At 52.4% G+C, this 70,120-nt stretch overlaps 2 protein-coding genes across 3 annotated transcripts; both read right to left on the reverse strand.

Annotated features, from left to right (window-relative positions):
- Positions 1-2,172: 2,172 nt before the first annotated feature.
- On the reverse strand, positions 2,173-7,902 carry EPHX3 (epoxide hydrolase 3). Its single transcript, XM_025368330.1, has 8 exons — positions 7,809-7,902; positions 6,461-6,748; positions 6,268-6,353; positions 5,725-5,882; positions 5,448-5,576; positions 3,001-3,104; positions 2,775-2,911; positions 2,173-2,667 (listed from the first exon to the last, which is right to left on the reverse strand). The coding sequence occupies exons 2-8, from the start codon at positions 6,701-6,703 to the stop codon at positions 2,442-2,444; spliced, it is 1,083 nt and encodes a 360-aa protein (XP_025224115.1). The 5' UTR covers positions 6,704-6,748; positions 7,809-7,902; the 3' UTR covers positions 2,173-2,441.
- A 2,393-nt stretch (positions 7,903-10,295) lies between these two features.
- Positions 10,296-55,996, reverse strand: BRD4 (bromodomain containing 4). Of its 2 annotated transcripts, XM_025366819.1 has the most exons (20): positions 55,809-55,996; positions 47,510-47,828; positions 43,600-43,737; positions 42,117-42,252; positions 40,069-40,358; positions 39,116-39,478; positions 38,132-38,260; positions 31,646-31,855; positions 30,760-30,959; positions 29,984-30,279; positions 28,846-28,956; positions 19,446-19,498; positions 18,966-19,335; positions 17,641-18,228; positions 14,634-14,746; positions 14,372-14,534; positions 14,115-14,245; positions 13,782-13,987; positions 13,456-13,702; positions 10,296-13,175 (listed from the first exon to the last, which is right to left on the reverse strand). In XM_025366819.1, exons 2-20 carry the CDS (start codon positions 47,792-47,794, stop codon positions 13,107-13,109), a joined length of 4,098 nt encoding a protein of 1,365 aa, XP_025222604.1. In that variant the 5' UTR covers positions 47,795-47,828; positions 55,809-55,996; the 3' UTR covers positions 10,296-13,106. The 2 variants fall into 2 exon arrangements, with proteins under 2 accessions (XP_025222604.1, XP_025222605.1); XM_025366820.1 differs by lacking the exons at positions 10,296-13,175; positions 13,456-13,702; positions 13,782-13,987; ... (4 more) ...; positions 18,966-19,335; positions 19,446-19,498 and adding an exon at positions 21,762-24,024.
- Between the last annotated feature and the right edge of the window lie 14,124 nt (positions 55,997-70,120).

Raw genomic sequence — 70,120 nt, forward strand, 5'->3', positions numbered from 1 at the left:
CCGAGGTGGGAGGATCACTTGAGCCGAGGAGTTTGAGACCACCCTGTGCAGCATAGTGAGACATCTGTCTCTATAAAAAATTTTTGGGAAGCCGAGGCAGGTGGATTGCTTGAGGTCAGGCGTTCGAGATCAGCCTGGCCAACATGGCAAAACCCCGTCTCTACTAAAATTACAAAAATTAGCCAGGTGTGGTGGCATGCGCCTGTAATCGTAGCTACTGGAGAGGCTGAGGCAGGAGAATCGCTTGAACCCAGGAGGTGGAGGTTGCAGTGAGCTGAGATCATGCCGCTACACTCCAGTCTGGGCAACAGAGCAAGCCTCCATTCTCAAAAAATAAATAAATAAATAAATAAATAAATAAATAAAAATTAGACTGGCACGGTGGCATGCCCCTATAGTCGCAGCTACTCCGGAAGCTGAAGCAGGAGGATTGATTGAGCTCAGGAGGTGTAGACTGCTGTGAGCTAAGATCACACCACTACATTCCAGCCTGGGCAACACAGTGAGACCCTGTCTCAAAACAACAATAAATAAGTGCATCCCCCAGCTAGGGTCCCACCTGCTGGTCTTCAGTGTAGCCTTCCCTGAGTCCTGTCAGCTCTCTCCTCCTTAAACTCTTTCCGGCTTACACTCTATCACTAGGACCTATAACACCGCCTGGTATCTATGTTGAATAAAATGATGTTGTGCGGGCGCAGTGGCTCACGCCTGTAGTCCCAGCACTTTGGGAGGCCAAGGTAGGCGGATCATGAGGTCAGGAATTCGAGAGCAGCCTGGACAACATGGTGAAACCCCATCTCCGCTAAAAATACAAAAATTAGCTGGGTGTGGTGGCAGGCGCCTGTAATCCCAGCTGCTCAGGAGGTAGAAACAGGAGAATTGCTTGAGCCCGGGAGGCGGTTGCAGTGAGCCGAGATCGCACCATTGCACTCCAGCCTGGGCAACAGAGCAAGACTCCATCTCACACACATCACACACACGCGCGCACACACACACACACACACAGGATGTTGTGCTGGGGATAAGGGAGGCGGATGACCAGCAGGCAGGCCCATCTCAGAGACAGGAGAATGTATTTCTCAGGGACCCTCAGTCCTCATGGTACAGGTGATGATGGTAACGTCCCCCAAAAGCCAGGCACAAGCCAGGGAGGTACAAACTGATGCTATGGTCAGCCTGGGGCTGAGTGGCACACCCTCCACATGTAACCCCCACCCCAGAGGGCTCCAGAGTCAGCGGAAACTGTGGCTAATTTGGAGCAGAAGTTTCCAGGAGCTGGAGAGGCAGGCCTCAGATCCCAGATAGCCGTTCTGGGAGCTGGTCCCTTCCTGCCCTGAATCCAGAATCTCACTTGTCCTAACAGAGACAAGAGCTGTTTTCCCAGGGATCTGAGGCAGGCCAGCCCAGGCCAGGGCAAGAGAACTTGACCTGACCAAGCCTGGGGTCATGACGGGCGTGTGAGGGAAAGGGCTTGCGGGAGCTCTCCTGGGACTGGCTGGAGAGGAATCTGCACACCCGTCTGCCTGCTCATGAGGGTCTGCCCTTGGGGTGGTTGCCAGGGGCCAGGCAGGGAGGCCCCCTGCTCTTTTTGCTCTTTTTTTTTGAGACAGAGTCTCCCTCTGTTGCCAGGCTGAAGTGCAGTGGCACGATCTCAGCTCACTGCAAGCTCTGCCTTCCAGATTCACACCATTCTCCTGCCTCAGCCTCCTGAGTAGCTGGGACTACAGGCACCCGCCACCACGCCTGGCTAATTTTTTGTATTTTTAGTAGAGACAGCGTTTCACCATGTTAGCCAGGATGGTCTCGCCCAGCTACTCGAGAGGCTGAGGCACAAGAATCGCTGGAACCCGGGAGGTGGAGGCTGCAGTGAGCCGAGACTGCATCCATTGCACTCCATCCAGCCTGGGCAACAGAGCAAGACTCTGTCTCAAGGAAAAAAAAAAAAAAGAAATACAGCTGGTGTGACTGAGCACTGCATTTTCATTGTATTTCATTTCAATTAACATACGTTTAACTTGAAGTAGCCAAATGCGGTCAGCAGTATCGTATTTAGAGTAGCACTGAGCTGAAGACCCAGGCAGGAGGTGGAAGGCGGGGACAGGAAGGTCAGGGTTTAAGGTTTGTGCAGCTATGGCAGAGAACCGACTTTGGCAAAGAGCAGAGTGAGGCCCTTTGGCATCTGGCTCCACTGGAGGAGAGGTATACCCAGTTCCCAGGGTCAAAGTGCTTGTTACACATGCATGCATCCATGCCTGTGAGTACAGGGGTTCGTGTGTCCCAAGGCACCCATAGGTGCACCTGTGTGAGATCCAGGAGTCCCATACGTATGAGCGAGTCAAGAGTCCACCCATGTATGGACATTGTATGGACTCCCAGGCACAGGCAGATATGGGTGTTCCTTCCTGAGTATCCATGCCTCCTGGGCAGGCCAGCAAGGGCCACTAGTCCAGCAGGTCTTGCAAGAAGGCCCACATGTACTGGTGCATCTCCTGGGGGTTGCTCTGTGGGATCCAATGCCCCATGCCTGGCAGGATGTGGGCCTCCAAGCGGCCTGGCACAAAGCGGCTGCTGATGGCTTCCACCAGCCCCTGCTCCAAGTAAGTGTCCTTCTCCCCCCACAGCAGCAATGTGGGTGTGGCCAGCTCCTGGGGTTCCAAGGGGAAGTTCCTGTGGCCAGGACAGACAGGCAGACAGACAGGCAGAAGGATGGCTGCCTCCCACCCCCGCCCAGCCCCTGCAAATCTCCTGCGTTCATGCTTGGCATCTGGTCTTACCTGAAGAGGTTTCGGTAGTAGTTAAGGGGCCCGGTGAGGCCACCAGGCTGAGAGAAGTTATAAAGGAAGGCCTCGAGCTCGTTGGGGGTCAAGCGTGGGATGCCTGTCTTGTGGTGGGTGAGGGCGGTCTTCAGAATCTAGGTACACAGCAGGACTCTGGCTTCGGTGCCCAGTCTGCCCAGCCCTGACCTGCTTCCCTCCTCCCTTCAACCGGTACCCTCTGTACCTGGAAGTCAGACATAGACAGCAGCTTCTCGGGCAGCCAGGGCAGCTGGAACAGGAACATGTAGTGGGAACGGAAGAACTGGCTGATGTGGTGCAGGGAATAGTCTGGGATGGAAAGGTTAGGGGAGAGATGTAAGGCCTGCCCCTGGGATGGCCCCACACACCTGCACCCCTACACACACCCAGGTCAGGCACACAAGCCTCAGGAATGCCACTGCTGCCTGCCTGGGTCTGTGAAGGTACCAGACACCCCTCCTGGCGTGGCCACCAGCTACATTCCCTCCTGCCATGTTTCACTATCCACAGGATGGGGGCATCTCCTGGGAACCCCCATATCCACTGGTGTGCTTCCCCTGCCCAGGCCAGGGTGCGTTTCTTCTGCTTTATTCAGCTAACACTTATTGAGCAACTACTGCATGCCAGGCCTTGTTCTAGATACAGCAGTGAATGAGACAGACAAAACTCCCTGTTCATCCTAAGCAACTTAAGGAGACCCCTGTATCTACAAAAAAAAAAAAAAATATATATATATATATATATATATATATATATGTGTGTGTGTGTGTGTCTGTGTGTGTGTGTATATATATGTATGTATATATATATAGGCCGGGCGCGGTGGCTCACGCCTGTAATCCCAGCACTTTGGGAGGTCAAGGCGGGTAGATCTCTTGAGGTCAGGAGTTAGACACTAACCTGGACAACACAATGAAACCCCATCGCCACTAAAAATACAAAAATTAGCTGGGCATGGTGGCGTGTGTCTGTAGTCCCCGCTATTCTGGAGGCTAAGGAAGGAGAGTCACTTGAACCCAGGAGGTAGAAGTTGCTAGGCGTGGTGGCTCACTCCTGTAATCCCAGCACTTTGGGAGGCCGAGGGCAGCAGATCGCTTGAGCCTGGGAGTTCAAGACCAGCCTGGCCAACATGGTGAAATCCTGTCTCTACTAAAAACACAAAATAATTAGCCGGGTATGGTGGCACACGTCTGTAGTTTCAGCTACTGAGGAAGCTGAGGCAAGAGAATCACTTGAACCTGAGAGGCGGAGGTTGCCGTGAGTGGAGGTTGCCGTGAGCTGACATTGCGCCACTGCACTGCACAGAGCGAGACTCCATCTCAAGAAAAAAAAAAGTGGCTGGGCATGGTGGCTCTCACCTGTAATTCCAGCACTTTGGGAAGATCATGAGGTCAGGAGATTGAGACCATCTTGGCCAACGTGGTGAAACCCCGTCTCTACTAAAATACAAAAAATTAGCCTGGCGTGGTGGACTGTAATTCCAGCTACTTGGGAGGCTGAGGCAGGGGAATCACTTGAACCTGGGAGGCGGAGGTTGCAGTGAGCTGAGATCACACCACTGTACTCCAGCCTGGCGACAGAGCAAGATTCTGTCTCAAAAAAAGAAAAAGAAAAAGAAAAAGAAAACAACGAGAGAGAGAAAGAGAGAGAGCACAGTTATGACCACAATGCTGAGCATTAACATCAGGTGATATGACAGACATTGTTAACCTCCCCAGCCTCAGTTTCCTCCAGCTGGAACATGGGGATAACACAACCTTCATAAGCCCAGGAGCCTTCAGTAGGTTACTGTGTGCACGTTCCTTGTTACTGTAAACACTATAAAACAATGTGGATTAGTCCTAAGTGTGTTGTGATTGATTTTTATTTTATTTTATTTTATTTTTGAGACAGAATCTTACTCTGTTGTCCAGGCTGGAGTGCAGTGGTGCGATCTTGGCTCACTGCAACCTCCAATTCTCAGGTTCAAGCGATGCTCTTGCCTCAGCCTCCCGAGTAGCTGAGACTACAGGTGTGCGCCACCATGGCCGGCTGACTTTTTTGTATTTTTGGTAGAGACAGGGTTTCACCATGTTGGCCAGGCTGGTCTTGAACTTCTGGGCTCAAGCCATCCACCGGCCTTGGCCTCCCAAAGTGCAGGGATTACAGGCAACAGCCACCACGCCTGACCATATTTTATTTTATGTATTTTTTGAGACAGAGTTTTGCTCTTGTTGCCTAGGCTGGAGTGCAATGGCATGGTTTCGGCTCACTGCAACCTCCACCTCCCGCGTTCAGGAAGTTCTCCTGCATTAGCCTCCCGAGTAGCTGGGACTACAGGCATGCACCACCAATGACAATTTTTCTTTTTTTTTTTTTTTGTAGAGACAGTTGGGGTCTTGCTATGTTGACCAGACTGGTCTTGAACTCCTGGCCTCAAGTGATCCTCCCACCTCAGCGGCCCAGAGGGCTCAGATTACAGGTGTGAGCCACTGGGTCTGGCGTGTCATTAATTTCCGAATGAGGAGTTCCACAACGGAAGGGACCTGGGTTGATTGCTGCACCCTCGGCCCCTGATGTGTTGACAGGTATACAGAGAATTGCAAACACATACACATGTACCTGCCCCCTTGCACACAAGTACATCCCAGTGTCCCAGACTCCCACACACACCTTGGTACACCGACATGGGAGCACCACTGACCACAACCATCCGCTCGACCAGGGATGGGTAGTAGATGGAGAAATGCCAGGCAAGGAGGGCACCCCAGTCATGGGCCACAAGGACGCACTTGGAGTAACCTGTGGGAATCCGAGGAGCTGGCATAAGTGAGGTGCCAGGTAGGACTGAAGCAGGGGTGGGGGAAGTAGGTTCCAGCAAGGAGAAAGTGGGGGTATGTGTGTGTGCAGGATGAGGGAGGCCACGCCTAGGATGGGGGTATGTCTGCACCCAGGCCTAGGATGACATCCTTGATGTCCACCAGCAACAGGTCGATCGTGTAGCAGTCCACATCCCGGGGTGCATCTGAGGGGCCGTAACCTCGCAAATCCACAGCCACAACATGAAAGCGGCTCTGGAACTCCCTGAGCTGGTAACGCCAGGAGAACCTGCCAGGTGGGTGGGGGAGAGAGGCTGAGTCAGGGCCCTCAGGTTGCACCTGCACCCTACGCCCATCAGCGACCATTGGCAACCCCTCCTTCCTGCTCTAAACTTCCCCTAAAAGGAGGATGGGGAATCCCAGGCAGAGGCAGAGGCAGAGGCTGAGGCTGAAGCCAACTACACCCTGAATCCAGGGAGCCTCAATCAACCTCAGTACCCCTTTGTCCTGTCCCTTCAAGGCCTAGGGATCCTGGGTATGCTGGCCAGTACCCCTGTCCCCATCTATGTTCAGCTTGTCCCGATCTACGCAGCCCTCCCCACTGCCTCTTGGGAACCCAAGCTCCACCTGCCCCCGAGTCCCGTGCGCCTCAGGCCCCTGGGCCCCAGACGTACCAGTTCTCAGGGAAGCCGTGCAGAAACAGCATGAGGGGTCCGTTGCCTTGTCCAGCCGAGACATAGTGCAGACGCAGGCCCGAGCTCTAGGGGGAGGGCACGGCCTGAAGCCTGGGGAACCCTCCCTCCCTAGGCTTGAACCGTCTCGATCCCACACGACCCCGCAGCCCCGATAGCGCCCCCGTGCGATCACCTGGAGGTTCAGGAAACCATGCTCGCCCAGCGAGGGGTCGCTCAGGCAGGCGGGGCACGCGCTCCGACGGCGTCCACAGCAGCCGCGCCGGGGCCGGCACAGCACGTGCGTGAACGCTATGCAGCCGTAGACCGCCGCGGCCACCAGCGCCACCGAGAACACCAGGCTCCACATGAAGGCGCGCAGCAGCTTCAGCGACAGGCGCGACGGCGCCAGCAGCGCTGTTACCACCAGCTCGGGCATGTCGCTGCGCTCCGGGACCACGGCGGCGCTGCCGGCCGGGGTCACCTGCAGCAGTGGCGAGGCGGTGTCAGGGCTCAGGGGCCCACCGCCTTTGGCCTGGGGCCCCTCCGTGCCGTCGGGGTTTGTGGGACGCGCTGACGGAAGAGGCAGGCAGCTCCGACCGAAACCGCCGGAGCGCACGACTCACCTGAGTGCCAGGTAAACACCTGGGCGCGACAGGGACAGGAAATAAGGGTAGGGTGCAGAGGCTGGGGAGGAACGGGTTGGAAATGGGGGAAAGAAATGGGCGGGGCCTAGCAGGGCGTGTGCGGGGCTTAGGACTGGGGCGGGGCCCAGGAGGACTCAGCAGCAGGTGGGCGAGGGTCTAAAGAAGGCAATTCCGACCCGGGCGCGGTGGCTCATGCCTGTAAGCCCAGCACTTTGGTAGGCCGAGGCGGGCGGATCACCTGTGGTCAAGAGCTCGAGACCAGCCTGGTCAATGTGGTGAAACCCCGTCTCTACTAAAAATACAAAAAGTAGGTGGGCGTGGTGGTGGGCGCCTGTAATCCCAGTTATTTGGGAGGCTGAGGCAGGAGAATCGCTTGTACCCGGGACGTGGAGGTTGCAGTGAGCTCAGATCGCGCCACTGCACTCCAGCCTGGGTGACAACAGGGAAACTCCGTCACAAGAAAAAAAAAAAAAAAAGGCAATTCCGAGCCCAAACCTTAAGGAGGGCATCCTGGATCCTCAGTTAAGTGGGCGGACCTGGAGTGAGGGGCGGGGCATATGCAGAGTAGGTGCGGCCTACAAGCCAGAAAGGAGAGTTGGAGTGGTAGGTGTGGCTTATGAAGGTGGGCGGGGAGAGGGTGGATCCTAGAGAAGGTGAGGCCTAACATTGGGCGGAGAAGGCGGGAGCCTGGGCCAAAGAGCTGAGGGTCGGCCTGGGTTGGGGGGGGCCAATGAGACGGAGGGCGGGGCCGGGACCTAATATGGCGGGTCGGGCGGGCCTGGAAGCCGAAGAGGAACAGGCAATGCCAGATGTAGGACTAGGAGGGAGGCACTGGCGGTATTAACGGCTCGAGGAGGCTTCGGGAGGCCCGGCCGACGCCCGCCTGGTGCTCCCCACCCTGGGGCGCGCGACCCTCCCCTGGGTCTGGCTCCAAAGACCTAGCAGCACTGACTTCACCCAGCTGTGGTTCCAACGGCGGGTCCAGCGGCCTCGGCCCGTCGCCGTCCTCCTGCTGGTCCAACAGGCCCACACGCCCGCCCCTGTACGTCTGTGATTGGACGGCGGCGGCCACTGATGCCCAAGCGACAGGTCCTGGCCCGGCAGCCAATCGGCAGGTGTTGAGTCCCAGGCTCCGAGAGCTGGCCAAGGAGGCGGGGATACCCTGATTCCTAGAGGGCAGGCCTGGTTCCCCCGAGGAGGACCCGACCTATTGAATCACTGGGGTTCTGGGGTTCTGGCCGAAAAAGGAAGTGGGACAGGGCCGGGTGTGATGGGGCCTAGAGTCACAGAGCCTTGCGGCCCTGCTGTCCCTGCAAGAAGCCAGCTTCTGGCCGGGCGCGGTGGCTCACGCCTGTAATCCTAGCACTTTGGGAAGCCGAGGCGGGCGGATCACAAGGTCAGGAGATCGAGACCATCCTGGCTAACATGGTGAAACCCCGTCTCTACTAAACAAACAAACAAATACAAAAAAATTAGCCGGGCGTGGTGGCTGGCGCCTGTAGCTACTCGGGAGGCTGAGGCAGGAGAATGGCGTGAACCCAGGAGGCAGAGGTTGCAGTGAGCCGAGATTGCGCCACTGCACTCCAGCCTGGGCGACAGAGCCAGACTCGGACTCAAAAAAAACAACAAAAACAAAACAAAAAAAACCCAGCCAGCTTCTTCCTCCTATTTTGCAACCTTCTCCCGATATCCTTGAACATTTTAGGGACACCCATCACTTAACCCGTATAGCAACCCTATTAGGTCGAAGTAGCATAATCACATCCTGTAGATCATGAACCTGAAATTCGAGGATGAAGTCATTTGCCTGAAGACATACATCCTGTTAAACAGCCATCCACAAAGATGTAGGGAAAAAGACAGCAATCTGTGGCTACACCTACCCTTCCTCCCGGAAGCAGCCACTGGAACGTTTTTAGCGTTTTCTTTTTTTCAGATGGGGTTTCGATCATAGCTCACTGCAGCCTCGAACTCCTGGGCTCAAACACTACAACCTGTCGTTGGAACTACAGGCCTGTGCCACCACACTCAGCTAATTTTTCAAAAACTTTTCATAGAGAGGACTTGCTATATTGTCCAGGCTGGTCTCAAACTCCTGGCCTCAAGCAATCCTCAAGCCTCCACCTCCCAAAGTGGGATTACAGATGTAAGCCACCATGTCCCGCCTCTATTTCTTGACTTAATCAATGTATGACATTAGCCACAGACTTGCTCACATCACTACCCGTGGACATGCTGTTTTTTGTTTCCCTATTAGTTTCCTTTAAAAACACTCCACTTGTCTGCCGGGCGCGGTGGCTCAAGCCTGTAATTCCAGCACTTTGGGTAGGCCGAGACGGGCGGATCACGAGGTCAGGAGATCGAGACCATCCTGGCTAACACGGTGAAACCCCGTCTCTACTAAAAAATACAAAAAAACTAGCCGGGCGAGGTGGCGGGCGCCTGTAGTCCCAGCTACTCGGGAGGCTGAGGCAGGAGAATGGCGTAAACCCGGGAGGCGGAGCTTGCAGTGAGCTGAGATCCGGCCACTGCACTCCAGCCTGGGCGACAGAGTGAGACTCCGTCTCAAAAAAAGAAAAAAAAAAAAAACACTCCACTTGTCACCTCTTGCCCCTTTCCACCTCCCACTTTTATCCATATACCTTTGAACTGTCAAGGCTGCTAAACATTACTGTCCTGGGACCATAATTAAGTCCATGAAGTTGCTACTTAAAGGTGAATAGTGGTTTATGTTCTGCCTCAGTCAACAACGCATCTCGGAGCTGAATAGACCTCTATGATTACATTGCCCATAGTGTACAAACTTTTGTTCTCCCTGGACTACTTAACCACTACCTTTCTTTTGTTGTGTGATTAGCCTACATCAAAGCTTTTTTTTTTTTTTTGAGTTGGGAGTCTCACCAAATCACAAGCTGGAATGCAGTGGTGTCATGATCTCGGCTCACTACAACCTCCGCCTCCAGGGTTCAAGCGATTCTCCTGCCTCAGCCTCCAGAGTAGCTGGGACTACAGGCGTGTGCCACCACGCCCAGCTAATTTTTTGTATTTTTCAATAGAGACGGGGTGTCACCACCTTGGCCAGGCTAGTCTCTAACTGCTGACCTCAAGCGATCCTCCCACCTCGGCCTCCCAAAAGTGCTGGGATTACAGGCATGAGTCACCGTGCCTGGCAGCTTTTTCTTTTACACCTTCCATTAAATCAATTCTCTCACAATTTAATGTTCCCAGGATCTCTCCCTCCTGACTCCGCTAATCTGGCCGCATGGGTGGTGCATGTCTTGGGAACCTCCCTTCTTCCTCTGCTACACATCACTGAACCCCAGCCCTCACCTTCCCCGCTTCTGTCTACCCTCAAACAAAAAGACAGCAGTCGTCACAGGAGAGTAACTTTATATTCAGTACAAATGTTTATTTTTGCAATGAGAACTGCACAAAAAAAAAAAGAACCTTTCGTATATAAGTGAAAAGTCTATGAATTCCCTTCTACAAATGTCTGAAGTGTTTAATACAGCTCTCAGATGCACTGACATAATTATTGGCCAAGCGATCCCTGCATACAGTACAGTGGGGGCTTGTACACACCTCTTACTCTGGTATAGGACTAAGATTTCTAGTACTGTGGGAAGGGTTGGGAAATGGCTGGAGAAATTAAATAGATCCCAGTTCTAATTACAACCCAGTTAGAGAGACACCCATCAGGGAGGTGTGGAGAAGGCCATGGCAGAGTTAAATCTTCAGCAGGAAGGTGCAGAGAAAACTATCCAGCTCAGCAGTTGGACCCAGCCTGGGGAAGTGTCTGAACAAAACAAGGAACAAAAATGAGGGGGTGGGATGAGATGGAAGAAACCCCAAAGAACCTAAATACGTCACACTTGAAGCGGCACAGTGGTATATGAGGAAGTGCCTGAGTGGGCAGGGACATCGAGGAAGTGGGGGGCCTCTGGCTGGATGCCTGAACCACACCCTCACAGGGAGATTTGGCAGATCCAAAGACAATAAAGGACCTTTCAGGTCAAAAAGAGGGGATGTAGGTTAATAAACAGTGCTAGAAATGTTTCAGTTTGTCTCTGCATACATATAAATTATATACTTGTATCTTACATCTTAGGGGCTCTTCTTGGCCGTCACCCGTGCCTTGTGGCTGGGGCATGTGCGTACACAGGTGGGCACACAGGCAGGGTGGCCACCTGTGGGCTTTCTGGGACAGCAATGTGCACGCGTGTGTGTATATGCATGGGGGGGTTAGGATTCTATTTCGGGGGATGTAGACTTATCTAAGAATATCTGGTTAACCCTGAGCTTAAATGAAAGGAGGAGTTAGGTTGAGGCAGGCAAGGTGGGAGAAGTGGCCCAAGACCTTTGGTGAATGGGGGGACAGGATGGAGTAGAGTGGAGGGAAGAATACTGTCTGGAGTTTGGCCAGGGTTCTGCTGGAGTACACCCTCCACCTTGGCCAGGGTCCACAAGGATGGGTACTGGGCTCTGCGTCACAGCTTCAGCTTGGGGTGGTTGGTATGAGCCTGCATGGCTCCTGCCCAGGGCAGACAGGGACAGGTCACAGGAGAGGGGCTAGGTAATCCCTGGCGGTAGATCCTGTACAGAGGTGGTCTGGGGTCCAGGGGGTCCCCTGGGCCTAGCCTAGGCAATAGTTCACAAAGAAATGTCAGGGAGACGCCAGCATTAAAAAAGAGAGATGTGTTTATTCCATGATCAGTACAGACCAAATGCATATTCACCGTATGAAAGTCAAACCAGTCAGTGACTCCAGAGTTTGGCCAACACTGAGGCACCAGCGTCATGGTGTAGAGTGGGTTCTCATGGCACGCGTAACCTCACCAAGGGCTCCAATTATAAAATTAAAAAAAAAAGCATGGGCAGGAGCGGCCAGCTGGTCAGGGCTGGGCGCCAGGTGGGGGAGTCTCAGTCTGTGGCGCCCCCAGGGTCTGGTGCCCACCTCATCCCTTGGCCCTTCCTTTCTCAGTGTTAAAAAAAAAAAAAAAAAAAAAAAAAAAAAACAACGACAAAAAAACCCAACTCAACAGATCTGACATTAAAAAACAAAAAAGCCAACAAATGGGTGGGGGGGGGGGGAGGGGAAGGAAAAGAAATCGCAGCTTTCTGGTTTTATAATTAAAAATAGACTAATAAAGTTTGAAACTGAGTAAAATATAGGCGGATTTTTTTGTGTTTTGTCTTTTTTGTGGATTTTTTTGAGCTTTTTCTTTTTTTACACCAGTTTGGTGGAGTCACCAACAAACTTCAAACAAAGATATGCCAACTATGTTCACTATACAGTACAGCCACGGTCACACACTACCCACAGCGCGGTGGCAGCCGCTGCTCAATGAGGAGACGATCACACCATTTCGGAGATAAGCAGTGCCATTGTGTCTGGAGGAGAAGAGAGAATTAAAAATAAAATAGAATTCAACAAAAAATATATATAGAAAAAAAAAAAAAAAAAAAAACACAGGTGGGAAGGAACTGACTTTGGTTGGCGGCCTCACTCCCCGGCCGAGGGCTACCCACACAGGACAGTCGCCTCGCTCCGGATGCCATGGACACACACACCTCCACGGCACTATTCCCTTTTGCACAAGCAAACACTTACAGAGAGCGGCTCTCAATTAAAGGCTTGTGGGGGAGGGTCGGGGGGGTCTGTTCAAGGCAAAGTCAGTGCCAGCGAGGGGGTGGGCTGGCCTCGCCCGCTTCCAGCCCACGCGGGCCTGCCCTGGCCTCCTGGGAGGGGGCGGCGATTGCTAGGGTGTGGGGAAGGACTCCTGGCGGGCAGGACGTCACGAACGTCACGTTCTTGGGGACAGAAAACCAGTCACGGTGGCGGCAGCAACGATGTCCTGTGTATACTGTGTAGACATTTGGCGGAGAGAAGGGCCTCTGCCCCGCACGTGGGGATGCAGGGCTTGGGTCCAGCCGGCACTTGCTCGTAACAAGGCGTGCGCTGAGCGGACGTCCTGTGCGGGGTGGTGGGTGGCGGGACGTCTGTCCGACCGGCCGTAAGGCAGATAGGCTCTGCAATCCTCAGCTGCCCGTCAGGCCTGCCCCGGGCATAGCATGCAGGAGGGCCAGGCCCTGAGGCATCCCCTGGCCGCTGCTCCCACCTCCACCGCCGCCCCTAACACTATGGAAAGTCAATGTTTTGCCAGAAAATCAAAGTCAAAAGCCACCTAGGTGCGCTCAGAAAAGATTTTCTTCAAATATTGACAATAGATCACTCTGGAAATTCATGTCAATGGTAGCTGCCATCTGGAGGAGAAAGGAAGGAGTGAGTCAGGAGGGTGACCTAGCCACCCTGCAGCTCCAAGTCCTCACACCCACTGCCCTCCCCAGGGCTGACCCCTCACAGCGCCCATCCCGTTCACACACAGCACTCAGGCCCCTACATCTGAGCCCAGAGGACCGCACGCTGACCAGCAGGGCCTGGGCTCCCCTGCTGCCCCTCCCTGTCCAGTCTCCAGTACCCCTTTCCCAGCTCCCCCAGGAGCTAACCCTTAGGCCAGGGTCCCCACCAGGCCTCCAGACTCACGGCTTCCCGGCGTCTTCGCTCCTGCTCCCGCTTCCGGGCCAACTCCCTCTGCTGGTCCAGCATGGACTGGGGCTGGGAGCTCTGGGCCTGGGGGGTGGCAGCGGCAGCCACTGCAGCCGCTTGTTGTTGCTGCTGCTGCTGCTGCTGCTCCTGGCGCTGCTGCTGCTGCTGCTGCTGCTCCTGGCGCCGGCGAGCCTCTTCATGGGCCCGCCGGGCCTGCTCCAGCGCATCCTCATCCTCTCGGCTCCTGGGCAGAGGGTCCCAGTCAGCCTGGGGACTGGTGTGGCCCCAGGAGTCCCCATGCCCCGCCCAGAGCCCTCGCCCACCTCATGCGCTCCTGCCGCAGCCGCTCCTTCTCCTTCTCAGCGTGCTCAGCCTGAGCCTTCAGGGCCTTCTCACGCTCCTCCTTCTCCCGAGCAGCACGGCGAAACTGCTCAAAGCTGTCGCTGGATGACTTGGCTGTGGAGGAGGGGGTTGTTGGATGCTTCTGCACTAGGCTGGCCCAGGAGCCCATGTTCTTGATTTTCAGGTCCTGCAGAACAGAGAGGTTGGGGTGGGTGAGGGGTCTGCTGTGCCTAAAGGGCATAGCAGGGGGCATGCCCAGCATGGCACCTTCCATGGCCAAGGGGCAAACGACACCCATGGACCTCCATCTCGACCTTTTTGGGTGCAACCGGAGTCTTCGGCTCCTGTTTCTGTTTGTCCTTGTCAGGGGCCCCCGGTGGCGGTGCGTTCTGCTCGGGGGGCCGGATCACAGGCCTCCCGACATCCACAGGCTTCATCTCCGGCCCTGGAACATAAACAGCCCATGGGCCCAGGCCCACGGCGGCGCATGGTCCACCAGCCCCACAGCAAGCTCACGTCCAACATAGGCCTGGGGACCTGAGCCCTGGCTGTGGGCGGACAGGGCACTCACGCTGGGGCAGATGGACGGGGGCCTTGATGCTCTCCGGGTGCTTGGGGGGTTCCGGCCGCAGCGAGGGGCTGAAGGGCTCACTGCGGATGATGGGTGAGTGGATCTTCTCCTCCTTCACCACCACCAGGGGCTGGGGCTGGACCACGGAGGCTGCACGCAGCTCCTGGGATGGCACAGGCACAGCAGCTGGTGAGGTGAGCAGGTACCCCCGGCCCCGGTCCACGCCTGGCCCTGGAGACTATGGCCCAGCCCTGCCCGTTACCTGCTTCTTAGGCTGGACGTTTTGCTGGGGTGGAGACTGGTGGGTCAGGCTCTGGAACTGTGACATCTGGGGGGAATGTATCATAAGCGGGGAGGGGGCTTCGCGGAGGTGACCTAGGAGAGGGGACAAGGAATATGTCAAGGGGCTGGCTTAGAGCTGCAGGCCCTGGGCCACTTGGGCCCTGAGAGAATTGTCAGGAAGGAAAAGATGGGCTGGACGGAGAACCTGCACATGCCACCCAGGCCCTGGGACAAGGGTCCATCAGTTCAGCTCAAGAAAGTAAAGACCCATGCAAGAGACTGGGCCTGGTGAGGACATGACCCCTCCCCCAAAGGGCTGAGTGCCCTGTGTCCCCCTGCACGTGGGTAATAACTCAGTGTGCAGCAGGGCTTTCTGGAGCCCTGTGGCACCAGTCCTGGTGTTTGACCCTCCTGTGTGCATCAGAACCATCTGGGATGCTGTGGCAAACACAGATCCTGACACATGTGGGCTTGGCAGGGCCTGGGCCCTAATACTTTTTAACCCCACAAAGCTCAGCCTGGGTTCCTGGCCCACTTGGATGACAGCAGGGGGTGCAGGACTCACTCCTGAGGTTGGGGATGCTCAGGACCCTCCCCATGGTCCTAATTCCCCACTCAGCCTGCACGCCCCACAGAAGAGGGAAGCCTGGAATTGGCCTCCACCTGGGCCGAGTGGGGAGCAGGCAGAACAGGGCCTGGAGCTGTCTCTTTTTGGAAACAGACCAGCCTGCCACCTGCATCCAACCCAAGGCTGGGAAGGATCCAGTAGCCACAGGGACTACTGGGCTCTGAATCACAGTAAGCCAGCACCTCGGGACTGCGCAGCTGGAGGAGCTGACTCCTGGCCATTCAGCACGTGGCCTCTCTCTGTTGGAATCCCTGCAGGCAAGGGGCCTCACCGCCCATTGACTAGCTCCAGCTCGGGACAAGCCACACTGTCCACAAAGGAGGTTGCCTCTCTGCAATGCTTTTGCTCCCAGCCTAGCCTCACGCCCATCTCCTTCCACCGTCTGCCAGCACAGGCACCCTTGGGTTCTCCAGGAGTCCTGTTGGCTGGAGGCACCTATTTTCATAGGCCTGGAGCAAACCACAATGCCCCAGGTGTGGTAGATTCTCCTGCCTCTCTAGAGCCAGGACCCACTCCTAATGCCAGAAGACATTGCAGCTGCTTGGAGCCCATATGGTGGCCAGGCCCACCCTGTCCCCGCAGCCCACTGCCCTGTGTGGCTGGTTTTCCTGGCCTTGACATCTCCTTCAATTCTAGCACACTGGGACCACTCTGGGCACTGCCATCTCCATTCAGTGCTGGAGGGCCCCAGGTCTGGCCCGCCAGGGATCCACAGGCACACGACTGCAACAGCTTCCCACCCACCCAGGGTGGGAAGCCTTCAGCACCTGCTGAGTCTGACCTGGGCAACAGTAGGCGCCGGGGGCTGTGGTTTATAGAAACCACCCGCCTGCTGGTGGGTTCAGAGGGTGGCTCACGGATGGCTCCTGAAAGCTGGCAGGGTGCCCAGGGATGCCTGTTAAGTCTCTCTGGGAGTCTAACAACTTGGCTTTTGGCCCGAAGCTCCCAGCATGATCCCAATCCACACTCCTCTTGATGCCCCATCCTAGCCTGTTGCGGCTCGAGTCAGGGTCAGGGACCTAAAGGAGAGCTGGCTGGAGGAGACCTGCCTCAGTCCTGGTAGGCGCCCGGTGCACCTGAGTGCTGGCTCTAAATGCCTTGCATTCCGTCTATTACCCCCAACAGGAGCCTGGCCCTGCTTCGTGTGAGAACAGGCACAGCCGCACAGCTGCGAAGCCCAACACCAGTGTTTCCCGAGGAGGACAGGCAGCTGTTCCTGGCTCAGGACACGCAGCGATCCACTTGGCACCTGGCAGCTTTTTTTTTTTTTTTTTGAGATGGAGTCTCAATCTGTCACCCAGGCTGGAGTCCAGTGGCACGATCTCAGTTCACTGCAACCTCCGCCTCCCAGACTCAAGCAACTCTCCTGCCTCAGCCTCCCGAGTGGTTGGGATTACAGGTGCCTGCCACCACGCCTGGATAATGTTTGTATTTTTAACACAGACAGGGTTTCACTATCTTGGTCAGGCTGGTCTTGAAACTCCTGACTTCAGGTGATCCACCTGCCTTGGTCTCCCAAAGTGCTGGGATTACCGGCGTGAGCCACCGCACTCGGCCTGCACCCAGCAGCTTTTGTTGAGTTAGGAGTAATCACAGGCCTGCCTTGTTGCTGCTTGCAGGTAGCACCTGGTACACGCCCAAGACAGACAGCACCATCTACACTGTTGAGGCCAGGACCCTCCACCCTAACCCTGCAGCACCACATCAGGAGGCACTGACCAGAACGTCCCCTGCCAGAGCCAGCCAGGACATTTTGGTTACTGACACTTAAGTGCCCAGAAAAGGTGAGAAGGTGTGGCCTGACCAATGCTGTCAATGGGAAAAGGGTGGCCTGGACTGGACTGGAGGCTGGGAACAGGTGACGAGGACAGGTCCCGGGCGGGCTCTGAGCTGCCTCTGAGCTTCCAGCGCAGTGCTCCCCACCATGGTTCTGGCTCTCCCTGAACTTCACTACTCACTCTGCTTTCTAAGTTAGCTGCTACCTGTCTGTGATCACTGCCTCTTGGAAGCATATCCTGACCCCCTCGAGGTGGATCAGGTGCCTCCCCTGGGCCCCTAGCTTCCCCACCTAGCGAGAAGTCACCTAGCATTGTCGTGCTCCTGACTCTTAAGTTCTAAGAGGGACGAGAGGGGCCTTATTCTGGGCGATCTCGACTCACAAGCAAGACAGACACCTGATGAAACACGCTGCAGAAAGCACCAATGACCCTTCCAGGTCCCCCTCCAAACAGCCAGACTTTGAGGCTCAGCTCTGAACCCACTGCAGCCTAAAGCATGAGTTAACCCTTCTGGCTTCCTGAGGACAAAACTACAGGCCCAGCACCAGCCTCCCTAGAGTCCACAGGTGAGGGCCACTTACCAGTTGAGTAGGGGTCCGACTTGTGGTGCCGGGGTGAATGGTGGTGCTGGATGACTTGCTGAGGCTTGGCAGGCTGCGGTGGGGGTGGCTGCTGGCCTGGGGGCTGGTGGGGGGGCTGCTGGCCCTGGGGTGGTGGGGGCTGTTGTATGTGGGTGGAGAATTGCATGGGCTGCAAGTGCACGGGCCGTGGAGGGGGCTGATGCTGCTGCTGGGGCGGTGGCTGGGGCTGGGGTGGCGGGGGTGGTGGCGGCTGCTGCTGCAGCTGCTGCTGCACAGAGGGGTGGGGTGGGGGCGGCAGGGGGGGCGGGGGCTGTGACTGCACCTTCACGGAAGGGAGTAGCGGCGTAGGGGGCTGCACCTTCTGCAGTTGCTGCAGGTACAGCTGCATCTGCATGGAGGTGAGGGGTGGGGCAGGTGGCTCTTCATCCTCCAGCAATACTTGGGGCGGTTGGGCCATGGGGGGCTGTGGGAGCAGGGGTGGTTGGGTCAACGCTGGTGACACGGCTGGGGGCCGGGCGGGCTTGGGAGGCAGGGCAGCGGCTCGGTTGCTGGGCCGTGATGGCTGCTGGGGCAGTGCGTTGTGCAAAGCTGGAACGACACAATACCGAGGCGGTGAGGCCTGAGCACCTGTGGCCCCAGCCTGGCCTTTCTGCTCCATCCTGACCTCATCTGGACTCCAGTGGCCTCCTACTGGCTTCCCTCAAACTGGCACTCCCTCCCCACCTACCGTGGTCTCCCACAAACTCCAGAGCAGCAGCCAGCTTCCAGAGAGGGCTTTAGGGCAGTGTCGTCCTGCCCTATGCTGTGTCCCCAGTTCCTGCTCCCCATGCTCACAATGGCCCTTCAGACCTCAGTGCAGAGCTTGGTCCCTCACTTGCCCGGCCGTTGCCCAGGCCCCCAGGAAGGTGGCCCTGTCCCCATATCCCCCAGGTGAGTGCTGTCCAGGTTCCACGGGAGGAATCCCATTGCATGAGTGCACCTCCCAACCCCTGATGAGAAAAGCTACAGAGGGGTCGCAGCTCTTCTCATCTAACATGACGCCTGGCCCAGCAGGAAAAATAAGTCAAAATCTAGATTGTTACTCAAATGATCTCAGGTGTTTAAAAAACAAAAACAAAAACAAAAATCTTCTGAATCAACTTGCAAGACCTGTCTTGAAGCATCTCCTTTAACTTCCAAGATGGCCCTGAGAAACCGCGGATCTTCCCTCTAGAGACCAGAGCCGCTGAGGCTAAGCTGCCGCCCAGCCAGAGTACTCAGACACCACATAGGCGAACCGAGGCAGGAAGGGGTCTCAGCCCACACTGGGGTGGGCCACGGCTCACCTGGAGGAGAGACCACCGCGTGCTGGTTGAGATGAGGTGGAGTGCTGTGCTCAGGCGGCTGGGGCAGGTGAGGGGGCAGCTCGGGCTGCGGCAGGTGCAGGATGGGCTGGGTGAAGTGGCCGATAGGGTCAAAGACGCTGCCTGGGAGCTGGGGCTCCAGGACGGGCACCTGGGTGGCAATGAAGGGTGGGGGCGAGGACTTCATTGCCGGGGCTGCCTGCTGAGGCATGGATGGTGGGGGAGGTGGGGGCGGCGGCTGCTGTTGCTGCTGCGGAGGTGGAGGCGGTGGGGGCTGCTGGGGAGGCGGGGGCGGCTGCTGGGGTACAGGAGCCGGGGCCTGCTGCATCTGCTGATGGTGGTGATGATGGTGCTGCAGACAGAAAGACAGACAGACAGACAGGCTGATGTCAGGCAGGCAGAACCGGCCAGGGCCAGACCCAGTTTCCCACATAATGGAGGATGCCCCCTGAGCCCATGTACCTTCTTCTGCTCCCTCCCGGGGTGCCCCTTCTTTTTTGACTTCGGAGCCATCTCTGCAGAGGAAAAGAGAAGGTAGTGAGGCTCTGGGGGAGGTGGTGAGTGAGCTGGCCTTGGATAGAGAAAGAGGAAAAAACAGGGCACGTTCAGGAGGACCAGTGACCCTGAGAGAGGGCAGCCGGGTTCGAAGCGGGATGAGTTGGTCATCACGGGGGAGGGAGAGACATGCGAGGCATCACCTACCCACTTGGCTTGCTGTTTTTCCTAGCAGGGACTGTGCCTGAAAAAGCCTCCCCTGCCAAGCTTCAGATCACCACAGCCGCACCGGAAGCTGAGAGCTTGCCCAACGCCTCCCACTATAAAAGGGTCAGTCACTCACTATAGGGACTGAGTGCATGGCCTGGACGGCAACCTGCTCAGTTTTCCAACAACTTGTGATGGCTGCAATGGTCACATTCATCTGACAGTTGAGAAAAGAGGGGCTCTGAGAAGGGAGGAGACTCGTCTAGGGTCACATGGCTAAAAAGCAGCTTCACAGGGGCCTCCAACTGCATGGCCCTCTGAGGCCCACTCCTTTCCATTCTCCAAGGGGAAGCAGAGAGGCTCAGCTGGGGCGAGAGCCACAGGACGGTGAGGAACATATCGGCAAGGGAGAATGTAGAGAGCCCACTCCAGGAGGAAAAAAAGAGGAGCAGGCTGGCCCCCTGGGAATGACCAGCAACTAAAGAGGTAGGTGGACCTCAGAAGTCCCTGCTTTGGGACACAGTCACCATGCTGCAGACAGAAGGCGGCATGTGCCCTCGCTCCTGTGGGCTGACAGCTTGGCACCACAGGGGGGTGGATGGGTCCAGGGTGTGTCTGCCCCTGCAAGGTGTACTCAAGAGCCAGCATGCCCACCTCTGTCCCCACCCCAGAGATTTACACTAAGGGACTTTTGCCAGCTGGATGTCCCCTCACCAAACATGGATGGTGTACAAGCCCCAGTGGGGGACATGAGCCCTGGCCAGTGCTCACGGGCTGGCAGGTCATACAGTCGCCAGCCACCAGATTGGAGGCCGGGCCCATGATATGGCGCCTTTTGGATTCCTGTCACTGAGAAGCACTTCATGGCACTGCCTGGCTTTGCCTGAGCTCCTTGCCAGGGTGCTGCCTCTTGCTGCTGGTGTTGGAGGACACATGCTTTGCCCAAATCGAGGCTCCTTCCACTTGGATCTGCTTCGTGGAGGGCCACGCTAAGCTTCTGTGAGGCTCGTGGCCCTCAGTGCAGCAAGACACCAAAAGGGATGGGGAAAGACCTTGTGCCCTGTAAGAGCTCACCACTCCACACGAAACAAGACACGGACACAGACCTCAGCAGCTACAGACACACGTCCTTGTACAAATGACCAGGGGCTGCAACTGGGGACACAGGGGAACCTGGGGCCCCACCTCAAACCTGCATACAGGGCTCAGGACGCTCTGGGTCAGAGTATGACATCTGGTGAGAGAGAGACTGTTGTGGGTGAGACATGCCAGAAGGGAAAGCTCGGGTAGATTTGCAGAGTCAGGGCAACAGGGAGTCTGACTGCTGTGGTGCAGCGGGGAGGAACACTGGCTGCAGAGGTTGGCGGCCACAGGACCAGTGAGACCCTGCACACTAGGGAAGCAGGAAGAAAAGGCCACGGCTTCTCTCCCAGCACTAATCCCAGTGTGAGGAGGTGAAGGAGCCATGGTGTCTGGGGGCATGCTGGGCATACCTGGGAGGGGACCTGGGGCAGGAGGCGGAAGGTAGCGGGAAGCAGCAGGGCCACCGTGTGAAATCTGACTAGGAGAAGCCTCGGGGATGTGTCCAGATGCAGAGTTGAGGGAGAAAGTGTGAGTGCAAGGGAAGGACATGCTGGGGCTCGCCTGTTGTCTTGTGGCCTTGGAAGAAACCTTGTTTTTTCAGTTGTAAAAGAGGAATGGCCACTCTAACCCCTCACAGCCTGCAGGCTGTAAGCAAAGGCCCACAGGAGGAGATGTAGCAGGGCCTGTGGGGATTCCAGGGGGCATGTCTCAGCTGCCTCGGAAAGGCCACAGGTAATATCCTAGGGACTTGTCTCCAGGGCCCCTTGCAAGTGCTGGGGCCCCCAGGCAAGGCAGGACTAACAAGTGGGGGAGAGGTGCACGGCAGACCCCCAGGACCAGATGACTAAAGGGGCTGGTGGTAGAGGTAGCCCCATCTGGCCCACGTGGTCTGAGCCTTGTGTCGGAGTTACCAGTAAAAGACAAGACAGGAAGTGCACAGCTTCACAACACACCAGCCCCAAGACACCCCCACACAAAACTCTCTAGAAAGGGTTACATGAAGATGGCCTCAAGTACGGTGTGATCTTTATTCCATGACAATCTTCAACTCAACACAAATTTCATCTTTACATAGGATGGTAATTGTACAAAGAAATAAAATGTTTTTTAAAAATCCGATTAAAACACTGATTCCGCCCACCCCCCAGCCCCACTCCAATGGAGGAGGCAGGATGGAGGGTAAGGTCAGGGCAGAGGAGAGGAGTCCCCGCCTGCACTGAGCGGCCGCCTCCCGCTCCTCCTCAGGACCCACAGCCAGCTGGTGCGTTGAGGCCCGGCTGGCACTTCCTGCACAGGAGGCTGCCAACAAGGAGAAGTGAGTGGGCACTGTCCTCTCTGGCTGTTCCTGGGGCACCAAGCACAGGTGACAGCTTAAGTCTAATGTGCTTTCAAGTTCAACAAGCCCTGAGCGTTCTCTGCCAGATGGAAGCCCCATGGGCAAGAACGAGAGGGTCCCTGGACAGTGAAGTTGAAAGGACCCTGGAGGAGAGCTGGCCTGTGGCTATGGCCCATGTGCACTGTGTGCGCGCGCATGTGTGTGTGGGGGGCAGGGGCAGCATGCAGGCCTGACACTGGGAATCCAGGCTGCCATTTGGTCCAAGAAAGCAGAATCTTCCCAGAAAGACAATGCCAGCAGCTCCCCAACTGTCCTGTGGGAATCTGGGCATGAAGGCTCTCCCGCCTGCCCCCGTCTCAGCCAGGCGGGGCTGCAACAGGAACACAACAGGCGCAGGCCAAAGGGCAGCTCAGAATAGTTTGTTTGGCAAACGGAGCTTGACTGGAAGCTGGATGCCCAGAGAGGATCAAGAGCAGCCCAGGAACTCCTGAGCATCAATGCAGGCCCCAGGAGGCTCTGGTGAGGCCAGGGCCAGCCCCTGCTTCCACAGCAAATCTGGGGCAGTTGCAGCTGCTCAAGCCCAGGGAGCTGAGGAGAGCTGCCAGGGCTCCCACACCGGTGGGGAGCCGGCACCCGAGGGCTTGCCCATGGCGACAGCCCACTTCCAGTTTCAGAAGAAGGCAGGCCTTTAGGAAGCACCCACAATCTACACTTTAAAAAAGGAGAAAAAAATGAAAAGCCCCTGAAACGCAGATGCAGTTCCTTAGGGGACTTTTCATGTCAGGCAGTTTTCTGCTGAGATGCTGGATTTGTGACCAAAAAAGGGCCGGTATTTATTTTTAGAGCAAAAAAGCCTATTAGTGCCTCTGGGAGGGCTTGGATGATGTGGCCACCCTCGCGTGCCCCAACCCCAGGGGCTGTCGTTATTCTAAGGGACTGAAGACGGGAAAAATGTTCACACTGTTAACACCAATCAAAGGTGTCCATGGGGCAGTCCCTGAGGGTCTGTGACACCCTCTCCAGTCCACCAGCCCAGATCCGCCCCCCTAGAGGAGGTGGGTGGGGTGAGGTGGGGTTGGGGGATGATGGGCCCAAGGCCCTTCACCAGTGCCTGCCCGGCAGGTCCTGCACACTGCAGCCTGGTTCCAGGAGGTACTTTCCCTATGTGACTTGAGAAGAGGGAGGCCAAAGAAACTGGGGAAATGCCCGCCAGGCAACTTAAGCTTTTGGAAATGCACGGGAACAATGGAGACGGAGGAGGAAAGACTCCAAAAGGCTTAGAGTCAGCGGTGGCTCGAGCCTTATAGGGTATCAGTGAGAAACATGCTGTGGGAAGAGCCTCACTGAGCCCTCCAGGATCGAGAGGCCTTGCCTCTAAAGCTCCCACTCCTTATCTGGGACAGCTCTAGAGGTCAGGGTGTTCTTCTACACACTGAACAAGAGCTCTCCTGGACTAATGTCACTGCGAGGTTCAGGAGGGAAGTAGTTAGGGTCCAAAGTCCCAGAAAAAGAGGGATGGGACAGAGAGAGAAAACATACTTGGGGTCTGGCTTTGCACACAGAGCAGCACCACATGAATGCATGTGTGGGGGATTGTCATCACCCTCCAGGAGATGCCACCCACCCAGAGGACCCCAGAGGACCAGGGAGGCTTGGCAGGACAGCCAGGCAGTCTTTACACAGGGAGGCCCAGGCTGCTGGCCAGGCAGGCAGCCTTCCCGAAGGCGGGACTAGGCGTGTGCTGCTGGACATGACTAATCCACCCCGGGGGACAGGCCCAGGGCTCTGAGGAATTCCATAACTTGATGGAGTCCTGTCCCTTTCACGGAAGAAAATGGACTTAAGCTATAGCTTGCTGGGAAGGAATCTGGAACTGAAGACCGTTTTATTAAGAGTCCGTGTCCAATGATTAGGCAGGACCTACGTAGAGGGAGAGAGAAACCAGTGTGAGAGAAATGGTGTGGAATGTACCATTTAAGTCACAAGAACAGAAGAACTGCAGACCGAGCCAGCCTCCTGCACCCTGGTGGCTGATGGGCACAAGAACAGCACTGGAGACTGGAGCCCTGCCCCGTGCCTAGCTAACCATAGGTAGGGACAGACCCACCACCCCCTTAGAAAGGTCACAGAGGCAGAATGCATGAGTGCCTCGGAAACCACCCCCAGCCTGTTCAGCTTCTACAGAGTGGCTTTGGCCCCCACTACCAAGCTCCATGAGTGCCCTGCCTGCCTGAGTGCACGCCGGCATTTCCTTTACTGACCTCAAGCGGCTTCTTTTGAATTTGAGTGGTGCCCCTGCCCTGTCCCACCAGACAGGTATGGCAAGCCAACTAGGCCCCTGCTGACTTTGAGCTCATCTCACATCCAGGGGCTGCGCACTGTCTATTCTCAGGGAGGCAATGCCAGCCCTTCCGCCTGGGTCCCCAAGAAAGGAGGTACCAGAATGCAGGATCCCCAGTGGAGGGGAAAGAGCAAACAGCCTCATTTCTGCATTTCTCCAGATCCCCCAAACAAAAAGTTCAAACTCTATAAAAAGCAGAACCTATTATATACACTGTTGAAGAGGAAGAAAAAAAGAAAAAGAAACACATTAAGGAATAAAGTCTTGTCCTTTCTTTCCTTTTCTGGGGCATCCAACATGGCTCCCTGGACCAGGGAGGGGCGCTGGGCTTGTTCCCACCCACGCAGCAGAGCAGATGCCTCTGCTGGAGTCACGGATGCAACCGACGTGCTACTACTCCCTGGCCCCTGAGTGCGGGCATGGGAAAAACCCGCCCACTGGCGGCCTCTCACTCCGGGCCACATTCCACAAGGCTCACCCTCACCCGCCCATGAAGCCCCAGAATCCCTCCAGCTGCAAATACTGGGTGTGTAGGGGGAGTCACCTGCCTGTGCAGACGGAAAGGCTACTGCCCCATCTTCAAGTCTCTTCCTATTCCCCCACCTTCAGGGTCCTCACCCTTCCCCTAGGTAAGCGCCACACTGTGGAGGAGGCAAGCAGCAGGCCTGGCGATGCGACTAAGTGCCTCAAAGACCCTGGGGGTCAGGAAGCTGAGGCTGGTTGTGTGGTAAGAACGCCCCATGGCCTCTGTCTGCACTTCCCAGCTCGAATCTTTCCAAAACATCAAGCATTCCTTTTTCCCCTGGAGCCATTAAGAAACACCCACACGCTCCAATCCTGGGAAAAGGAAGCCAGGAGACTAAAATAGCTGGACTGCGCTCCCGCTCCAACTAGAAGACCAGACCAAAGCCCAGGAGGATCTCTCACACCTCCCTGAGACCCTGTCCCAGCCCAGGTAGCTGAGGTGAAGGGGGTATCCCTAAGAGGAATATAAGCTGTGGAGACACCTCGGCTCACAAAGACCTGTGCATGACACTTGGGAAGAGCCAGATGTCAGCAATGTGCCAAGTGAAAGCTAGAAGATTCCTAGGACATGCCCTGCCCCATATGCTGGGCAGACCTAACCCTGCTGCTAATGACAGCAAAGCCACAGTACTGTCCACAGCCTACCTGGGACAGTGTCTTCCTCCAGCCTGATCCCCCCAGGTCTGCAGATGCCCTAGGGGTGGTGGGAGGGGGGCCTACCCCTGCCTGTCACAATACAGAACCCTCAAGCAGCTCCAGGCTTTAGCTGGAATCACAGCTCAATGAAAGACCCCAGCCCAAGCACTAGCCGGAATCAGAGGAAGTGGTAGAGCTGGCCCACTGCACTGCATGCTGCCGGGGCAGAGGGTGGGGAATACATGGTAGCATGGGACCCAGCTGGGAAAGCAGCACCCACCCCCGCCATCCTCCTCCTGCCTGTGTTCCGTGGCTTCCTGAACTGGAGCCTGGCCGCAGAGGACCACTCCATGCCTGCATCAGTCTACAGCATCCTGGTCTATGGAGAGCTGCCAGGAGGAGTGTTCAGTATCACACCCCCCAGCCTCAATCTAGTGACTCTGTTCGGTTTCTTTTGGTGATTCATGTCTCAGGGCCGTGTCAGTGGAACTAACCCCGTAGTATAAGTGACAAAAATAGGCCCTTTCAGGAATTTCGGCTCCAATCCAAATGGAAACACAAGAACAAGGGGGGTTGGGGGGAGCTGCAAATCAATTAGGCCCCAAAATACCAAAGGGAAATAATGTTCCCCCACCCTGACCCACTCCCCCACTAAGGCAGAGCTGCCTGTAACTGGCCATGGACATCAGGGCTGCTGGACTTCCTGGACCCAGGAGAGCAGCTGCTGAAGGAGCTACGCCCCCTCTGCCCCCCGGCCCTGAGAATGCAGAGTCCTGTGCAGGACAGGGCAGGAGAAGGCTGCATTTATTGGTGCCAGGATGTGGATTCCCGCTTCGGGATCTGCCGTACAAAACCCTAGCAGCAACCCCGCCTGAGAGCAGAAGCACCCTGCCGGCCCACGACAGAGCTCACTCAGTGCACGCAGAAGGCAAAGGAAAGCCCCTGCTGGCCAGGACTGCGAAGACAAAAGGGAGCCAGGCAAAACCCAAGGTGGGGAGGGTGTCTGGGAAGAGGGGAAGGCCAGAGCCCAGGCAGCTGCGCGAGTGGCCAGGGCTGGACCGCCACAGCCTGGGAGCCTGGGAGCCAGCGGCTCTGAGACAGTAAATCTCGCCCTCCTTCCCGCCAGGACAGCTGTTCCCAGGACTCTCAGATTACTTGTTGCACAATCTTTCCACTTTTTTTAAAGTGGGGGAGTGAAAAAATAATAAAATCTTAGCAGCGGGAGGAGGGGTGTGGGGCACTCACTCAGGAAGCCAGGAGCGTTCCCAACTTCTCTGCCAAAGCAGAGGAGCCCAGAAGAGGGACGCAGAGGCCAAGGGCAAAGGCCACAACCACAGACTGGAAATCAGGATATGATGTCCACAGCCCTCTAAGGTGTCTTGTCTTGTGAGGGCTAAAGTAGCACCCCCATCACAACCATGCCATGTCATTTTAGTTAATCAGGTCCCCTGACAATTTCAGCATCTGGGGTTTCCACTTGGTCACTGAGATCCTTAGATGCAAAGGTTACAAAACCTCCGGTAGGAGCAGTCAGCTAGAAAACAGGAGATGCAAAAACTCAGAGGAAGGCAAGCTGGAGGCTCGGCTGGCACCGAAAGTGAAAAGTCAGCGGCCACCAGGAATGCTAATTGGATCCAAGAATACAGCCATTCACCCCACTAACTGTGCTGCGAGTGGAGGCCCTAGCTTCGGGTGGCAGAGCCAGCCCTATCCTGGGCAGCCATGGGGTGCAGCGCCTCCTGCTGGCTGATGGATTACAAAAGCAGTGTGGGGAGAGTGCCGGTTAGAGATGAAAGCGTGAAGGATGGCGACAGGGAAGGCCACGAGGCCAGTGAGCTGCCCAGGGCATTCTGCACAGTTGTGCTAGAGAATGTGGGCATCTGGAGTCCTGGAGGGTCTTTCAGCCCACTTCAAGGCAAGTCTCCTCACTCACCTGGGAAGCAGAGGGCACCAGGCTGTCCAAGGGAAAAGGAATACTGACGAGACCCGAGGTGCCACCTGCCCCCGCCCCATCTGTGCGCACACACCTCAGAGCAACATGGCTCTCCCCAGCTGCTGTGAGGGGTCCTCAATCTTCCTTGGCACGATCAAGTTATTTACATGCACTGATTATTGACGGTTAGCATTTATTTCTAGTTAGAATAAAATCCCAGGGATGCGACAGGCCCGTGGGAAAACATGCAGGAGTCTACTGCCAAAACACAGGTTTCCCACTGTGGATGCCCATTCCCCAGCCTGCCTGAGACCCTAGGGCCAGCTCTCAGGTGGTCTGCAGCACGCCAGCTCACTGACGCAGCTGCACCAGCCTAGTGGCAACCCCGTTGGCCATAAACACAGGATGTTAGCTCCATCGCTCAGCAGGGGCTGGTCGCCAGGCCTCCTGGGCACCATGGCTCCCTCCCTATCCTCTCCTCTGCGCCAGCCTGAGCATCTGTGCCCCTGAGAATAATGAGGAAAGTGCACACTTGGAGGAGAGCAGACCCTCTCCACTCCCACCTGGCACCCAGAATCGCTACCTGCCTCCACCTCCCACTGAGGCTGCTGCTCAGAAGGTGGGCTCTAATGCAGAACCCAGGGTCCGACGTGCAGGCCCACAGGGCTTGAAGAGAAGGGACTGTTAGTTAGAATTGCAGGAGAGACACACCAAGTCCAGGTGCGTGTGGAGTTAGGGCAGATTCAAAAGCAGCCAACACAGCAACGAGCACACTCTGGGGAGGAGCAGGCAATGGCCGGGGCCCAGCTGATGGCAGGGGCCAGCAGCAGACTGCTCCATATCCACCAGAAACGAGCAAAGTGTCTCCCTGAAGCGGCCGCACTGCATGTGACTGTGATATGGGGAAGGCCCTAGGGACACGAAGTCTCCTCTGGGGCACAAAGCTGGGTACGGTCACCTCAAGGTCAACAGCACAGCCTGGGCCCCCATGCCCACAGTCCTCATGGCCCAGCCTCGCCACCCACCATCCAGGGCTCCGCAGTGTCAATGTCCTTGGCCATCTGTACTCCATGACCAGCCCCTGGCAGGGACAGCATGACGGACAGGCTGAGAGAATGGACACTGCTGCACAGAATGCAAGGCTATCCATGGCCCCAGGGAGACGATACAGACAGGCAGACAGAGGAACCCAGCAAGTTCTGGGATGGCCGTCTCTGGGCTCTAGCATCCTGGACACAGGACTGAGCTGGTGCCGGGCACAGGTGGGAGAAGTTTGGTAAGACACATAAGACACAAGTCACCTAACCTGTTTCGGAGTCTTCGCTGTCAGAGGAGCTGGACTCACTGGAGCTCTCCGACTCTGAGGATGAGAAGCCCTTCATCTTGGAGGAGCCGGCAATCACATCAACTTTCTCAGCTACAATCCAAGCAATGGGAGCTGGTCAGGCAGGGCCATGGCCCAGGAGGCCGCTCTAAGCCACAGGCACACCCCATCCAACTGGAGGAAGGACCAGTGAGGAGCCTGTGCACGGTGGGCCCAGGGGCTGCTCCTAATTGCCAGCTGCCACTCCCAGAACTCACGTGGCCCCACAGTTCCCATGGTCGTAGACTGCGGACATTGGGATTTCAAGGTTCCTTCAGTCTCTCAAAGTTCCCTTTGAGGGGTTTATCAGGGATTCAAGAGACCAGGCAGAGGGGTAATTTCCTAACACAAGGTACTGCTGGGCATGAGGCTTGGATTCTCCCAGTTACTGTTCTGACAGGGGAAGAAGAGGATCCAAAAGGAATATGCTGCCCAGAGGTAAGACAAGGCAGGGAGAGACCCCAGGGGGTCTCTCAACACAGCTGTTCAGACACACGCCGGAATAATCATGTGGTGTGCCCCAGGTAGGGGACCAAGGATCCCAAGAGCCAGTCTGGGCTGGGGACAAAGACTGTGCAATGCCCTGACACCGGATCCTAAGTCCTCAGAGGAAAGCCGTAGGCCAAGATGAGCTGTGTGACACAAAACAGCTGCTTGGAAGAGTCCAGAAAGGATGCCACACCTAACTGTCCCTGCTAGAGAGGGACAAAGGCCAGTTCAGTGCTACATTAACCATCGGTACACAGGTCCTGGGACCCTGCAGACCCGCCTTTCCTCCTTCCCCAAAGAGGCCAGAGGAAGACTCAGCAGCAGGCAGCCTGGGTCGAAAGCAGCTCTGGTTTAGAACACAGCTTCAGGCAACAAGGTGCAGAGGGGTCCCAGACACCACCAGTCAGAGATCTAGAAAGACACTGACAGCCTAGGGGCGAGGGTGACGTCACAACCTTTCAGAGATTTCTGTGTCAAGAACACAAATATTATAATTGGAAAAAAAAGGCACAGAGAGAGTAGACTGAGCAAGGAGGGAAGTTACTGAGGGGGCCCACAGAAGGACCCCCACGCCCAGAGGGCCCAAGCACACCTTGAGGTTTCCTTTTCTTCCGCAAACAGGAGGTGACATAGCGCTCCAGCTCACGCAGTGTGGACGGCTTCAAGGTCTCAAAGTCGATCTCAATCTCATCGGGGTTGGAGTTCTTCAGCGAGGGCTCCCGTGACTGGATGATGTGCACCACGCGGCCCAGCTTCTCGCCGGGGAGCTTGTTGATGTCCAGGCTGAGCTGCCGCTTCTCCTCATAGGACATAGGCTTGCACTTGTCCTCTTCCTCCGACTCATACGTGGGAGGGGGCTTGCTCTTCATGGGCGCTGGCTCCTTCTTGCTATGAAGGGACGATGCACACATCATCAAGAACGGGCCCCCTGAGGATGCCAGGCACTCATTCCTCCACATGTATGTTGGGGTGAAGGGGTGCCGGGGGCGCCCTTCCCATACCCCCCACCCACCGGCCTTCACAGGAAACGGGGGATTGGCAACTCAATCTCTGGGAGCACCCAGTAGAGACTGAAAGTCAACTGTGATTGCAGGCTGCCTGAGTGGGGGTTGTGCTACAGCCCCATCCTTGCCGCCCATCCCCCTCAACGAAACATGGTGAGCTCCGAAGGCTCATCCTACAGAAAGGGGCAGAGACAGTGCAGCTAAGTCCTGTGTGCAAATGGCCACCAGCCTGGCCTGTGGAGTCACGCTGCAGAGGGGCAGCCTCCGCACCCAACGAGGACGGGGAGGGGCAGTGGCCCACACAGTCTCAGAGCAGGCCCTGGAAGGAGGGTCCCCACCCAGGGCAAACTCAGGGGACACAGACCTCGCACTGCTGTTGCTGCTAGTATTTTTCTTTGTCTTTTTGGGAGGAGGTTCCTTGGCTTTGCTTTTTTTATTCTCTTCCACTTCCTCTTTCCTTTTGTGCTTTTCTTTTTTCTTTTCCTTCTTGTCTTTCTCCTTTTTCTTTGGTTTGTTCTGCTGGGGCTGAGAGAGGGCTGCAAGCTGCTCGTGCACGGCTTTGAGCTGTGGACCAGACAGACAAGACACACACTCAGGGCTAAGACCACTTTTCTGTCACCCAAGACCCAGGCGACTGCTCCAAAAAACATGCACCTGGGGCATCAGGGTGTGTAGGGGAGGCAGAGGGAGGGAAGGCCCCCAGCTCTGCACCTGTCATGTTAACCAGATTCCTAACAAGCCTATCTCCACCCATTCCCTCAACTCCAAAGATTGCCAGTGTCCTCCTCAACAGAGAAGCTGATCAAGCTGACAGACACTAAGTCTCACAGCCATCCTGATCCCAGAAGGAGGGCCCCTAAGAAGCTAACTAAGAGCATACAGACACGTCAGGCACGAAGGGCCTGATGACTGGCTATAGGGAGAGGAACAACCAGGTAGCCCCAGGAGAGGCGAACATCCTGGCTCAACCTCCTCCTTCCAGACATTGAAAGGATCAAGCCACCTCCTCTCTGCCCAGAAAATGGCCACATCACTCCCCATCCCCAACTGCAAGCTCAACACAAATAACACACATACGTGCATGATCAACATGCACTTGACCTAGCAGAGGGGAAAAGGCCACAGGCGGTCCAGTGAAAATTCTGCTCCCTTGGGAACTCAGAGCCAAGAATATCTCTTAGAAACTTCTGGGGAGGCCACCCTGGTCCATGGACTCTGGGGATTAAGAATGGAGCCACCAACGTCCTCACCTGCTCCTGAAGCTCAGCTAGCCGCTGGGCTCGCTCCTCCTCAGAGTCATCAGTCGAACTGTCACTGTCCGAGGAGCTATCGCTGCTGCTGTCGCTGGACGAGGGCGGGGCCACAACCTTGGTGGGAGGGGGCACTGCCGGGGAGGACACGGCCACCACTGGTTCCTCAGGCTCATCTGGCATCTTGGCAAAGCGCATTTCGAACACATCCTGGTGAGAGAAAGACACGCTGTGAGGGCTGCTGGGTACCCAGGCCGCGGCCTAGCATCACCTGGCCTCACTGGCTGCTGGGGCCAACTCAACAGAAACCAACCGAGGGCGAAAGAGGATGGTGATCCTCTCTGCCGCCAAGATGGGGGCAAGGGCCTCCGAAAACTCTTGCAACACTCCTCTCAAATCTCACTTTGAAGAGCAAGGTGGTCCAGATGTAGCCAGGCACTTACTCCCTGGAGAACACAGCCAAGGTAAAGACATGAGACCCAGGCCACCAAGGCAGCCAGCCCACTGAAGTCTGGGGGTGCTTGACAGATGGCACTGGGTCAAGGGCACCCCCAAACCGCAAAACAGCCAAAGCTCCCGCCAGGTGCGTGGTGGGGAGCAGGAGTCTGTGGCTTGAAAGGGTGTTCCACGCAGAAGACACAGCACGTGCAGAGGTCCCTGGTGGGAGTGTGCCTGCCACAAGCACACCTCCTCTAGGGGACTAGGCTCTGTTGTAGCAGACATGGCTCTAAGTTGGTCTCCTCATTCCTCAGATCGTCCCTGCAGCACTTAACCAAGCAGGGCTGCACCACTGGGGGAGACACCTCCAGCGCACGCGGGACAAGGTAAGAGAAGTTCAGGCAGCAGGTGTGGGGCACTGAGGACAGGCTGCAGGAGGGAACCACTGTGCGCAGGAGACCCTAAGACCTTTCAACCTAAGATCCAGTAATCAGATGGAACCACATGGGGTCATGTAGCTCAGGGAACAGCAGCCACACATGGACGCTGGGTCTGGCCACACATACTGCCAGCCAGCTGGCAAGTCCCTGCCCTACCCTGGGGGCGCTGTGCTCAATCCAGTGATGGCTCAGGACAGAGGCAGAAGCACAGGCCTCGCTTCCCAGCAGAATTCTGGGACCTGCTTTAAACCAGGAATAAACTGATCATCGTGGAAACACACCATGGCAAGGACCTTCCCCCAAATGTGTGTCAATGCTTCAGAAAGGACTGTAGCCCTGGAACCCCCTCCTGATGGCTCAGGAAACACTCCTTGAGGCTTCCTCTCCCACGCTGCTGGAGCAGGCATCCCATATAACTGTGGTGTTGATTCCCTCCCCTCCAGGCCACACAGAGCATGACTTCCTTTAGCCAGTAACTTTCTTTCTTTTTATTGAGACAGTCTTACTCTGTCACCCAGACTGGAGTGCAGTGGCGCAATCTCAGCTCACTGTAACCTCTGCCTCCCAAGTAGCTGGAATTACAGGCACATACCACCATGCCCAGCTAATTTTTGCATTTTTAGCAGAGACAGCGTTCTACCACGTTGGTCAGGCTGGTCTCCAACTCCTGATCTCAACAGATTCACTTGCCACGGCCTCCCAAAACGTTGGGATGACCAGCGTGAGCCACTGCGCCTGACCCAGTAACTTTTTCTTTCTTTCTTCTTTCTTCTTTTTGGAGATAGGGCCTTGCTCTGTTGCCCAGGGTGGAATGCAATCAGTGGCTCAATCATGGCTCACTACAGCCTCATCTTCCTGGGCTCAAGAGATCCTCCTGCCTCAGCCTCCTGAGTAAGTGAGACCACCATGCCAATTTTTTGTGCAGACAGGGTTTTGCCATCTTGCCCAGGCTGGTCTCCAATTCCTGGGATCAAGGGATCCTCTCACGATGTGGCCTAGAATGTAGGCTGAGGCCTACAGTGAAAAGTGCCAGGATTACAGGCATGGGCCACTGCACCCAGCAAATAATTTTATTCAGAAATAACTCCTTGAGCAGGTCTGAGGCAAGGAAGAAGATACACAAGAAGGGATGACCAGAGACCATCACCAGTTAACCTGCCAGGAGTAGGGTCCAAGGAGGAAAAGGTGGGGGGTTTCACATCAGAGTGGAGGCCCTAGTGAGAGAGTAAGACAGATCCCTAGCCCTGCAGCACCCAGCTATGTGCCAGGTGGGTAGTGTTCTGGATGTGGGTGGTCTCAGGTCCCAAAATGACTCCAAGAGGCAGCTGGGGCCACAAGAGCTTCTGGAAAAGCCAGGCCTGCTGCCAAGCAGCAGGGAGCAGGTTAGAGAAGTGGGCCTCAGAAGTGTCAAGGCATCATGAAGGGAGATAATCAGCTCTGCCTCCCAGGACAGAGGGAGTGCCCTCTACTGAGTGGTAGCTACTGCAGTGAACTAGTCTGTAAGCCTGGGCCAGCTTTGAGACATGAGGATGTCCTTGTTCCTCCCCACCAAGTGATGACTGCTGTGTAAATGGTGGGGTGGGGGCGTATAGCATTCACTCTGAGGCCTCCTTCCATTCCCTGGGTGCCCACGGCCCTGGCTCTCCAAAGGCCCCAAGAACAAAGAGCAAAGAATACAAGACACAAAGCCAGCTGGGATGAGAAACTAACATTGGTGGGACTGGGAACTGCCAGCTTCCTAGCGTGTCCAGTTGCGTGACCCCGTCATCCTTCACTTCCTCTTGGACGTGAGAACTGCTGTTGTAGCCTGAGTGGAGGGCACCCTGGGAAATCCACAAGCCAGTGGGCCCAGGGCTGCTGTAGGAAAACCTTGCTGTGTGGCTGCAACACTCACATGTCCCCAAGTAACAGCTTGATGGTAAACAGCAATGACAAGTTCCCTGTTCAAAGAGTTCACACTCTAGTTGGAAACAGAAAACCGAATGAATACATGGCAGCAATGGGTTGCCATGAGCTGGAAGTGTGCTAAGACCTAAGAGTGAAAGAACACAGTCAGGGGTGCTGTGGGGCCAGCGAGAGGACAGTAAAACCTGATTCAAGATACACCCAGGGCAAGCCTCTCACAAGGGAGGATGGTGATGGTGAGGGGTAGCAGGCACCAGCATCCACCATGGAACACTGAGTGCAAGCATTCTGTTGGACTGACAGAGACCCAGCTGAGGCCCAGCCTCCTGCCCGGCATCCCATAACCTACACCCCACTCCTCTGGAGGTCTGGCTCTGAGGTCATGCTTCTCAGTTTCAGCACACCCCACTGGTTTCAGACAAGTATCTTGGCTGTCAGGCTGTGGAACACAGGTTTTCTCAAGGACCTCAGAATTTAGAGGCTGAGGGGGAAAAATAAAGTGGCTCCTTTTCCAAGTAACTTTCCAGATAAATCCCACTTCTTGGGCCCAGCCAAATTAAGGGACCCAATTAAGCAGGTCCCAACAGGTCTTGAAGAGGTGAGCAAGGGCTGGGGCTTTGTCCCTCCCCTTCCCTGATGGAGAATTTGCTCTCTACCCCATGTTGATGCAGAAAAAGTAGAGAGAAGTAAGAAAAACAAAGGCTGAAATGCCACAAACACAACTGCCCACTGAAGAGAAGCCTGCCCTGGAACCCTCCACATCAACTCTGCTGCTCAAAGAGAAACACCTCCGCCAAGCACTGGCAGAGAGGTACCCCTCCCCAGGGCAGGCAAAGCAGGCTGGGCCAGAGGCAGCCCACCCACAGCAACCCCTACCCCTTGCCTGCACTGGGCCCCCCTTAAGAGTGAGGCCTGTGTCTACTCCAGTCCAGCACCTGTAGCCCGTGTGTAGAAGAAACTCTTCTGCTGCAGGGTCTGTGGTGTGACAGACATCCCAGTGGCCTTGGTAAACTCTACATTCAGGCAGGTTTCCCAGAAGAAGAAAAATGCAAAAAACACTTAAAACCCAAAAATCTTTGTTGGAGAAAATCTGTGAAAAGGAGGTGGCTCCAGGGTGCAGGAGAGGACAGGAAAAATGAGATAAAAATGAAGAAAGGGACAGAATGCATCAGAAGGTGCTTTCTCTTTTCTTTCTCTAAGTAAAGTAGCTCAAAACAGTCACTTGTGGTGCTGGGAGAGAATCTGTTTCTGCTGAGTTCTTCCTGTGAGGGTAGATGAAGGGCATGGGTATCAACGTGGGCAGTGTGGGCAAAAGCTGTGCCCCTGTCTTCTCAAGAGAGTGGGAGAGAGGGAGCGATGGAGGAGCTTAAGATACAAATCTGAGGGCGCCACTGCCACTGGGCGGCACTGAACAAAACCTGCATTCAAATGTAAAAGCCTGGCTGGGCATGGTGGCTCACGCCTGTAACCCCAGCACTTTGGGAGGCTGAGGCAGGCGGATCACGAGGTCAGGAGTTCAAGACCAGCCTGACCAATATGGTGAAACCCCGTTTCTACTAAAAATACAAAAATTAGCTGGGTGTATTGGTGGGCGCCTGTAATCCCAGCTAATCAGGAGGCTGAGGCAGGAGAACTGCTTGAACCCAGGAGGGGGAGGTTGCAGTGAGCTGAGATCGTGTCATTGCACTCCAGCCTGCACGACAGAAAGAGACTCCATCGCGCAAAAAAAAAAAAAAAAAAAAAAAAGGAAAGAAATTTAAAAGCCTCAACTCCTTCAAGGATGGGAAATGCAAACATGAATGATGAAGGGGCAATGTTATTTGTGAAGAAGGCACACAAACACTACCAAAGTGAAGAGAGGGCAACAACTCCCCAAGTCACAGAAAATAAAACTAAGGAACAGGCCAGGTGCCATGGCTCACGTCTGTAATCCTGGAAGTTTGGGAGGCTGAAGTGAGTGGATCACCTAAGCCCAGGAGTTTGAGACCAGCCTGGGCAACACAGTGAGAGACGCCATGTCTACCAAAAAATACAAAAATTAGCCAGGCATGGTGACACACGCTCACTGTTCTAGCTATTTGGGAGGCTCAACTGAGCACAGCAGGTTGACGCTGCAGTAAGCAGAATGAGACCCCGTTTCAAAAAAAAAAAAACAAACCCTAACAAAATGTAGAAACAAAAAGCCCCAAGCCTGAGCATGCATTTAAATAACAAGAGACACATTCATACTAGTAAGAAAGAGCCCAACAAACTTCACAAGGGAAGTGTTTATCCTACCTCAAGAGTTTGAGCACATGTCCTCTGAAGCCAAGGCAGCCCCTGATCCATGGAGAACAGGAGACACAGTGCCTTAGGTCCAGTGGGAGCAGGTATGGGGTGCTATGGTGGGGAGTCTGGGACAACACGAGGACCTAGTACAGCTAGGAGGCAAGCAGGCAGTGGGGCTCTGGTGACCTCTGCCTGGCACAGATCTGCAGGTCACCAAAGACTTTCCAAGTCCTCACTTCTGCCCTGGAAGCAGATAGCTGTGAGAGGCAGGAGTGCAGAAGCCTGCTGAGGCCTACAATGAGCACACCAGCACCTCATGATGGCAGGTGGCCCCACCCACAGCCTGCTCTGACCCTGAGAACAGAAGCAACCCATGGCCTCGGGGAGAAGAGGCTGGGAATTTTTATGGTCATTTATCTACAGTTTCAAATAATTTAAAAAAGAAGATGGGTCTGTAATCCCAGCACTTTGGGAGTCCGAGGCAGGTGGAACACTTAAGCCCAGGGGTTCCAGAACAGTCTGTGCAACATGGCAAAACCCCACCTCTTTAAAAGAAAAGAGGCAAAATTAGTTGGGCACGGTGGTGCAAGTCTGTAGTCCCAGCTACTCGGGAGGCTGAGGTGCGAGGATCGCTTGAGCCTAGAAGGCAGAGGCTGCCGTGAGCTATGATTGTGCCACTACACTCCAGCCTGGGTGACAGAAGGAGACCCTGTCTGTCTCCAATAATTAAGACGGCCCCCCCTACCCACACACACAAAAAAAGATGATAGTACTAAATATTGACTTTATTCTCCAAAAATTTTAACCCAATCTTATTAACCAAAGAAAGCCATTTTTTAAACTTACATATTTTTCCTTTTTTAAAAAAATAATAGTTTACACGTCTATGCTGTCATCTCCCCTCCCCGTCCACACGTGTATTTCACACTGTGCACCACCCAGGCTCTCAACTTGAAGGAAGTGGCCCAGGACCCCCCATCAGAATTGTGGCCATGTGGAAAAACAACCACTCTGCAGCTAGAAGGCTCTTAAGGCTCTGGTGGAAAGATGTCCACAGTGCAGATGTCCTCAGCTCACAACTGTGACAGCGCCTACTTGGCAAGAGTGCCCCCCACCCCCGAACCACTTGAGACAGGTGTGTTTTGTAGGAGAGACTGGGCCATGCACAACACACACCTGCTCTTCCAGCCAAAAGCAAATGAGTGCTGGTGGACGATGGGGGAGGGGGCCTGCAGTGGAACACCCACTCTGCTTTAACTGAATAATCTCAACTTAAAATATGTACACTAGGCTGAGTTTAGGCACTTTTTTAAAGCAACATGGCATTATCCCAAGGAAAGTGACAGAAAAAAAACTGCCAAGGCCCACAGAGGTGTGATCCCACGAGGACCTCAGCTCGCTCTGCTGAGGGTGGCTGTGCCCTCCCAAGCCTCACCTGGAGCTTGCGGGCCATGGCCACCACCTCGTGGTCAGGAGGGTTGTACTTATAGCAGTTGGAGAACATCAATCGGACGTCAGCACCAAACTCCTGAGCATCACGGTACTCACGGGCCTCCAGTTTAGACTGGAAAACAAGACAGGTCCCTGTTAGCTGTGTCTGCCCAAGTGACCATGGAGAAGTAACTGGCAGCAGACGAAAGAGATGCCTAGAGGAGCAAGTTGGTTTCTTGGCTCTCAGTTTTGTCAAGACTCTAGTGGGGGACAGGCCATCACCCCAGTTCTCAGCCTCAGGGCTGGGACTGGCCCTGCCAGCATCCCAGCTCATCTGCCTGGCTCACAGGCAGGTAGACTCAGAACCCACAGGAGGTGGAGCCTGAGCCAGAACTGAGGGGGAGAACTGATGGAGAGGGCTGGGCCCAGCTCATCATGATGACACAGTACAGGAGCTCGTCAAACGGACACAGCACTGTTCCTTGCTCTGCCTGCCCCATGTTTGGGACTCCACTCCCAGAAGAAGACACACGTAGTTAAGTTTTAAAACCAAAAAGGTCTCAAAACACTATGGTGAAAATGTCGGCACTTACAGCGTGCCTCCCACACAGAGGAGATAGCAAGGCCTTCCCCACCACAAAGAGGCTGGCAAGGCCGCCAAGTCCCAAACTCTCATGGAGCATCTACTGTGTGGGCAAGGTACCCGGGGCCCCGGGCAACCAAGGCCAGAGGGCTTGTCTTGCTTTTCCTCAGACTAGGGGAAGGGGTAGCACAGCCATCCGCAGCCACAATGGCCAAGCACGGGGTCTCAGAGCATGTCCCACAGTGGCCAGCAGGGGGCGCTCAGTTTCTTCGAGTTGACAGGAAAAGCCCACGCAGCCACCGTTCCAGGCCTAGGCCTCCTCTTGGACTGGAAAGGCTAGGAAGGCTCTGATGTGGAGGGACAGCCTGCCCACCTTGTCCCTCCGCTCAGGCATATCCCGCTCACCTTGATTGTGCTCATGTCCATGGGGTGCTTGATGATGTCACAGTAGTCGTGCAGGCCCAGCGCCTCCACGTCCACAGGCTTGTAGAAGGGCCAGGCATAGGCGGCGTGCTTCTTGGCAAACATCTCCTTGAGGATGCCGCTGCAGCACTTGAGCTGCTCTGAGACCTTGCTGCTCTTCTCTGGTGCTGGGTGCTGCTGAGAGTCGGGCACGTCCTTCTTTGGAGGTTTCACAGGCCGGCTGCTCTCCCGCCGCTGGCCCAGCTTGGTGGTCTTGGGCTCCGGGGGCAGTGAGGGTGGCTCGTGAATGGGGTCGATGGTGGTGGGGGTGGTGGTGTCTGCTTTCCTCTTCACTCCTTTCTTTGTCTGCCAAGAACACGGACGCCAACAGGCACAGTCAGAAGTCGCAGCCAGCACAGCTGCCCTCAGGGTCACCCCCAAAGCCATGCCCTGTCTAGGGGCCCGACATTCACACAGGATGGACCCAAAGATAACTGCACAGGCAAAGGGCCAAGGACAGGCAGACGGTGTCCCACCACTCTGCTCTGCAGCTGGGACAAGACCTGCCTGTGGCAGGAGAAAGCATAAAACTGTGTGCTCACTTGGAAGCCAAGGGACCTCTGGAGGCTGCTTACTACCTAACACTAGGGCCTCTTCCCAAGTGCCCAGGGGAGGCACAATTCAGAGACTATTTAGATGGCACATCTGCAAATATGTACAGTCTAAATTAGAGAGGGGCAGGGGGGCAGGAACCCACTAGGAGATGTGACACAATTATGGGATCTTTTGAGTCAGCAGGGCAGCTGCTTCTGGGCTGCAATTTCAACACAGCAAGATCTCCCCAGAAACACCCACCAGTGCCCAGGACCCAGGACAGGCTTTGTGTAAAGCATGGGCAAGGACAGGGTTGCTCTCCTCCCTGGTGACAGCAGCCCTCCAGAGTCCAGGACACTCACCTTCACAGGCTGTGGGGTGGCTGCGATGATAGGTGGGTGGCTCTGTACAGGCTGGGGAGCTGGAGCGGGTGGGGGTTGTGGCTGGGGGGGCACCGGCGGGGGTGTCTGCAGTGGCTGGGGAGGCACCACTGTCATGACAGGGGTCTGGACGATGAGGTCTGGGGTGACGGCAGGGAAGGGGTGAGGCGTGGCCTGCACAGGAGGAGGATTCGGCTGAGGGGTCTGGGTCTGCGGAGGAGTTGATGCTTGAGTTGTGTTTGGTACCGTGGAAACGCCAGGTTTTGCTGTCCCTACGAATCATAATAAGACAGGGAGTTACAGGCCATGCTAACGTCCACATGCTGGTTGACCTTGTGGGGAAACACACCACACACAGTGAGCGCACATCTGCGTGCTGCATTTGCCTGAGAGATGAACATCCCAGACTCCACTCTGCCAAACCCGTCCACCTGTCCCTGGGGCTCAGAGAACAGCAGAAAACCGCACTTCTCATTTCCTAGGGCGTCCTGGCTGCAACTCCCAACTCAGGCACAAAGACCCCTTCATGAAGCCTGGAGGCCTAGGCTCAAGGAGCAGGAAGCACACGCTGACAGGGGACACAGAGCGGGAAAACACTCAGAGCTTCCAGGCACAGCTGCCCTTGTTCCCAGAAGCACTGCCTTCTGAGTAAGAGCTTCTGGCAGGGAGCCGGCAGTAGCTGCCCTCGCCAAGGTTTCTGGAAACTGGCAGACCCCCACCTCCTCAAGCCACAGGGGGCAGCTGGACTGTTGCCATTCATGACTGCCTCCGGCGCTGCCTCCCAGCAGCTGTGCAGGGAGTCCAAACACACAATGGTCACGTGGCTCACCCAACCAGCTGCAAAAAGTGAGGGATTATGGTCAGAGCTCTAACAAGAGCGGATGGCCCAGGGTGCGAATGCCTGGGAGCATAACCTGGGCCACCACATCTTTCGTGTGCATGCTGGCTGCCATGAAAACGGACAAAGACACCCAGTGCCTTCATCTACCAGCTCAAGCAACACCCATGTTCTCTGTGCATCTCACGGAGCAAGGGTGAAATTCCGCTGAGTTTCCCATTTCTCATTCCCCCGGCACAACTGCTGGACTTCTTCCAGACTGGAACAGGAGGTGCCACCAAGTCTGTCTGCCCAGCGTGCAGCCCAAACCCCTGGTCCCAGGGAGTGAGGACCAATATCCTCATGTAAGGATAAGGGATGTGACTTACATGAGGATCAGGGATGTGATCTGATATGTACAAGAGCCACAGGGTGACATGTGAGACTAGTTCTCCTTATTTACCTTGGGTGCAGCAGGGGATGCAGCAACCCCCTTTCTGCCACCACTTCAGAACAGCATGGGAAGCCAGGTGAAAGGCTGCTGCTCAGAGAAGCAAACAACTCACACTCAGGGACCACCTTGCAAATGTCACCCTTCTGCAGCATGGAGTTGCAAAGGACAAGATGTGGACAGTAGCTGCTGGTTTCCTAGACAGAATCATTTCCTGGAGTGCGCAGCTCTGCCAGCTGGCCCCTGGAACCCTGTGTCAGTTGGGGGTGGTGACAGGCAGAAATGGATGCGGAGGGCTTTCATTTCAGATGACTGAGCATCAGAAGCAGGGATAGCTCTGACCCCAGTGCATTAAGGTAATTCCAATTCCCAACCTCAAGGTTTAGAACTGAGAGTTAGTTAAAATGATTTCTGGTCATGTTAATGTCCTTAAAATGGAAAAGTAAAAACCACCTATGACACTGGTAGGGTCAAGTGTTCAAAAAATGTCAAAGTGCTTTGAAAAGTTACACTTTCTTTTTATCGTAAATCCATCACCCACCCTCAGAAAAGGCAGGGCCCAATTATTTCTGCTTAGAAGAGGCCACAGGGCCACATGACCCTGTGGGATGGATCCAACACCAAACCCAATCTCACATGTCCAAACACGGCATGCAGTATATAATGTCACCATCTTCCTGCCACTCCCAGCCCCCCACCGAACTTGGAAAAGGGACAAAGGTCGGAGAGAAAGCCAATTTACTTGCTATTTCAGTACTCTACCTGCTTCTTTCCTCCCACGTCCTCTTCCTTTTGCCTGGACTATCATGATCTCGGTTTCTTCTGTGGGTAGTTCATTTATTTTTTGCAAGAAGAGCTTTTCCAGAGCTTCTGCCATTAAGACTATGTCATCTCCAGGCTGGATAAGGAGACACAGGGGTAGAGTCAGAGGGCCCTCCCCTCCCCACCTTTGTAGACAGGGCACCCCATGCCACCCCCTGCCCCCAAAGCATGAAGCGTCGTATTCCGGGTCCTTCCCCGATCTGCACCCAAAGGAGCCACAATGGCTACACTACCAGGTATCACAGAGGCTTGTGTTCCCACAGGTGTGCTGAGCCTACACTTGTCTACCTACACCTCCCTCATCTTTTAAGCTCTGGCCTGTCTGAGAAGCCATCCTAATGCCTTAAGCATCTGCCAAGCTCAGCCAATCACTGAAAGGGGCCCTCCTTTGACACAATTCAGTTTCACCAGAAATACTTGAATGACACAGGATTTCTTGCCATGATACATTAGCAGGGCCCCAGCAATGCTCCCCAATGTACCCCCATGGCAGCTTACCAGGACTCTGGGCACTGCACATCTCACACTAGTTTAGGGGTCCCACTCTGTCACCTCATCTATAACATGCTGTTCCCACTCAGTTCTAGACTGAGAGCCTGGTCTGCACATTTTGCTCAAACCTAAGTGGTGAGAGCTGAGACTTTAAAAAACACAGTAAACTTCAAGAAACTCACCTACCCATCTCTTCTGGGCATTTTTACCCACTACACCAGCAGAGGTCAAAAGCTGAGTTCTGTATAGTGTCTCCCTCCAGAGTCGTTCTATTTGAAAGGGTTGATTTTAATCACATCTGTGGTCTGAACTGTAAACAAATGATCTGGCTTCATGGCACAGCCGAGCCGAAAGGTTTGGCTACGGGGTTAGGAAGTGACCTTCAGGTCTACATGTAGGATCGGGGGGACACTTCATCTATGGCCAAGAGTTATCGACAGTCATGTCCACAGTTCCAGCAGACCATCACCCACAGAGCAACTGAGCTCTGCGCCGGCCCCATCACACCCTCTCTCACGTGGAGGTCTGTTTGGGCACACCTCTGCACAACTACATTTTAGCAGGCTCTTTCCTAACAATTTACATCACCCAAATGGACTTTGTCATGAGTCGCCACTATTCTCCTCACGCCTTCTCTACTAGACATGCTCAGGAACCAAAATCCCAAGGGCACCAGAAGCACATGCTTCAGGCTAACAAGGACGGCTTGCAAGTTCAACATGGCCAGCACCCTCCTCCCAGCAAAAAAGCCCATACCCAGCCACAGGCACAACCACAGGTCTCATTACCTCTACCTCCAAGGGTCTCCTCTTGCCAGACTCGAAGCCCAGCCACACCCAACACCCCTGCCCACGGGCTCCTGACATGCCCACTGCCGTCGCCTCTCCTCCACTCTCCCCAGGGCAGCTGGACACCCACCCCCATATCTCACCTTGTTGTAGATGTAACAATTTGTAAACATAGTGTTGAAGTCCTGGATACATTCCTGAGCATTCCAGTAATAGTTGTTTTCCAAGCGCTTCTTTATTGTTCCCATATCCATAGGCGTTTTAATGATCTTATAGTAATCCTGGAAAGCAGAGAGCAGAAGTCCAGTGTCACCTAGGCAGCCAGGCAGCACAAATGCTGGGCTCGCCAGGCTGGCCTGGGGACCTCACCCTTGGCTGCTCCACAGGTAAATCCACGGGAACCACAGCTCCTACTGGTATCAGCAAGTGATCTCGAGGGGGAACACCAAAATAAAGTGGAGTGGAGCGGGGAAGGGTTCCTGAATGCTGGAGAGTAATTCAGAGGGAAACATACACGTTTCCAACTGCTCTATCCTGGAACAGGTTGTTTATTGAAATGCACATTTTTTCTTTTTATAGATGCTAAAATATTCTTTCACTTTTAATAAATAAGGGGGAAACCAGGGAGCCTTTTAAAAAGCAATCCTCACCTAGTAAGAGAATCCATGGCAGGTCCTACTTGTCCCCACCATTTGAAATTTTACATGTCCATAAAATGCAAATTTCCCTGGCGCCAATGCTGGAGCCCACTCTTAACCCTTGGCCCTGGCACTCCTGCCTCCTTGTCACCATGAAGAGCTGCGGAGCATAAGATTCCACCCTTAGTCAAGTTCACCGGACTTATGTTTCTTTCACTTGCACACAGTCTACCACTAAGGATTCTTTAGTATCCAGATACAGTTGAACGACCACGTTAACTGCCAAATGACACATCTGGACAGCCTTTACGATCCTTAGTTTAAAAAAAAAAAAAAAAAAAAAAAATGGCCATCCCAACCCTCAAACCTTCAGATCTTACTCTCTTTAGGTGCCAAACAGAAGCAGCCAGATAACAGATGTAAATGTCTTAAAGTCCCTGAAATCAAACTGCATCATTCTCACAACTTTTTCTCTAAATCTAAACCTATTCTAAAACTAAGTTCATTTTTAAAAACAACCACAGAAGGAATGTGGGGACAGATCAAGCAGTACCTGAGTTTCCAAGTGCAAGAATCACAGAGGGCCAGGCAGGGGGCTGCACCCAGACAGCAAGCCCCTGATGACTAGACCAGCTCAGGCTGTTGGCCTGACCCACTGAGAGCCAAACTTTCTGAGCCATCACCCTGACTGGGGAGAGGTGCTCCCGTAATTAAGTTTGAGTGGCGTATCAGAACCAAATCCAAGTGGAGTCCCAAGGTAGAGGCACAGGCTGCAGATGGAGAGGCTGTTGCAGGGAGGAGAGAGCAAGTATGCTAACAGCAAGCACTGAGGCCCTGCTCGGGAATGGTAGTGGACAGTGTTGGAAAGGCCAGCACAGGGGATGAGTGTGGGGTTCTGAGATGTTCTGACATCCACCAGAAAGAGACAAGGGCGACCTGCTTACATGTAAGGGTTTGGCACAGGTCATGGAACTGCCCTGGGGGTGGGGGCTACAAGTGTACGCCTGGGTACCTTAGGCAAGTGGTCAAGAGAGGAGACTGGAAGCAGACTATCGACACCACTGTCTATGCTCTGACCTCCTTCACCAAGAGAACCAAGTCTGAATAGATCTATCACAGTGGACATTTAGATTTTATTCTATGGCCAAAGGCCACTGAATTGGCCACAGTGTGTCACATGGCTCAAGGGCAAACAGAACAGTGAAGAGGAACTGGGGTGAAGACAGAGAGAACGGTGGGGAAGAGGAACTGCCAGCCTGGATAGTAAGGTTTAGGGGCATGACAGGAGATCAAAATGCGGGTGAAGACCTAGAAGGCATCAGAAAACAGACAAGGAATACTTTTTGGGGTGGCCTTAACATCTCCTGAAGAAGGAAGTCCCCGGAAAACAGCTTTAGCATGACGATGCTCCTGATCAAGCATCCCCTTTGGCTCAGCCCCCACCAAACGCCCTGAGACCACTCTCATCCAGCAAGCTCCCTCCTCTGCTCCTCACTCTTCCATCTCTGAAGACATCAGATCAGGGCCACCAGGGATCAGTCCCTTCCTCTTATGTCAGAGCTAATGAGGGCAACGTCAACAGTCATAGGGACAGGTAGCTTCACACTCTGCCCAGAGCAAGAATGTCCTGGCCACTCTCCGGCCTGCACTTCAGAGACTGACCTTGAACTCCCAAACCCCATGGCCTAACCAACCACCCATACCTGTCTGTCCCGCTGGTCAGCACTGTTCCCTCAGCCTCACCTGGGATGCTGCTGCTTCCCGGCAAGCTCAAGTCCCCCAGCCCTTCCTTCTCCTGTCTTCACCTTCTCAGCCCTCCCTGCTTCAGTTCCCACTGTGTCTTCTTGTAACAAGCTGACCCCTCTGCTATTCTGGCACTGATGCGTCTCCCTTCAAAGCCAAGCTTCTTGAAATGGTGGCTTCACATCCTCACCTTCGCATTCACACCGTCGCAAATCTGGTTTCTACTTCTGTATCACGTCTTCCTAAGGTCACCAATGCCCTCCTAAAGGTCAATAGGATGGTCAGGTCGGAATCCTCATCTCTTTGACCTCCCTGTAGCTTCTGATGTTGGAATCTGGGGAAATGCTCTCTTCTGTAAGCCTTCTGCCTTCCCCCCAACCCCTAAGGGCCTCACAGCGCTCTGGGTTCCACTCTAGCCCCCAGCTCCTTCTCTCCTGGTTCTGTGCATCTGCTCTGAGAATGTCACTTTCTATTATGGACCCTGTCCAGCTCAGCTAGAGACTGGTGCAGTGAGCTCCCTCAACAGTCTCCCTCCTGCAGGCCAACACAGCTGACTGCCTCCACTCCTTACCTTGGTCAATAGACAGTGGGGCCCCTCTTTTGCCTCCATACCTTTCCTGAGCCAGCTCAAGACCCAGACACATACTGCCCTCTTCTGATTATCTTCCCCCGAGTGCACAACACGTATTCAGTGAACCAATAGCACCAGACAGTTCTTACAGACACAATGGCTTTAAACTTGGGGAGTCCGGATGCCTGGCAGAGGCTAAGGCCGCTCCTATACACGACTAGCTCTAGTGTGCACACACCAGCCTGGGTCAGTGGCTGCAATCACCTAATACACTTGCCAGGGGGTGTACGGGACTTAGCAAACAGTAAAGGACAATTTAAAGACAATTAGTCCTTGGTGCTTTAAAGAAAAGAAGAAAAACTAAAGCATTTCTTCCATCTGCTCCCTGAGGTTCAGTTGGAGATACAAGTTGTGCTTGCAGAACAGTTTGCTAGGGATATGGGCAAATGGAAAACTCTCTAGGGAAAGAGAAGAGGGGTGGGCTCACAAAAGGCACAAAAGCAAGTGTGCTGCAGTCAGAGGGAGGGAGGGCAACACCGCCTGTGCAGCTGCAGCCACAGCCACAGCCACCTTTCTCCAGCTGGGGTCACCTCCATGTACTTGTGCTCCCTGGGAGGTAATCCACTACTTTTCCCCACTGTGTGCTCTGGGTGACAGTGACGATGATGCTAGGTGACTGCTATTGCGGCAAGCCAATCCCCCTCTAGCATAGTCTGATCAACTACGTCTACTTATCCTTGATCAACTACGTACACACCTGAGAAAGGAAGGGGCCAGGATGGCCAAGTGCTCTGACTTCAACTCACCATGGAACTGCAAGTAGATATGTAGGCCTTCCTTTCTCCCACTGCTTCAACCTCTACACAATTTTCCCCAGGATTCCAATATCTAAGAAACCAGTTATTGTTAAGCCAATTAACTTGTTCTTTCTCCCCGATTTCAACTGATTAGAACTGCTGAAACCACTCACTCAAGGGCCGTGAAGCTCTCACCACGACTCCAAATGCATCTCCTACCCTCCCCCAGGATCTGTCCTGACCAGGAGACATGCAGGAGGAGACCTTGACAACGGCAGCCCTGGGCCCTGCCCACACTACTCACAGGGAGGTTCAGCTTGACGGCATCCACAGGCTGCTGGAAAGGCCACGCAAACTGGTGTTTCCATAGTGTCTTGAGCACCACTCTGAGCAGGTATTGCAGTTGGTTGGTCTGCCTCTTGGGCTTGTTAGGGTTGGAGGTCTCCGGGGGCGGGGGGTTGGTGCTGGCTGCGTTGGCTGGCTGAGGTTGGGCCTGGGCCTGCGTTGTAGACATTTGGGAAGTTTCTAGTCCATCCCCCATTACTGGCAGATTTCTCAATCTCGTCCCAGGGCCGCTCTCCGCAGACATGCTAGTGATCCCATCACATTCTTCACCAGGCACTCTACAAAGGAAGAGAAGAGTCCTCGTGAGAAATCAGTTAGCAGATGGGCACTGCTCAGAATGACAAGTCCTTCTGGCTGTGGTCTCCAAGGACTGAGCTCCCCTGGCAGCAGCTGGCCAGGTTGGCCAGAGGGGCCACCCCATGCTTTGACCGAAAGGGTTCCAATATCTCCTCTCCCCAAAGACTTACCCTCCAGCAGGGAGGAGACCACATACCAACAGAGGAGGCAGAGTGAGGTGGTGAGAGCCCACTAGGAACCAGCAGGGGCTCTGGGAACTATGAAGATCATGGGGAAGGAGATACAATGAAGCCACGTCTCATAAACCTGCACATCCCTTTTCCCATCTGTGAGCTTGTAGGAGATGCTGCCTGTGTGTGGAAGAGGATGATTTGCAGGCTCCCACATATGACATTTACATTAAAATTGTTTGCACTTGTCACACATGAAGCATCGAGCTAAGTCAGTAATTCCATTTGGTGGGCCAGGCAAGGAGAAGCAGGAAGGCCAGGTCCGCCCACCCATGGATGGTTCACCCAGTCCACTGCCAAGTGCTCAGGGCAAAGCCATAAACTTACTAAGAATATTTTCTTGGTAACCTAAATAATACAGGTTTGCTGAGGAAAAAATCTGCATGTTTACTGCTGATAAAACAAAAATGAATCCATACTAGACCTATCATTTTCTTCTTTTTTTTTTTTTTTTTTTTTTTTGAGACAGAGTCTTGCTCTTCTTGCCCAGGCTAGAGTGCAGTGGTGGGATCTTGGCTCACTGAAACCTCCGCCTCCCTGGTTCAAACAATTCTCCTGCCTCAGCCTCCCGAGTAGCTGGGATTATAAGTGGTCACCACCGTGCCCGGCTAATTTTTGTATTTTTAGTAGAGACGGGGTTTCACAATCTTGGCCCAGGCTGGTCTCGAACTCCTGACCTTATGATCCACCCACCTCGGGCTCCCAAAGTGTTGAGATTACAGGTGTGAGCCATCGTGCCCAGCCGAGACCTACCATTTTTCTTAACTATAAGGCACGCCCCCAGTGGCAACACAGGTCCCTGCTGTCAGTGCCTGTCTGAACACCTGCTCTGCTACCTCCCCTCACCTGAGCAACTCCTGCTGAAGGCCACCCCAACTTTGCAAACCCTGCCACAAGCATCCTCACAAGGGTGGTTCTGAACACCTGTCCAGTTTTTCCAGTGGGACAAACCCCAAGATAGCTGCAGGTCAACAGTATGCATGTTTTTACTGCCAAATTGCCCTCTGGAAACACAACCCACCCCTTGCAGTGACTGAGTTTCCACACTGATGATTCACGAGAAAAGGCACTTGCTCAGATGTATACTGGCCATTTGCATCCTTTTTGCGACACTTTTCTACTGGCAAAAAGTATATATATATGGTCGGCTTTTTAAACTCACTTCCAGTAGTAAGAAAAACTTTGAAAGCTCGGGGCTGACTGCATCTAACAAGCATCTCTAGTAATAAACTTAAGAACTCAGTGGAGATATCATTCTGGAATGAACTTTTAGTGGGTGCAGAAGCAGCTTTATGCCTAGCACACACTAGGCACCCGAGCTGCCAGTGAATTACTTTGTGTAATTTATTTAAACCACGATTACACAAGCTTTTTTTGTAAATGCAGTTCTGGCAAATAATCCTATTTTAAAAGTGCCAAACGGAGAATTTGCTACAAAGCAATTCCGTGGACTAGGCTGTGGAGATAGGAGGCCAGTGAGATAGGAGAAGACACAGGGACAAATGACACCAGCCACATACCAGCTTGCTGGGAACCTTGGGTCCAGTGTACCAGTCTTGGTCCAGGCACAGAAAGATTACAGGACACACCAAGTGACTGGACACAAGTATTGGTAGAAGGACAGCATCACAGACAAGGAAACACGTCAGTGGGGTTTAAATCCCACTCACATGTGGAGTCAGCTGGAGAGGGCTTCCATGCAGCAGGACCAGCAAGTCCAAAGTGACTGAAGGGGACAAGTGTGATGGGGCCAAGGGGAGGGGAGGCCTAAAGGCACTGGGGAAGCCTGGATCCCGGGATGGAGGGTACACAGAGTGAGGCCAAGGAATGCCATGCAGTTTGGTTTCTACAATTAGATTTCTCCTAGAAAGCAGCTCCAGAAACACACAGCTGATGCTGCACACCAAGCACACGCCAGGTGAGTGATGGCAGGCAGGGACGGGAGCAGCCCAGCCACAAGGACACAGGCCGCCAGGGGGCAGAGCCAAGCTGTCCCAAAAGGAAGCAGCCCCCATAAATTTTCCATTAAGTAATGACGTTCTGGAAATCTTGAAGCAATGCCCCTGAGGCAAGATGAGGCCAAGGACTTCTAGAACTTCTGGGCTGGGCCATGCTTGTCTCTTTCCAAAAAGACTTACAGCAAAGCCAAGGGATGAAAACTCATGTGTGCTCTGGGCCGGTGACCACTCTTCTTCACCTTCCCACCAGGCTTAGACAGGCCCTTGACCCAAGAAAGCTGAATTTTCTTTTTTTTTTTTTTTTGAAACAGGGTCTGTTGCCCAGGCAGTGCAGTGATACAATCTTGGCTCACTGCAACCTCTGCCTTCCGGGGTCAAATGATTCTCCCACCTCAGCCTCCCCAGTAGCTGGGATTACAGGCGTGTGCCACCATGGCTGGCTAATATTTGTACTTTTAGTAGAGATGAGTTTCACCATGTTGGCCAGGCTGGTCTCAAACTCCTGACCTCAGGTGATCCGCCCACCTCGGCCTCCCAAATTGCTGGGGTTGCAGGCGTGAACCACCACGCCCGGCCAGAAGCTGAATTTTCTGCTCACAAGAAAAAACGGTTTTCTACAGAAAACCTGACTCTTGAACCTTGCCTCAATTGGTGTTTTAAGTCATTGCAAAAGCCAAAACACCCTTCCCTAGCCAGCTCACAAGTGATGCACAGTAACAGTTAAATTCTCAAAAATGTAACACTGCTTCTGGCCTCATCCCCACTTTACAGATAGGGACACCAAGGCAGAGAGAAGTACGTGACCCAGGAGTGGGAAGACCAGGTCTAAGCAGATAGAGTGGCCCAAAACCTGGCATCTGATTCCTGGGTAGTTTAAGTTTGCCTCTGAACTAAGGAAATCCTCACTAGTGTGCTGCACACACACACACCAGAAGTGTCAAACACAGACGGTCGTGACACAGTGGCCGCCATCCTTAACACACACCCAGGTCCCTGAGGAAAGAAACTGCTGGAGGTTCTGTTCGAATGTAAAGCTATGACATGTTCGACACGAGACAAACCTGGGAGCTACCAGTACCCCAAAGTTTCTTTAAGGAGGTTCTGAAGATAACAAATGAAAGTGACATCTGGCCGGGCGTGGTGGCTCACACCTTAATCCCAGCACTTTGGGAGGCCGAGAAGGGTGGATCACCTGAGGTCAGAAGTTGGAGACAAGCCTGGCCAACATGATGAAACCCCTATCTCTACTAAAAATACAAAAAATTAGCTGGGCATGGTGGCGGGCACCTGTAATCCCAACTACTCCAGAGGCCGAGGCCGGACAATTGCTTGAACCTGGGAGGCGGAAACTGCAGTGAGCCAAGATTGTGCCACTGTACTCCAGGCCTGGGCAACAAGAGTGAAACTCCGTCTCAAAAAAAGAAAAAGAAAGAAAAGAAAGTGACACCCATGGCCCCATAACGGGGATCACCATAAGATGCCTGAGACTCCTGCAACCACTCTGGGCCTGTGCAGCACCTGCACTTCAAGGGACCATACTGACCTACTGCTATGCCCACAGCTTTCCCATGACCACAGGAAAATAAGACGCTTGGGAAACTTCAAGAGCCCACTCTTACGGCAATGACAAGAAACATGAGGAAAACCAACCACTTCTAGTCTGTTATAGGGCAAGAAAGAGAGGTACAGTGAGAACTCCTATGTGAGAGCCAGACGACTTTTCTAAGGCCCAGATTTGATGAGGTAAGCCTCCTTGGGCGAATTCTTCCCACAGCGGTTCCCCCCCACCCCCCACTGCCCCAGACCCCTAGCATCTAGGCTCCAACAACAAGTCAGCCACCCCTGTCACCTTCAGCCTTTGATCTGCTAGCCCTACTGCCAGACAGATGGAGGGACGCAGACAGAGGCTCACAGGTGCGTGCTCTCTCTCCCTCTCTGGCCCACAGCATCTGGTGCTTCCCTAATCTCCATCTAGTGAGTTCCACGGTCAGCCCATAGTGGGCACCCCTGGGAACTGAAGGCAGGCTCATCTTTATTTCACTTTTGTCTTCCCAGCACACAGGAGGTGTACTCCCTCAGTGACCACACCCAGATTGTCATCCTAGGGCTTCCAGCTCAATCGCAAAGCTCTGGAAAAGGAAAACAGTTCATGCTCTCACATGGGTAAGTGGAGACCACCAGACACAGTCACTCACTCAGGCAACAGGTCCTAACATGCCCTGCCCTAGCACTCAGTGGTTGACATGGCATTCTCCCAAGTGATTAGGCAATACGTGGGGTGAATACCGTGGAGGAGAAGGGTAGGGCTGCTCTGGCCATGGACGAGGCCAGGAATTTGCTCTGGCCATGGATGCGGAGAGGAATTTGCACTGACCCACGGGACAGGCGGCATCTCTGAAGAAGGGACATAGAATGAGACCAGAGGGGGAGGAAGAGTGTGTGCTCTTCTGTGGTGGGGGTGAGGCAGGCATCGGCAAGAGAAGGCACGCCTGGCATAGTTAACAGGAGAAAACATCTTCAAAGTTTTCCGTTGAAAATATTAAAAAATGCTGCTCCCTCTCCACTGTCATACTGACCTGTGGCCAAAAAGCAGGAGCCACCATTGACTATGTTAAGAGTTAGCTGAAGGTCAACGGAAAGGAAAAAAATTTCGCATATTGTTTCCAACCCAAAGAAGGCTACGTAATCCTTTTTTTTTTTTTTGAGATGGAGTCTCGCTCTGTCGCCCAGGCTGCAGTGCAGTGGCCGGATCTCAGCTCACTGCAAGCTCTGACTCCCGGGTTTACACCATTCTCCTGCCTCAGCCTCCCGAGTAGCTGGGACTACAGGCGTCCGCCACCTCGCCCGGCTAGTTTTTTGTATATTTTAGTAGAGACGGGGTTTCACCGTATTAACCAGGATGGTCTCGATCTCCTGACCTCGTGATCCGCCCGTCTCGGCCTCCCAGAGTGCTGGGATTACAGGCTTGAGCCACCGCGCCCGGCCGAAGGCTACATAATCAAACTGGATGTCCTACTTTTGTATCTACTTCCAACAGAAATCCTGTATCACGTTCCCAGTGTAGAAGAAAAGGATGAAGCAAGGTTAGACAATGCTGTAGTTCCCAAACTGAGTGCCCAGGTGCCCTGGGGATATCATGGTAAACTCAGATGGCATTGCAGGAACTATTAGCACAAGGTAGTTGATCATTTCAAACACCAGATTGCACTCTATTCCTTTCAACAATGTCACAGCCTGCAACACTTGATCAGTAAGTTGCTGTAATAAAAACCAAAGATCGCCCAGGCACAGTGGCTCACGCCTGTAATCCCAGCACTGTGGGAGGCCACGGGAGGTGGATCACCTGAAGTCAGGAATTTGAGACCAGCCTGGCCAACATAGTGCAACCCTATCTCTCCCGGGGGGAAAAAAAAAAGTACCCAGGCATGGTGGTGTGCACCTGTGGTCCCAGCTACTCAGGAGGCTGAGGCAGGAGAATTACTTAAATTTGGGAGGTGGAAGTTGCAGTGAGCAGAGATGGCGCCACTATACTCCAGCCTGGGCGACAGAGCAAGACTCTATCTCCAAAAGAAAAAAAAAAAAGCAAAGGTCATATAAAAATCAACATGAACAGGAAATGCAGGTAGTGACATCCAATCTAGTTCTAAGGTTTGAAAACTTGTGCAGCACCCAACAGGCAGACACACCCTATTAGAAAGTAACTATGGGCCGGGCATGGTGGGTCACACCTGTAATCCCAGCACTCTGGGAGCATGAGGTGGGCGGATCACCTGAGGTCACGAGTGTGAGACCAGCCTGCCCATCTGGTGAAACCTCATCTCTACTAAAAATACAAAAAATAAGGTATGGTGGCACGCACCTGTAATCCCAGCTACTCCAGAGGCTGAGACAGGAGAATCACTTGAACCCAGGAGGCAGAAGTTGCAGTGAGCCAAGATTGTGCCACTGCACTCCAGCCTGGGCAACAGACCAAGACTCTGCCAAGGAGAAAAAAAGGCAAAGTATGGTTATGTAAGGATAAAATATATATTATTATTATTTTTTTCAGACAGCTACACAGTTGTTGAGACACTGGTACTTATTCTGCTGCTTGTGCTTAACTACCTAATAACATTGTTGGCTATTTCCTTTGGCCTGAGAGCATCACAGAAAAAAACTGAGACGTTTAAGGATGTTGTGAACCAAGAAAATTTGGGAACCTCTGGGTTAATGAGAATAAAAATGTAAATTTTCCCTCTAAATTCATAGACCTCTGATTCAGCATGGTTTTTTTTTTTTTTTTTTTTTTTTTTAAAGACAGAGTTTTGCTCTTGTTGCCCAGGCTAGAGTGCAGTGGTGTGATCTCAACTCACTGTAACCTCTGCCTCCTGGGTTCTAGCAATTCTCAGGCCTCAGCCTCCTGAGTAGCTGGTATTACAGGCATGCGCCTCCACGCCTGGCTAATTTTGCATTTTTAGTAGAGATGGGGTTTCTTCATGTTGGTCGGGCTGGTCTCAAACTCCCGACCTCAGGTGATCCGCCTGCCTCGGCCTCCCCAAAGTGCTGGCATTACAGGCGTGAGCCACCGCATCCGGCTAAGTATGCCTGTTTTCAAAGATGTTCTCTGCAATCATAATATTTAAGTGAATTTTGGGGAAATTTTAGGGATAGACAGTACTTAACTGTAATGAACACAACTGTAATGTTTTATAACTCTGAGCAGGAAACAAATTGTTTCCTTGGACTAACCTTATTTACAATCTAGTCAATAGTTCAGACAAATCAAAATAGTTCAGACAAATCAAAAAAAATCAAAAACGAAGTAGAAAAATGAAAAAAGATGTAGAAAACAAAAAATCCAAAACCAGTTCAGAAAGTTTGAACACTTTCTGCAATGATGTAGTTTCTACTTGCAAAGTGGATGGCAGCAAGCCCTCTTCACTGGCATCCTCCATCAAGCCATAGTTCTCTTCATCGTTGCCCCAATTAACTCCTATCCTTTGAAGGGGCTTTCAGGGTCTCCAGACGGACTTTGTTTTGAGCCCACTCATCACAAAGCGCCTGGCCCCAAGCAACCTGTTCCCAGACCACGAAAGGAGATTAGAAAGCAAAGCAAGATAGAGATAGATACAGACATGTAGGGCAGGCTTAGTTCTGGGACTCTAAAGGCAAGCCAGAGAGGAAAAGAGAAAGACCATAAACAACTGCCCAGAATCTGCTGATTGCTGGAGATTCAGTTCCAGTTCTGTCCATCACAAGTCACTGAGAAAACCAATGGGTTGGGACCAGCTATACTTTGTATTTATAGTTCTACCTGAAGTCCTGGCCTCCCAGCAGGCCCCCTGAAACCCAATAATCCTGCCTTCATTCTGTCTGGTCTGTTCAGACTCACCCCTCTCCTAAAGTGATGGAGCACACAGGCAGAAAGACACCAGGGAAGGCAGTAGCAGTCGCCAAGACGATGGCTGGTTAACAGAAGGCTTTCTGATTCTCCCGTAAAACCACACTTAGCAGAGCTTTATGCAAACCATCATCACACCAACCTGCACTAGGGGCCTGGAAGAGCTCCACAGGAGGTACCTGCCACTTACTGAGCTGATACTCTTATCCAGCACTTCATCTGTATTGGCTTAGTTATTCACACAGCAACCCTAAAAAGCAGGCTGCGACTTTATCACCTTCATCATCATCCCCATGGTGACAGAGGCAGAGTGTATGATGGCCCGGTTGGCTGGACGTCACTTGGAGCAGCACGTGCTTCAAAGTCCTCTGCTCCGCAGCTGCCTCCACACACCAAGCACACTGGCAACACCCACAAGGGGCAGAGGCCCAGTTACCCCACACGGGTCTTTGGCTTGGACAGCAGCACCACACTTTGCTGTACCCATCCGTGGCCTGCCTTCTCTGCAGAAGCAGCTGAGTGCCATGTGGCCCATAAGCTGGGTCTTAAGTCAGACTTCTAGCAGTAGTATTTCCAAAGAACTTCATCCTCCTAAACAAATCAGAGCCAAGACCTCTCCCTGCAGCACGTGGCCATCTGCTTACAATGAGACATACCCCGTGGCATAGGTGAAATCTAAAACATACCACCCTACTGAAGCCATGAGGTGTGGGGGCAAAGGGAAGGGACACCAAGTTGTTATTTATGCTTCCCAAGCAATAAGATGCCTGAAGGGACATGGCTTAAATTTGTTTTATTCCATACAGAGTGCTAGCCTACGCCAACTGACTACAGCCCCTCATGAAATCACAAGTTCACAGTCACACATACCCTTTAGGTAGAGGAGGTCACCTCTCCACCGCTCCAAGGCTCTTGTATAAACAATTATTTTCGGGGAATGCTAGATTCTGCCCGGGGACAAAAACAAGGGGACGAGGGACCCTGACTGGTAAAAACCTGGTAATTTCTCAACATGATTCAATTTACAGCAATTTACATCTTATCTTGTCCTAGAAACATCTTTGCTAAAATGCTGGTTACACAACATCAGTATCAGAAGGTCTATTCCCCTCCTAGGTGCTACAGTGGCGGCTACTTCAAATTCATGACAGCGGCCTGTTTAATTGTGCAATCTGTGTCAGTGGGGAAGCACAAACAGGATCACTTTTCCATCTGACTGGCTCAGGCAGCTGGTGAGAACTGCGCTCGTGTCATCAGCCAGACTGCGCCACCTGGAGCCGGGCCAGTGGCCATGAGCCGAGGCAGCTCTTAGAAGCCTTAATCCTCCTTCATGCAGCATGTATACACCCCACCCCCCACCCCTTGGACCAGTCGAGTGGTGGGGCCCCATTACCTCTTGATTCTGCAGTACCTCAGACCCTGCAGCTTGCCTTGAATCAGACAAGCCAAGGCAGAGATATACTGGCCTTCCTGCTAGGGGAGAGTGTGAGCCACACTCACGCTCTCTGTTCTCCACTGGAGGGGACACCCGCACACAAGGATCTTGCAGCCAGGAGGACCATGAAACCGGGCAGGCCACAATCTCATCAACCAGAATTCCAGTCTCTCTGCTTTTGAACCTCATCAGCAGGTTAATTAAACTAGTAGCACTGAAAATGCTGCACCATCTTTTCCCTGCAAAAGGTGCCAGCAGCTGAAGGGACAAGTGGCTCAGGTACAGTGAAAGGTTCCATTGTTACATGTGGGTTACATCATGTTGCTGATGGGTAAATCTGGGTGGATAGATTCATGAATGTAAAATGTTCCTGTGAGAAGCATGTAGCAAAAACAAAACAAAACTTTGACACAGACAAGATCAAAACTGTTGGGCTGGCCGGGCGTGGGGGCTCACGTCTATAATCCCAGCACTTTGGGAGGCCGATGAGGGTGGATTGCCTGAGCTCAGGAGTTCGAGACCAGACTGGGCAACACGGTGAAACCCCATCTCTACTAATATTAGCCGGGCATGGCGGCATGCACCTGTAGTCCCAGCTACTCAGGAGGCTGAGGCAGGAGAATTGTCTGAACCCAGGAGGCAGAGGTTGCAGTGAGCCCAGATCGCGCCACTGCACTCCAGCCTGGGCAACAGAGCGAGACTCCATCTTCAAAACCAACCAACCAACCAACCAACCAAACAAACAAACAAACAAAAACTGTTGGGTTAATAAAATGTATTGTAGCAGGGGCAGGCTAGGCTAACTTTTCCAATAAAGGGCCAGATGTGCAGAACAAACAGCCTGTTAAAATATTCCATTCTGCCATCATCATAACATGATAGTAGACACAAATAATACTGAAACAAATGAGCCTCACAGTGTGCCAATAAAACTGGCCTGCAGGCCACAGTTTGCAGCCCATTCCATAGATTTCTAGACTTTGTGAAGGTGAGGGTATATGATGTTACATTAGAAATGCAGGATGCGGCCGGGCGCGGTGGCTCAAGCCTGTAATCCCAGCACTTTGGGAGGCTGAGACGGGCGGATCACGAGGTCAGGAGATCGAGACCATCCTGGCTAACACGGTGAAACCCCGTCTCTACTAAAAAATACAAAAAAAACTAGCCGGGCGAGGTGGCGGGCGCCTGTGGTCCCAGCTACTCAGGAGGCTGAGGCAGGAGAATGGCGTAAACCTGGGAGGCGAAGCTTGCAGTGAGCTGAGATCCGGCCACTGCACTCCGGCCTGGGTGACAGAGCGAGACTCCGTCTCAAAAAAAAAAAAAAAAGAAATGCAGGATGCAAAATTACAGATGAAATTAGGTAACAATGCCAGATGGGTGGCACAAAGACCCACAGAATGAAGCCAGAGGTGGTGGCAGGTGTGTGGATGACAACACCTACTTACACTGAAAACCAATCAACCACTCGGCACACATGTAAAAACTACTCAGCCTCTATGCAATCTATCCCCTTTCACAAGCCCCTACTGGCCTCTTGGTGTCTGTCCACTTCTACTTGGTGAGCTGGCCCTTCAGACACTACACCTGGCCAAATTACAGGCTGAAAGATTATGACAGAAATGTCATTAATTCAGGCTATGCATTCCCACTGACTCAGCTGTGCCCTTCACAGCTAAGAGTGGCATTTTCTCCTTGTTCCCTCTTTTAAAGCCATTATCCCATCTTCTTTACCTGTTTTCACTTTACACCTTTTCAGCTATTCATCTTTTTCAACAGAGCTGGTGTGGGGTATGTGGCACTGAGATTCATCTGCACCATAATATGAAATACAGCTGGATGTGCTCGCACACAGAGTCCCAAGCTCTTAGGAGGCTGAGGCGGAAGCACTGCTTGAGCTCAGCAAGGCTGCAGCAGAAAGCTATGATCATGCCACTGCACTCTAACCTAGGCAACAGAATAAGACTCTGTCTTTGAATTTATGGATTAAAACCCTGCTTTGAGAGAGACTCCAAGATGGCCAGAGAGCAATGTAGATCACAACGTGGGGGCTGGCAGTGAGCTGGGCACTTCGCTCTGCTTAAGAGGAGTGTTTCCTAGGAGGAAGATAACACAGGGGACACAATGGAGAATGAAAGACTACAAAGGCAGCAAGCGTGGGAGAGGAAATTCACTTCTTAGAGGGCACAAATAATTAAAATGAGAAAAAAGTTAAAGAGTGAAAAACAGGTTTAGTCAAACTCAGCTGATAATACAATCTTGGGCGGCCCCTGGTGTCGATCAGAAAATTTCTCCGGATGACATCACACCGGTCTTCTGCAATTTTCCCATTGCAAACAAAAGTATAAAAACTAAGCTCATAATCCTCATTTAAATTTAAAACTATAAAAACTTCCTATATACCAAACACCAGGGAAACATGTTATGCCAACTTCCACGTGAGTGGTCAAGATCATGCCCTTTGGGAATCTGGGAAGTCAAGAGGGAGATGAGTGAAACGCAAACGACAATCTGCATGGTTCATGACCACATTGCCTGTGGCCGTAATGTTCCAAACACACCAGCTTAACACACAGTCCTGTTACGTGCAAGTGGAAATAACACTGAACTCCTCAAACAGATCCACAAGTGGGAAAGGTGACATTCCAATCAACTGCTCTAATTTCACCCACTGGGAAGCAGTCGGGGTGAGTAAGCAAGAGTATATCATGCCTCTAAGTTTCTTCTCAAAGCAGCAGAGCAGTGGCTGACTCAAGGTGTCCCTGGAACCTGCCTACACTCACTGCGGATACAAAAAGGAACAGGGCTGGCCCAAGTGCTTCTAGAGACACCATGACCTAACACCCCCAGCAACATTTTAGCCATGACTACCAAGAGCCCTTGCTGGGTGGGAAAGCCAAACTAGACCTCTGACGGCCACAAGGAGATGAAGCCAGGAACAGACACACGCATGAAAGGCAACAGCACACACTGACTCAGGATCCAGAGATACCGGACCCTGGGTACCTCGGTGAGGAGCTGACGTTAATGGGATGATCTTTTCTTCAACGATATTACCCTGGGCACTTCATAGTGATTTTAAGAGAAAGATCTGGAAAAGACGTTACACCAGTCAGTATCCAGACTCTCTCAAGAAATGGCTTTAGACAAGATGACTTTTCTTCTCATCTTGCCCTCACCACTCATCAGGTACAGAATCCAATCTATGGGGATTAGGAGGAGGAACGGCATCACTTTTCTTGAAGAAAAGGGAACACAGAATGTGATGGTAAATTAATGTCAGAGCTTCCATAAGTCCCTGGTTGACAAAGCAGGAACTGAAGACTGTGACCAGTCAGTGAGAGCTGACAGTGTCTCAAGTGCTGGATTTATATCTGATACACACCCCCAAAGGTACACAGAAAGCCATTCCTACACCTTTACAGAAGACTTCGATGGTCAATGCCATCCTAGGGAAATAGGTCAAGGGGTTCCCACCTTCCAGGCAACGTTAAATTCACTTTCAGGCTTCTCTTCCCTCAGGTAAAAGCAAGTCACCCAGATAACTCATTCCACGCACTGCTAGGAGGCCCTCCATACACATTCAGTGTCTACTTCTGTCCAGACAATTGAACTGAATCTGCCGAAGAGGGATGCTTGGAAGTAAATAGCTGTCACCCACTCATCTCAGTAACTTTCAAAATGTAAAGGTGCAGAATGAAATGAAACCCACACCATTTCAGATGACAACAGCTAAGGAAGCAAAAAACTTGGCAGGCATCTATCACTTTGTGAGAACCACATTAGTTTGCCCTTAATTCCACCTAACTTCCACAAAGTAAATAACCCACAGAAGTCAAGTAGCCCAACTATCACACTGACAGGTGCATGGAGGTACTGGAGAGAAAAGACACACAGCGTGCCTCATCTCCTCACTGCGCGCACCCTTCCTCCTGTCTCCAGCCCTTGCAGGAAGCAGCCACTCACAGAGCAGCCCTAGGTGCTGTGCCCCAAGGTAGCCTCAGATGCAGCCAAGCTGGCATCTTGCAGACTCAAGAGTCCACCATACAATCTAAGTTTACTCCCCTGCAGATGTGGCCAGCTTGTCCTTTGAGTCCACTGAGGAGTAACAGCCACTTAACTGGTAAGGAACTTTCAGACCAACAGAAACCAAAACCCAGGGCAGCGACTATCACACTCGTATGGAACCTGTGGCACTCCCTAGGAACGCCTCATCATCTTTCTACTAAAAATCTGATTAAGTTCAGGAGTTCACGTCCAGCCTGAGCAACACGGCAAAACCGTGTCTCTACCAAAAATACAAAAGATTAGCCAGGCGTGGCGGTGCATGCCTGTGGTCCCAGCTACTCTGGAGGCTGAGGAGGGAGGATCACTTAAGTCTGGGAGGCAGAGGATGCTGTGAGCCGGAATCATGCCACTGCCCTCCAATTTGGGTGACAGAGTGAGACCTCGTCAAAAAACAAAAAAAAAAAGGAAAAAAAATCTAAGGATGTAGAAATGAGGTGCATTACACACAAAGCTTTAGACTAGGGTCCAAATACAGAATGAAAAAATATAAAAAGTACACATCCCTGAGTAGAAAAGAGATGGCAAGATAACACATCTTTGGCTAATTTTTATTACTATTTTTTACATTTGTTTTTCGAACTCCCTGAAATACCATGAACAGAGTTATCAATCAGGAACTAAGGGGAAAAATACTTTAAAAGGACTTAAATGGCCGGGGTGGGTGGGGGCACAAAGCACAGCAGGAGAGACACCTGGCTTAGTTAGGATGGTGCCCACTCTGAATTTAATAACTGCTTCAGGAGGCGTGTGTGGGGAGAGCCAGAGAGCAACACGCTGGCAGCATGAGGCCCACGGGCCTTCCCTAGCTCCCTAAGTCATTCCCAGGTTCTCCCAGATGCCATGCTAGGCTTGTCTCATCCAGGGAGGGAGCCACATCAAGGAGGTGCCCCATTACCCTCTCCTAAGTTCCAATGCCCTCCCACCAATTCTTCCCATGCCACTGTCCTATGGACCTAAGGCCAAAAGCCAGACAGATGGGGACAAAGGTATCTTCAGGTATCCAGTAACACACATCAGTCCAGTCGCCTCCACCCCGTGCAGGTAAGAAAAGCAGCAGAGCACCTCCCCTGCGCTAGCCTAACACGGAGGAGCCAACACAGCGCTGCAGCAAGACCATAATCAGGCACCGTGGTACTCACACGCTGAAGGCCTAATAGCACAGAAGATGAGAAAGAGACTTCAGCAGCAGAGACAGGGAAGTAACAGGGACATCAGGTGGAGGGCATGGGAGAGGAAGGTGGCCACTGCATGGAGGAAGTGAAACTCCATACCTGCACATCTGCGCATGTCCAACAGAAAACTAATGTGGCTACTCATGCCATTTTAAATTTCCTAGGAGCCATAACAGAGAAAGCAGGTATGCTTACCCAAAATATCCAAAATACCATTTCAACGTGTAAACGTGTGACCTTTTTTTCCTTACTAAACCTGTGAAATCTAAGCGTACATGCCCCACAGTCATAGCACAATTCAGGTGCTAAATTTTCACCCAAAATATATGATCTGTATTTAGAATCCATGAAACTTGCAGCTGAAAAAGTAGATTCACATACCCAAGGTGTCCCCAACATATCTGGATGTTTTTCATTAACTAAACTGAGCATCAGCTTTGAAAATTAATTAGGATTTGATTAAAGCAAAAATTCATTTTCTTGGTAGCACTAGCCACATTTTTTGATGCTCAAGAGCCACATGGGGTTAGTGCTGACGTCACTGTGAAAATCTAAAAGGTTTCACTGGCTAGGAGGCCAAGGGCAGGCATTTTAGGAACTCCGCTCTGGGGCCACAGGGATGGCGAATACTACACATTCAGGCTGGTTAGACCCCAGTTTCCACACCTACCACTTTTATCACCCACAGATCCACCTGAGCTTTAAATCAACCTGCTCAACTAAAATATATCTGTTTAAAAGAAAACATTAACATAGCATTAGTATTAACACATCACCTGTGATGCGTGAACCTGTGTGAATGGGGGAAACATATGGGAAATCTCAACACGGGATACAATCATTGTTGAGGTCCCTGTATGCAAAAAATGTTTATGTGGTTTTAGAGGACAATGCCTTTATTCTTTTTTTAAAGACACAGTAAAAACTTTAATCATCTTATTTTTATTACGGTAAAATATATGTAACATAAAATTTACCATTTTAACCATTTTTTTACTGCACAGTTTGGTGACATTCAGTACATTTATGCTACTATGCAACCATTATCCAGCTACACAACTTTTTAATTTATGTATTTATTTTTTTAAAAAATGGGGTCTTGCTACGTTGCTCAGGCTGGTCTCAAACTCCTGGGCTCAAGCAATCTTCCTGCCTCAGCCTTCCAAAGTGCCGGGACTATAGATGAGCCACCACAACTGGGCGTTTCAGAATTCTTTCACCTTGCAAAACAAACTGTACTCCACATATCCATTAAACACTAACTCCCAATCCCTTCCTCCGGCAACCACCATTCTACTTTGTCTCTATGAAAGTGACTCCCACAGGTACCTAGCATGACTGAAATCACAAAGTATTTGTCCTTCTGTGGTTGTCATATTTCACTGGGCATAATGTCTTCTAGGTTCATCCATATTGTAGCACCTCTGAATTTCTTTTTTTTTTTTTTGAGACAGTCTCCCTTTGTCGCCCAGGCTGGAGTGCAGTGGTACCATCTAGGCTCACTGCAACCTCCACCTCCCGGGTTCGGCTATTCTCATGCCTCAGTCTCGTGAGTAGCTGGGACTACAGACACATGCCAGCACGTCTGGCTAATTTCTGTATTTTTAGTAGGGACAGGGTTTCACCAAGTTGGTCAGGCTGATCTCGAACTCCCGACTTAGGTGATCCGCCCACCTCGGCCTCCCAAACTGCTGGGATTACAGATATGAACCACCACACCCTGCCTGAATTTCATTCCTTTTTAAGGCTGATTAATACTTCACATTTTGCCTATGTATCCATCCATCAATGGACACAGGTTGCTTCTATAACACCTTTTGGCTACTGTGTACAGGGCTGCTATGAACATGGGCATACAAATATATGTTCCAGTCCCTGCTTTCAAAGAGAATGCCCTTAAGAGATGTTTGCTGAAGTACATAGAGGTAATATCACATCTGCAACTTACTTTAAAAGGATTTATGGGGTGCTGGGAAGGATCGCTTGAAGCCAGGAGTTTCAGGCTGCAGTGAGCTATGATCTGCCCTCCAAACTGGGTGACAGAGCAAGACCAAGTCTCAAAAAATAATAAAAATAAATAAATAGAAGGAGAGGAGTGAAACACAAGATATAGTTATACACTTGGACAATCACCCACCAAAAATCAGCTCCTTCCCAGAAGCTGTTTACGAGGCACAAGCAGAATTTGCCCGAACTACAGACGCTGCCCTAAGCCCATCCACACCCTCAGCTGGCTTCTCCCGCTGGTGTGCAGAGCACAGAACAGCTTCACAGTCTTCCCTTGTTTTTACCAAAACAGCTGAGCAGCTGGTGCTACACAGGCCGGTGCGCTGCCCAGCAGACACACAGGGCTGCTACAGGGAGGAAGTCAACGCCCGAGGTGGCCACTAAGCCCAGTGGCGGGTGCCTGCCCCAGCAGATGGAGGAGGGCTGAGTTCTAAGCACACTACTCTGTGAATGGCATGAATGAGCTCTTTCAGTGGCACCAGAGAGAACACGCAACAGTACCATCTGCTGAGGGGAGGGAAAGTTCAGAGGAGCAGGCACCGACTCCTCAGCCTTTCACAGCCACTAGGCCTCCACTGTGTCAAGGTGGCTGTAACAGGCAAGCCCCCTCCTCCGCCCTGAACATGAGTGCTAAACAAAGTCAGCTACAGTTTCTTGGTCCATAACAACCCAGGGAAAGCAAACTGCAGAACCACATTAGAAATGCTTCACGTCTCCTACCTCAAAACACCTTTGTTCAGCAACCCCACTCCCTGACCCAGATTCCACAGTTTGTTTTCTGGGTTCTGACAACCAGTGCCCCCAAAGAGACAACCTAGGCAGGCTTGAGATGTTTCTCCCATGACCTTTCCAACTGATTCCAGTAGAAAGCTAGACTCCTTAGCTACTTAAAATCAGAAAATAGCCAGGTGTGGTGGCTCACGCCTGTAATCCCAGCACTTTGGGAGGCCAAGGCGGGTCGATCACCTGAGGTCAGGAGTTCGGGACCAGCCTGACCACATGGAGAAATCCTGTCTCTACTAAAAATACAAAATTGGCCGGGCGTGCACATGCCTGTAATCCCAGCTACTAGGGAGGCTGAGGCAGGAGGATCGCTTGAACCCTGGAGGCGGAGGTTGCAGTAAGCCAAGATCACGCCATCGCACTCCAGCCTGGGAAACAAGGGCGAAACTTCGTCTTAAAAAAAACAGTAATAATAAAATAAATCAGAAAATAGGTATTACTTCCCCACTCAAAACCACCCTCAAGGTAGCGGTTCGTGCAAAAGTAACTGCTGTTTTTTGTTAAGACCAAAACCGCAATTACTTTTGCACCATCCTAATAGATCTGATGAAACCAGGAGAATGGAAGCTAGGAAAGGTGTGGCTCACAAGCAATGGGAGAAGTGTGCTTTTAAGGACAATGGAGTGCCCAGCCTCTGGGTTCTGCCCATGGAGCACCACCCACAGCCAGGTCCCTGCCTGTACAGACAGGAAGGAAAACGGGACCACTTCACAGGGTGCTACAGGCCTCTCAGAAAGGGGCTCAGGTAAGGGAAGGCTTTCCAACGAAGCAGCCTGAAGGGCAAGGAGTAATTCGCATTTTTGTTTTAGTTCTTGGAGAGGTTTGGTTTCAAGGCAGGACAGACACATTAAAAACCATAAGACTGCCTTAGGCTTAAGGGTGGGGCACGGGGTCACACGCTGGACACACAAACCCCTAATGACAGAGGTATGTGTACTTCTGAAACCCAGAAAATGACATCCCTAAGGGCTTTACTGAGGATTCATTGGGGATTAAAAAGAAGCTCCCATCGAGGCCCCCTCCTGCTCGAATGACATTTAACACCAAGAGTAAGCTGACTGATGTGGATTATTAGAAGTGTATTCAAAGTCAATGTTAAAAAGTTAGTACTAGACCATTTCAATTCTCTTCAAAACGCAGCACTGACTTATAATGGAATTTTCGATGTGCCTCCACTAATCCTGTTACCACGTTAGAACACAGAAATAGAATGTGTTCCCTTGGCGTTCACTGGTTGCTATAGAAATAGCATCAAAATGCATTATACTTTCAGGTGAAGAAATGCATCATGGATGCTGAAAAAGAAAAACTGTCATCAAATCCAGTACAAACTCAAATCACTCCTTTAATAATAAATGGGTGCAAGTATACACCCAGAATACCACCCAAACAGATGTGTTCCAGCCCTAGGGAAGCAATTTCATTCATTTCAACATACAGAACAACAACCCACAGAAAGATGCTTTAGGCAAACAGCTAATCTGGCCAGGCTGGGACTCCGCCTCAGACGGTAGAGCTCACAACACATACACCCATTTCTCACTCTAAGCCTGCAGTTTACATGTTTCCATTGTGTTCCATTCTCATACCCATATGTATGAAAACCTAAGTGTAGCCCCATCTTCCCCCATAAACACAGGCTCCCTCATGAGTTGGGTTTGCTATCTCTAGGGGATGATACACAGGCTATCATAAATTTGATTTCAACCCAAGGAAACATTTGAGAGGTTTAATAAGCGTTCTTCATAAATGAAAAAAGAAAAAAGTCTATTACATTAAAGAGGCAGATGGTATTTTTTTTTACTGGTCCCAGATGGAAAGAAGTGGGTATCATGGCACTTCAGACCCTGCAAAACTCCTAAGTCAACGGGTTATGGTAACTGTAACCTGACCACTGCTTATCACCCAGCACACCACCACCCCCATCCTGTTCCTAAAATATGTCTACTGGGCCTGCTCCTGACTTGCTATGCCTGGCTCCTGGAGTGGGCCTATAAGGAGATGGTGTTAAGGTAAAGAACAGACTGCAAATCAGTTCCTGGTTGAGGCTAGCCAAGCAGCAGGTGCCTGGGGATGACTCAGTATCTCCATCATTTGAAGTGTTCCTGGTTTAGGTGAAAATACTGGGAGTTCTGACTCATCCTACTACATATCTTGGGAGACTGTGGGCTCAGGAGATTCAACACAAAGACAACTGCCCTCGTGGGTTCACAGGGACAGATAGACAATCAAGAATGAAAATAACAACTAAAATTAGGAGATGGTAAACCCTACAGAAAAAAGAAGTGTAGGCAGCAGATGGGATGGCACTTTTAAAATTCCTACTCCTAATGACTTTCACAAGTGAGGCTCTGTGGTTCCTAATCTCTTCTCATTGCCTCCATATTATGCATTAAACAGGGTAACAGGCCGGGCGCGGTGGCTCACATCAGTAATTTCAGCACTTTGGGAGGCCAAGACAGTCGGATCACGAGGTTGGGAGATCGAGACCACCCTGGCTAACACGGTGAAACCCCGTCTCTACTAAAAATACAAAAATTAGCCGGGTGTGATGGCGAGTGCCTGTAGTCCCGGCTACTCGGGAGGCTGAGGCAGGAGAATGGCGCGAACCCAGGAGGCGGAGCTTGCAGTGAGTGGAGATCGCGCCACTGCCCTCCAGCCTGGGTGACAGAGCGAGACTCCGTCTCAAAAAAAAAAAAAAAAAAAAACAGGGTAACAGTCCACCTAAACAATACACTTTCTCCACTGGAACATTTCATTTATGTGCAAATTGCTCTAAGGCTGGTTCCCCTGATACATAACTATTTTGAACACAGGGGCTTGTGGCTTACTTAAAACCACAGCTTCCATTTGGTGATAGCATCTTTATACTATCATCTTTAAAGATAATGAAAAAGGAGTGAATATGACTTTGAGAATTAATGTACATATATAAAAGAGCAGCTTATCAAGCAATCCCATACGACTTCAGTGGTTTGCACGCCGTACTACTTTGCCTAGACATTGATTATAATACGCTTATGTGTATTTTCCTGAGTCAAACGAAGGTTCTGTCATCCTTGACTCTACCCTTCAGGCACGTTATGATGTCAGCAACTCCTAGGTTTACACTGTTATAGCCAGAAGGATGGCAATTCCTTCCAGTTATTTTGCTAGGTAGTGACAAAATGATCCCCTAAATAAACTGAAAGCAGTGCTGAATGACAGCCACTCAGCTAATCAAAGCCACATTTTTCACTTTACAAGTATGTTCCACCTTTAATTGGGAAACCAAGCCAAAAGGAGACCCCTTAGTTATCACAACATGCCACCATACTTAATGATCCCACCCTGGTCTTCTCTGTATCCTGGAGTTCTCAGAAGTTACACAGCTCTCACAGGCCAAAGGCAAAAGAGCTTCATTTCACAGCCATCTGGAGGTGTCTTCATGACACTCAGTTATGGCTGCAGACTCAGATGACTCATCTACACCCCAAAGGGTCTGTCTCTGCCGCTGGAAATGCTGGACTCAGAAGCCCTTGGCACTAATTTGGACCACACAATGGACCACGGGGGAAAACTGCCTGCCTAATAGGGCATCGTGAGCAAAAGAGAACACACCTGTAGGTTTCTTTGAAAAGCCTGAAACATCCCCAAACTAAAAGTCTAGTTTTGGGTTTCACAATTTCAGATGTGAAAGGATTGCAGCAATGCAAGGAGGGTAACTCTGCTCACTGCTGTTAGTTAATGTCCTACTAACTCCTTGTGGAGTTAAGTGCCCCTGAAACGGTGCTTCCTGCCAGATCACACCAAGTGCACACCTGGGCGTCCCCACAACAGCTGACTACTGTCAGTGCCAAAAGTTCAAGGAGGCCAATGGCAGCACCACTCAAAAGAGGAGTGATATCCAGGCTGGAGGAAAAAAAAAGAAGCAGCAGCAGCTCATCTTTAACTCAAAAAAAGATTAGCTGAACCTCAGGTGCCAATGTAAAAACTGAAGCTTAAAAACAAGCCTGAAACCATACAGTTTCACTTATTAAAGACACTAGAGTGGTTGTTTTAATGGCTCCTGGCTACCTGAGCCCAAATCAGAAGTCCCAGGACGGTGACACCAGATAGACCCAGGAGGGTGGCATCGGGTAAGGCCACCACAAAGCCCACACCACTGAACAGGCAGGCTTATCTCAGTTTCCAGGACACCAGATCATAAGCAGTCCATTAAAAGGAGAGTAGCAATTAAAGGCACAAGACAGGAAGCAACAGCTGGTAACTCGATAGCAGGAAAGCAGACAGTTATGTCCTCTTGCCAAAAGAAAAATCAGCCAAAAACTTAACTGCCATGGCAGAGTGTAAGGGCTTTAGCCAACCCGTGCAGGCACCACTTGTGACAGTCTCTGGTGGATATGACTGATAGTAAGGAGTCCCCAAGCTAGCAACCCAGAAGGGGTAAAGCACACCTATGTTTTAAATGTTTATTGTAAAATACACAGAATGTAAAATCTGCCAATTTAACCATTTTTAGGTGTATAATTCAGTGGCATTAAGTACATTTACACTGTTCTGCAATCATCATCACTATTCTCCTCTGGCACTTTTTCATCATTCCAAACAGAAACTCTACCCACTAAACAGTAACTCCTTAATTCTCCTGCTCGTGGTAACCACTACTTTTTGTCTATGTATTTGACTATTTTTAGTATCTCATGTAAGCTGAATCACAATATCTGCCCTTTTGTGTCTGGCTTCTTTCTCTTAGCATAATGTCTTAAGATTCATCCAAGTTGTAGCATGTGATATTGTGAAATACATATTTGGTCTTCAGTGTTTCCTGGCATACAAGTCCTTAGAATCCCCAAAATTGCTAAGTGTCTTTTTGTATGCTAATGAGTAGACTGAGGGCTGGGGGCTCCTGGATAGCACAACCGGGAACAATTAAGAAATGGAGTACCATGCTAGGACATACCTTGAGTCTGAGTTTTTCGCAAATGTAACAATTTGCTCATACTCTAAAACTTAACATTTCTGTGTTGAGTAAAACACAAACGCCAAGGCAAAATGTTCTTGTTCCCTTACATTTCTGCAACTGTAACTGATAAAGGTCTGGACATGCAGTTCACGGCAGAGGAGAGAGACTGTGGCTGCTCTGGACACATCTGGAGGACAGGCACCCAGCCCTCACGGCGCTTTCTGCCAGCTAGGTGGTAACACCTCATGTGAAGATTTCCTGGACCCATTTGCTTTCTCTCCACTCCAAAAGGGGATGA

This window comes from Theropithecus gelada, chromosome 19 (genome assembly GCF_003255815.1).
Source record: "Theropithecus gelada isolate Dixy chromosome 19, Tgel_1.0, whole genome shotgun sequence".
Classification (NCBI taxonomy): Eukaryota; Metazoa; Chordata; class Mammalia; order Primates; family Cercopithecidae; genus Theropithecus; species Theropithecus gelada.

Coding starts and splice junctions, on each gene's coding strand:
- BRD4 (XM_025366819.1), bottom strand. CDS start 47,794: ATGTCTGCGGAGAGCGGCCCTGGGACGAGATTGAGAAATCTGCCAGTA. Junction 31,856..38,131: donor CCATGGCCCGCAAGCTCCAG/GTGAGGCTTGGG, acceptor TTCTCTCACCAG/GATGTGTTCGAAATGCGCTT. Junction 13,176..13,455: donor AGCGAAGACGCCGGGAAGCC/GTGAGTCTGGAG, acceptor TTTCTCCTCCAG/ATGGCAGCTACCATTGACAT.
- EPHX3 (XM_025368330.1), bottom strand. CDS start 6,703: ATGCCCGAGCTGGTGGTAACAGCGCTGCTGGCGCCGTCGCGCCTGTCG. Junction 6,354..6,460: donor ATGGTTTCCTGAACCTCCAG/GTGATCGCACGG, acceptor CCCTCCCCCTAG/AGCTCGGGCCTGCGTCTGCA. Junction 5,577..5,724: donor GGATGTCATCCTAGGCCTGG/GTGCAGACATAC, acceptor GGATTCCCACAG/GTTACTCCAAGTGCGTCCTT.